This window comes from Athene noctua, chromosome 17 (genome assembly GCF_965140245.1).
Source record: "Athene noctua chromosome 17, bAthNoc1.hap1.1, whole genome shotgun sequence".
In the NCBI taxonomy this organism is placed as follows: Eukaryota; Metazoa; Chordata; class Aves; order Strigiformes; family Strigidae; genus Athene; species Athene noctua.
Window position 1 is genome coordinate 2,175,582 of NC_134053.1, and position 69,743 is coordinate 2,245,324.

The following is a 69,743-nucleotide window of genomic DNA, read 5'->3' on the forward strand; positions in this document are numbered from 1 at the left end:
CCCCGTCTTCCCCAGCAGTGCGCGGCCATCGCCTTTGCCCGCGCCGAGGCCAGGGGGAACCCACGGACGTATCGCCTGTGCATGAAGGATTTGAACCCAGGCTGTTCCCCAACACCCGTGTCATCCCCGTTACCCCCAAGGGTGCAGGAGAGCCAAGCCGAGCTCCACAGAGCTGGGCTGCACCCCACCATCCCAAACTCCTCCTCGACCTCTTGAACCCAACACAACTTTCCAGAACTGCCAGGCCCACCATAAATTCCCACAACCCGGACAACTGACCACCCCAACCAGCCCGTGCTGGGGTTCGTATTCCCTCGGGGAATGAAAGAAGCCAGAAAACATCGTGTTTTGTTTTGTTTTGTTTTTTTTTTCTTTTCCAATAGTCTCACTTTATTAGATACCACATCAAGAGAGGATGTTGTGCTGCATGCAGCGGAAGACTCGAGTAGTTCTAGTTCCTGTGTAACATTTTCTTTTTCTCTTAATAGTTGTAAACTGATATTTTGCTGTAAAATCACTGCATGCGAGTTTGAATGCAAACAGCAGTAGAAGAGGCTTTTTTTCTTCTTTTTTTTTTTTTTCTTGCACCATTCCCAATCCATATGTGCATGCTTTATTTACAACGAAAATAAGTCATTCAGGGCAGAAATTACCATCAGAAAAACTGAGAAGAGGGCGGCAGAGACGAGGACTGTGGTTTGCACAATACCGCGAGGGGGATTGGCAAGTTGCACTTTATTTTTATGGGTGCAAAGACATGATTTGAGTATCATTTATCTGAAAGGAAAGCAGGCTGAGCAGAGAATGTCAATACAGGACATGGCTAAAGGCAACCTTAATTTAATTGTTCTGCACACACAAAGGAGGCTGGGCTGCTGCAGGTCTGGAATAAATTAAGGAATTGCTCAGATTTTTAAAATTTTGGGTTTTTTTAAAAAGGTAGTTTCATCCCAATGCCATATTTACCCAGCACAGCTCAGAAACACACCGTGCCCAGCTGCTGCTCTGAGAGATAGAGGCAAGGGCTGTGCAAAGGTTTGGGGCAGGTCCCTCACTCTGGAAGGGATGATGGCAGCATCCTACACCCAAAACACCTCAGCCCAGCAGGGTGAGGTTCCAGGCATGGCTGCACGGGACACAGAAGGAAACAATCCGAAGGATCCAGGTCATCTGAGTCTGGGTCCTCTGCAGAGCCAGGCGAGGGAAGCATGGCTTGGGCTTGCCGGGATGTTGCCCTTACTGCTGCAGAGTCAATAAGTGCCTGAAAGGGAGGGGAAAGCCATTTTTGGAGTGTCCTGCCCCATTATACTCTGCCCCAGGCAGCTCTCAGCTCAGTAGCCAGCCCAAGAGCTGCCCCAGCTCAGGCTGAAGGGAGCAGCAGATGCCCAACGCTGGTTGGGTTGGTTTCCCCATCCGTGGTCCAAGCGTGTCTCTGGGTGGAAAGCTGGCTCCAAGGAGCTGGCAGTGCCCAGGCAGGGCTGGGAGGGGGGGAAGCAGACGGCCTTGGACGTGCAAGCCTGGCAGGGGGGGCTGGGGTAAGGCTGCTCTGCAGCAGCAGCATCGCTTGGCACACAGAGGGGTGAGCACCACGCAGCGACGGCGGCGACGCTCAGCACCCAGCCCTCGCCTGCTGCGGGAAGCGCAGCCCTGCAGAGATGCTCAGAGCAAAGTCTGCTGGGGGAGGGTGGGAAAAAAAAATTAAAAATAATCTAGAAGAAGAAAATAACTCATCCAATTCAAACGAAAGAGCTCTGTGGTACAGCGGAATTGAGAACATGCCACGCAGCAGCACGCCAGAGGACCAGAGCAGCGGTTGCAGGGGAAGTCATGGGACGACAGCGTGACCCGAAGGGGCTGGGTTCAGGTTTCATACAACATGCGCAGTGTGTAGCAGACCCACAAGATATTCCAGCAGTGCTTATTGTGCTACTAACGATGGTGCTAGGCTTGAGGTTGTCCAGAGACAGCAAGTGATACCAAACCCGACCAGCATCAGTCTGAGAGCCCCTTGACTCTCCCGCCATCGAGAGCAAATCAAACACCTCCAGGTGATCATTAAAGAGCAGGTTGAAGACGATGGTTCTTGTGCAGAATTGAAAAAAAAAAAAAAAACAACAACCAAAACCAAAAAAACAAACCCAACAAACCACAAACCCAAAGTTTGGAAGACCTCTAACTGTTCCAGCTAATTTCAGTATTTGTGGTATTTTAAAGCGATAATCCTTGCACACATCAGCTAGTTGGTGGGAAGTATCTTCTCCCCCAGCTCCCCTTCTGCGTGTGGTGCAAAAGGGTGGACAACGGAAAGGGCAGTCGGAGGAGGGCCCAGGGCCTGCCCTCAGGGTTCAGACAGTCACTACTGCGCAGCTAGGACGTGAAGAGGAGGTAGTCACAAGCTTGAAACACGGGTGGGCTCCTACAGCAACGGAGCGTCTGAGTTTCTGGGGCAAAAGGAACCGCACGTGGCAGCTGGAAACAAACACGAACCAACCCAAACCTCTGTTTCCCTGCGAGCACACAGTGGCTCCCTATTATCTTATTGTTATTGGGTTACTGGTGGATCTTCTCAGCAAAGGATGTACCACAATATTGCTCAAGTGTACCAAATCAGAACTAAAGCTCAAGCAGGACTCGCAGGATTACATCAGTGACACAGGCTTTAGCCTAATCACAACAACACAGATACCAGGCTACGGTTACGACCCACACCAAAGCCAAACAGCTTTTTCATTATTGCAACTGAGGTATCGATATCACACAAGCAGAACGGGTCGATGCTCTGACACCGGCGCTCAACCCCACTACGCCGGGCGAGAACACGGCTGGGTCAGTGGCCACGGGTCCCGCTGGGAGAGAAAGGAGCCACGAGCTGGTGGGGACGGGACGAGCCGCGCGAGCGGAGGCTGGAGGAACACAGAGCATCACACACACAACAGGAACGCTATCACGGCGTGCGTGAGACTAGTGAGAAAGAGGAACAGTCAGAGGGTAACTATTGCTTGACAAAATTACACACCAGGATAATTCAATGACACCCCACCCCCCAAAAAAGGGGAAAAAAAAAAAAAAAAAAGGAAGAGAATATAAAAGATCTGGGTTAGTTTTTGGGTGGGAGGACACAGAGGATGCTTGGAGGAGGCAGGAGAGCGTCGCTGCCCTGGGACCAGAGGCGTGTAGCAAGGCATGACTGCACTGGAAGACGGACATCAGAGATCTACAGGGGCTTGGCAGAGGATGGGCTGTTCGGGGAGGTTCAGGCAGCGACTCCCTTTAATCACTGGCAACGTGGTTCTCGTTTTGGAGGGTGTGCCAGCGTTCAATTTTCTTGTCCTTGTTCTTCAAACATTCATACCAGTGTTTCAAGCGCTCTCCCTTAGCCGTAATGCCAAGCTGACAGCCACCTGGAATTAAAGGGAGGAGAAGAGACACCCTGTTCAGACGTGATGCTGGTGGTCCAGGAAACTAATTCCATGGGGACAGAGCCCACGTTTGCAGCGTTTCCTCCCACCTCCTGGATTTAAAATGTAGTAGAAACAACTAGAGCTGCTCTGTCTGCACAGAAGGACCCCCTGGGATGCTGGAGATGGGGCGGTACGGTGGGTGCGCTGTATGTGATGGCCTGATAACAGCACCCAACCCACCTGCACGGTCTCACCTCAAAGCTCAGCCTGGGGTTCCTCACAGGGCAGGTGATCTACACACCCCTCCCGTACTGTAACGGGCATCAAAACCCCACCCCAGAGCAGCTCACCGATGTAATCATTTGATTTTCCGATGTCATAATCCCAGACGGAAATGTCCAGTGACTTCTTGGCCAGATCGCTGTGTTTTATATCATAGAAGAACTCCTGCAGAAGAATAACACCCACAATCACCCCACACGCCCCAGGAAAAAACACACCCAGAAAACTCCAGTTAAGGAATTGCAAGTGATCTCCCTGTACAGCCTGAATTCAAAACCCAGTGAGATAATATTTAAAACACACTCATATGGAGCAGATGCCCCTTCCCTGTGGCACCCCTCCTCGCAGACCACAGCGTGCTGCACAAACCCATAAGCTGAGCTCGCCCCTTGTATCTAAGTGAGCACCTTGCTGGTGTCCCATCAAAGCAGCACCAGCCACAGGACCGCCCCGGGGGTGCTCGTCCCACCCACACCCCTGCCCGTGGTGACGCGGAGTCGGCAGCACCAGCAGCAGGGAGGTTTTGGGGTGTATGGTGCTGCCCAGCACCCAACTGGGGAGATCTCCCACGGCAAAGTCCTTCCTAAAATACTCCTGGGTGCAGAGCGGGGAAAGGAGCCTGAGAGAGGAACCAAACCTTGGGGAGTTTGTCTTCTGTCTCCTCCACATGACATAGTGATTAGCCAAATTGATTTAATAAGATAAAAATACATCCATCCTTACCTCATTAAACTCAGGATTCAATGTTTTCTTCTTGATCTGTGTCTTGTGCTTGGCCTTTTTTCCCATGTCAGGTTTCAGCCAACTGGGGGCAACAGAAAACAGCTCAAAACTCTAGTGCAAGAACAGTGTGAGCTTATAAGCTTAAAAAGTGAGGTTTGGGGCTAGGGAAAAAAAAAACCTCAAAACAGAAAATATTTATTTAAGGCAAAGAAACGGGTTAGCCACTCTCCCTTCCCACCTTCTAAAATTATCTGAAATAAATGTAAAATGAGTAAAATCCTGTTTATTCTTTTTTTTTTTTTCCCCTTGGATAGCCAGATGAGACATGGGAAACCATAAAGACCTGCTTTGTACTGAGCGCTGAGCTCAGCAGAAACTTTTCTGGGGGAGCATCTCTTGCTCAGAGCAGTTGGGTCACGGTCAGACGCCAGAAAGCAGCGAGCCTGCACACGCCTCGACGTCCTTCCGAACCATGCACCGGTCCCAAGGGTTTTTGCCCCAAGACATGCTAAGAGAAATGGTCGTAGGTGTTTTACGGAGCAAAAACAGGTGAACTTTGCATTTCGCAGGGGAAGAACCTGCTGAGGCTGACAGCGGGGAGCAGCTAAAACAGTCAGGGAATGTGGAAAATGAGCAGCCAGGGTTGTCACCAGCAGACGAGGGCAATGGCACGGCCGGTCACTGAGCCTGTCCTCTGGAAAACCCAACCGAGAAAGTGTGAGCACAGACAGAGATGGGGAGAAATAGGAAAAAAAATAAAATTTTTTTAAAAAAATAGCCTGTTAGTGTTTAATACCACACAGACTAGTGTACTCAGGCAGGTAGGTTCACCTAGAGACTATATGAAAAATTAAGGCTCAGGCTTTGCAGCCTCACCGCAGACCCAGAAGGAAATTGTAGAGTTGGCATTAATTGGATCGATGTTGGAAGTTGATTTACAAACAGAAAGCCACCATCTTCTGTTTGTGGGAATGGAAAAAGATAAAACAATAAGAGAGAGACTGAGAAGGAAAACTATTCCGTTCCACTCCGCTACAAAAAGCTGTGCAAAATGTTCAACGCAAGAGTCATTGAATGACTTTTAGGGAGAATACAGGTTTGTTGGGTTTTGGTTTTTTTTTCCTGAAGGCAAAGAGAAAACAGCAATGAAAACCCATCTGCAGCCACAGCTGCGAGCGGGGATGACTCCAGGGTCCTCTCTGTGTGGCAGTTTATGAGGTTGGAGTGAAAACAATCCGATTCCCCCACGTTCGCAGGAGCCACCTGACCAGCGCCGCTCCCCCGTCACCTGCCTCCGCAGCCGAGAGCGCCCACGGGCACGCTGCTGCTCCTGCTCCGCGCCACGGCAAGGCATCGCCAGCACCTGCTGCGGCCAACGCTCCTCTCTCCATGAATTAAGTTTGCAGAGAAGACACGGCACGGGGCAGGGAGAGCTCGGCCATCCCTGGGCTCCCGCTACAACCAGCGCGGGGACACGTGCTCCTTGTCACGCACGGAGCGACATCAAGTCCTCCCCACCCTGCAGGCACGGGGAGGGGGGGGGGCAAAGCCAAGGAGAGGGACCCCTTGTCCTCCAGCTCGGCACCTACAATGTGCCTGTTGGGTCTGTGCGTTTGGGAACCTCCAGGGTGTAAAAGGAATAAGCTTTAGAAATCTCTTTTCTCTTAGGATGTTATTAATAGCAGGAATATGAATAAATAGATATTGGTTTGTACAGCACAGGTGCTCTAGGAACCATACTAACAGTTCAGTGCAGTAAGCACGGGTGCTCTAGGAACAATACTGAAGATAATTAACCATGATGACCAAAGACTGCATCAGTGAGCAGTGATGTCAGAAGAGGAACCAGAGTGGGACGAGAAGAACTAGTCGGAGCTGCGGAATATTTTGAAATTGGTGATGAATTAGTATTGTGTTACATGTTACGAAGAATCATATAAATATAAGACGCTTTTTGTCAGCTGTTGCCACTCACTGAGTTGTTAATAAAGCCAGCCCAGAGGTACCCGCAGTCTGGTGAAATCCTTTAACACCTCAGGGAGTGGTCCAGCCACACGGAGCTTCGGCCACGGCAGGGCCACCCCGCGCAGAGCGTCACCACCCTGCACGGGTGGGCAGCTCAGACCTGCGGGAGGTCTCCAGGTGCTTGGGAAACGCTCTCCTCTCTCCAGCAGTTTTGGAAGGAGCTCTCAGCCCTTGGGCCACTGCCCAAGGATGGTGGGTGGCCCCGTGACCACGCGTTACCGCACTATGCCAGCCCCAGGCCCCCCACTTACAGTTTAACGAAAGGGTCCGAGTATCCGTTGGCGTCCATGGCTGCTAAATGCACGCAGCGTACGATGCCGACGATCAGGCCGCCCTGCTGGGTGCTGTACATGAGGGACACGAGGATCTTCCCACGCTCCTCTATGTCCCCACCACGATCTACCTGCGAGAGGAAGCGACCAGAGATGGGACACAGGGGCTGAGCGAGGAAAACGCTCAACTGCAGAGCAGATGAGACGAGATGGATACAAAGGAACCTCAGGGGGGGTGGAAAAAAGGCGCTTCTACATGAGAGACGATGGGTGAAATGTGAATGGAGCATCTGGTCCTCCACGGACTCTTACCTCCTCTTCGTACAGTGCCATCCCACGGGATGAGCCGGTCGTTCCCGCACGCTTCATCTTGGATGGGGAAGGGAAAAGAGAGGCTGCCATGAGTGACCACAGCTGGGAGAGGCACCATGCTACAGCAAAAACTCCCCCAGGAGCCCAGCCCAGCTCTCTCACTGGCCTCGGGAGAGGAAGGGGGCTCAAGTACGTTCATGTGCTCCATCAGCCTTCACCTCAGCACCTCACCCACAACACTGGGGAGGAGAACTCAGGAATGGAGCAACCTGCCCTCTCCTCCACAGTGACATACGTCAGCATAGGCTGGCAACGCCACCGGGGAGGTCCTCAGAGTCGTTTCCCAGGGATTCCCACCATGCTCTTATCTCCTGGCCTTGACGTGTCAGATCAGCCCAGACACGGGTGGGAATCCAGCTCCTAAGGACAGCAGTGAAGTCAGACACCTACAGCTCTTGGCTGGTTCCACCCCCAAGCTCACCACTAACTCGCTCACATGCCATTTGTTATCAACCTCAACGTTAAGGGTAGCAGAAAAAAAATTCCACATAAACTCACTGGTATTACTCTCTCCAAGCAGATGTTGAAGTTCTTTTTCTGATTGGCTTTGAGTTTTTTCAAGGAAACTCTAGTTTCTCCAATAAACTCATTGTGGCCAAATTTGTCTTCATCACACACGGAGATCCTGAAGGGAACAGGAAAGGTGAATATCAATCAGACTGGAGCAGCAGTACCTGACTCCGGAGCACAAAACCACTCCGGCAAGGGGGTGGACAAAGCAAAGCCCCACCAAAGCCTCCATCCCTCTGGCTCTCCTCTGACCAAAAGCAGTCAGAAAATGGAAATTCCGTTTTGCGAGAAAAATCAACAGTTTAATACGTTCTCTGCAATGGGGCAAGAAATCAAAAGGTGGAAGCTTCCTGTAGGAAGGAGATGCCAAAAATTTTTAGAGACATCTCAACGTTTTGCTGAGATACAGTCAAATGATGCACAGATATACAAATCTCTACGCTGATCAGAATAATAATAATAATAATAATAATAATAATAATTTAATATTAAATGTCAGGGTTAAAATGCCTTTCCCTCTCTTTTTAAAAGGACCATCAAAATCGGCACGTTCATAGGAAGCACGTTGGTTTTGACCAAAATCTCCACATTTCCAGGTGCCCTAAACTTTGCTGCCAGTGCCCTCCTGTGGAAGGTTGGTCCCCTGCGAGGGGACCCACGGTCCCCATCCCACCACACCGCAGATACCGCAGCTCCTCGGCTTGCCTGAGGGTTTTCCTTTGCATGTCCTCGTCTGTGATGCCATGGTACACCAGGGTCTCATTCCACACGGGGTTACGGGTGTTGCGCAGCGTCTTCGTCCTCAGCTTATTCGACTGCAGCATCGAAATGAAACGCAGCGTAATTACAGCCCTGAGCTCATCCCCACCTAAATTTCAGCTCCTGGCAGAGGAGCGTAAATTAGATGCTCCATCACTTCTGGCTCATGAGAGGTGGTTTGGCTGGGCTCTGCAGGACGTCACCACTGCCTAGGCAAGCCATCAGCTCCAGGTGAGCATCACCAACCCAACAAGGGGGACCTTTAGGCAAGCACCGGGGACTCAGTTGCCCGCAGTGGCCAGGGGCAGCCTTCACCAGCCGGCTTCTTCCACTCTCTGGGGTCTACCCCCTCAAGGGCACTTGTACAAGAAAAAAGTAGCACAGGGCAGGCTGTGCGGGGCTCGGGTAACGGCTCTCGTGGTCTGCGGGAGATGATAGCGTTGGAAATGGGGAGCTCTGACACTCATTCATGTGTCTTTTACAAACAGACATGCGAAATAAAAAAATTAAAAGATCGGCAAACAAGGGAGCCATAGAAATCAAAGCAATTCCCCAGATCACGGCACCTTGATTTACTCTACACAAGATCAGAAAGTCCCCGGACATAAAGTAAACCTGTAAATACCAATCCAATGGTTTTATTATCAGGTTTTTTTCGCCTTGTTTTACACTTATTTCCTCTGAACAAAATTCAGCTGCAGGGAAAAGCTTTGCAGCCCCCGAGCAAGGATCCAGCGTCCCTCGGGCACCAGGTCAGTGGTGGTCATCCCTTTCTCAAAGATTTCCCCCCACTGAGATCAGCTTAGCTGGGCTGGGGAGTGAGATTTCCGGGCTTGCTTTGATGGAGGGAGTCAGAGTTTACTCTTCACAGACCTAATGAGAACATGCTGCAGCTTTAAAGCAAACAGATCATTCCAACTCTGGTAAGGATGAGATTTTGTGTCAGGTGCTTTGCGATGCATTATCAGTGTCACCTCCTCTGGAGCTCCCCTCCATCCCTAAAGAGATCCCTCTCTGCAGGATGAGCTCTTCCTTGAGTACAAGAGAGCATCTGCAGGCATCATCACTTTTCAGAGATACCTCCTGGGTAAAATAGCAGCAGTTGAGCGACTGAGCAGAGAAATCAAGGGGAGGAAGTCTGACACAAGGAAGGGACCTCAGGGGCTTTGAGAAACCTCTGCTCCATCTCCAGCCCAAACCCAGGCAAAGCCTCACCTTGCTGGCTCCAGGCAAGAGGTGCAGTTTGACGTAAGGATCTGCCAGGCCGTTTGAATCCATTGGTTTTAAGCCCTAAAAAATAATAAAGAAACCATGATGCATGACTCCCCCTTAAGCAGAGCCAGGGAAGAGAAAAAGCTATCCATGAAGCAACTCGGTAAAGAGAAAACATGTTCAGCAAGCCAAAAGCCTCATTCTCTGCCCTGAGAAAGTGTGGGTGCCACGACGTGCTGAAAAATAAGATTCACTCATGCAAAAGCCCCACAGACCCAGCCAGGACCAGCAGTGCTAGGCTGGGTCTAGCAGAGAAGCAGCCTCTGCCAGCAGCCACGCTGCTTCCATCTCGTCACACCAGGGGAGCTGGATGGACTTAAATCGGTGAAAGAAGGGGAGAAAAAAAAAAAAAAAAAAGAGGGGACCACTTACTTTGGCCTTGATGAGGGTGCAGTGCAAGGAGCTGTTCTCCTGGTCGTAGAGCAGGCTGAACTCCAGCGCTCCCAGCGTAGCTGACAGCGAGAGAGAGGAGGAGGAGGAGGAAGAGTTGGAAACAGCACCTCGTTAAAACCCCAGCCAGTAACTGTGTTTAATCAGCCCTGATTAGTAATAATTAGAAAGATTTGTGGTTCAAATGCAAAGGCCATTTAATCCATGTGAGATTGCGCTTGGCATCAGCCAAACTGCCGCACAAAAATCCAACCAGAGTCACGAGCTCTGGATGTCAAAGCCTTACAGAGGTGGAACTGCCCAGGGAGGGCAGTTTGGGGCTTTTAATAGTTAATTTATCAAATTAAATAAACTACTAATAATTAATTTTTAATACTTTTTTTTTAGTATTTGCCAGGCAAAGGAGGATGTAACCCGAGAAACCCTTCCCAGGGCAATGCCACCCCACGACTACCCTGAGGGGGTGTTTCAGCACGGGGGGCCGACATCTCCTCCCCACAAGGCTTGGGGCTCAGCGTTTGGCCCCCGTTTTTGACACGTTTGGAAAGCAGCTCTCGCTCGTGTTCACGTGCTCGCCAGGAAAAGAGCACAGGGACAGAGAGTTTGCACAGAACCTCAGCTGGGTCCATCTGCTCCCATCTGAGCACAATTTCCTGGCTCTTCCCATCCTGGGTGGGAACAGGCTGGACAGAAGAACTGCCCTGCTCCAGATGCTCGACCTCACGTGGTAAATTCACAGAATCCCAGAATGATTCAGGCTGGAAAAGCCCCTTGGGATCATCGAGTCCAACCCTCAGCCCGACTCCACAAAGTTCTCCCCTACCCCACATCCCCCACAGCTCATCCCAACGGCCCTGAAACCCCCCCAGGGATGGGGACTCCCCATGCCGGGCAGCCTGTTCCCTCCTTAGGGGAGCAAACAACTGAACACGGAGATCTCACAGCGCAGAGGTGCGGAAGCCACCACCAAGTGGCAGGTCTGGTGGTGTTTCTCGCAGCGAAGGCTGCTCTGATGGAAAGAGGCAGCCGCCTTCAGGACTCAGATTTGGAAATGGGAAGGTTGTGTGAGCACAGAGCCTAAACCAGCCCGCGTCAGAGCCATTTGGTGCAAAACTGACTGCAGATCCTGCGCTGAAGGGAGTGAGCAGGGACAGCCTGCGAGCCCCTTCCCAGGGGAAACAGCACTCCTCAAGCCATGGTCCCGCAGCAACGACTGCCTCAAAATCCCAGATTTCCCAAAGAAACCGCTCCCTCCCCTCCGGCCGGGCGCCCCGGGTACGTACTGCCTTCATCAGAGTCGTAGCTGTTGGCGTCCTCCTCCTCTTCCTCCTGGGGGGGCTGCCGCAGCGGGGCAGCAGGCGCCGGGGGGACGGCGGGGGGCTGTGAGAAAGCGGGGGGCTGCGGGAAGGTGGGGGGCTGCCGGGCTGGCCTCTCCTCTCTGGCGGGGGGCACGGTGTAGCCCCCTCCTCGCTCCTCCCTGGCAGCAGCACGGGCCAGCTCTGGGGGTCCCAGCGGTGGGCTCGCTGTGGGAGGGACCCCATTAGCCCCCCCCCAGTGCGTTCTGCCCCCCAGCCCCTCGCAGGCAGCCGAGTTTTACCTTGTCTTTCTGGGAACCGGCCGGCCACCCCAGGACCCGGTCTCCCCGCTGCTGGTGGCACTGGGGACAGACGCAGCATTACAGGGGCATTAGTCTGGGTGATGCCCTCCATCCCTCCCTCACCCCAGCACTGGCATCGTCCCGAGCAGGGAGGGGTCCCCACCCACAGCAGGGCATCGGGGTGTCCCCGCAGGGACCGAGCATCCTGGTCACATCCCCCTCATGTCCTACCTGGGGGTGCTGCTGGACTGGGACCAGGACTGGGGCCGGCAGCGGCTGGTGGGGGTGGCCGTGGGGCTTGCAGGGAGTTGGTCCTCTTCACGCCTGCAAAGAGAGAAGAGGGTCAGGAATGGGGTTTTGGACCCCAGGGGCTTTGCTTGTGTTGAGGAGGGGGGTTACAGCCAGAATCGGCCAGGGAGAGGCAGCGGAGAGGATAGAGGTTTGGCCGATGGATGGAGATAACGGCTCAGCCCCACACGCTTTTGGGGTCAGCGCTGCGGGGAGCGGGTGCAGCGTGGGCTGGAGTGGGGAGCATTTCACCAGGGGGACCTCGTGCCATGCCCCTCTGCCCCCCAAAAAAAAGGGAGATACAGGAGAGGTGGAACAAGGAGGACGGACGTGGTTGTGACCAGGCACTGGGCTGGGCTGGAAGGGGAACAGACCCATGAGCATCGCTGTGATGCCCGTCACACCCTCACATCCCCCTGCACGCCCGACCAGCAGCAACACCCCTGGGGTGCACTCACATCCCGGGGCAGCGATGGGGCATGGGTGCACAAGGGTTACCCACCCAAACACGAATTAAAACACTGGTTTCCCCCAGGTAGCCCTGAACATCCTTCTCCAGCTATTACCCAGCTATCCTGCCACTGAATATTCCTTCCTTCCCCAAGGAATTAAAGAGGATTTGGACATTTTCCAGCCACTTTTAGCTTCACCAATTAAATTTGCAAGCTCAGCTCCTGGATGAAAAGGGGTCTCTGCAAGTGTCTTTCCCTTTCTGGAGGCACCTGGGGAGGATCCAGGCCCCACCGAACGCTGTCAGCCACCCGTTCATATCACAGGCATTTACAAAAGCTTGGAGCGCATCAAATTTTCATGAAACAAGAAACACCATCCCCAGCCAGGCCCCCACCAGCGAAGCACGGGCTCCCACAGGCAGGGCTGGCCCATGCCAGCTCCTGGCAGTGAGGTGGGGGCACAGCAGCATGAAAAATGCTTCTGCTCACGATCCCAACTCAGTTGCATTTCATCTCTGCTTAAAATTCGTGTGGTAAGCGCTGAGCCTGCTTCTCTTTACACTTCCAGCTCTCACGTGGCGCATGAGGATTTTCAAATTCATGTCCTTGCACAGGCCAGGAGATGTCCCTTTGCAGGGAGAAGCCCAGCAGGATCCTGCCTCTCCTCCCTGCACGCTGGAGAAGGAACGGGGATCCCCCCTCCACGCCTCCCCCCAATCCCACTAACACCCCCAGACCTCCCCATCAGCAAACCCCACAGAGCAGAGTAAAACACCAGACACGGGCGCTCTGCGAAATCCCCCAGCATCACATCGTGCAGACAACAACCCTCGTACAGCTGCCGGCCTCGTGCCCCCCAGCCCTCTCCGTCCAAGCCCCTCACCGGGGCTCCTGCTGGCCCCGCTCTCGGCAGCGTGGCTGCGGCTCTCGGTGTCCCCGCCGGCGTGTTCGCTGCCGCACGGGCCCGGCCTGCCCTCGGCCAGCCTGCGGCCGGGCACCGCGGAGCCCCCCCGGGCAGCCGCCGTCGCGTCGCTGCCTGCGGAGAGAGGGATAAAGGCAGCGGTGAGGCTTGCGCCCCCACCACCCCTCCGTCCCCAAAACTGGCTTGGGGAGGAGCTGCTTGGGTGATGCCCAGCCTGGGCATGAGCAGGAGGAGGAGGAGGAGGAGGAAGAGGAGGATGGGTACGGCTGCTGCAGCGTCAGTCCCAGAGCACTGGGGACTGCGGCCATCCAGCATCCGTGGTTGGGAAAGCCCAAAGGACACTCCAAAGGACACGGCAAACCACAGGGACAACAGGAGACAGGAGCCCCCCATGGGAAAACAAGGCCAGAAGCATCCATCAACTGGTCCTCAGCACCCATCAAACCCCTAATGGCATTCCAGCTCCACGGTCCCTGGGACAGGGGGATCATATTTTCTTTTTGCTGATTATCTTCCATTTATTAGAGAGACAACGGTGACAGCTGCCTCTGCCTCTCGCTTCCATCCACCCAGCAGCAGCTGTCCCAGCGGATAAATCCCAGCCGCACGCGCCAGGGTGCTGAGACCTCTTCGCAGTGATAAATTGCAACCCACGGATGTGATGGAAAAGGTCTTGGTGCTCACCTGGCTTGTGCCGGAGGCACCAGGTATAAATCTTTGCGGTGACATAAATGGGATGTTTATCCTTGGCCGGGCTCTCAGGGTCACCGCGCCCAAGGTGAAAGCAAAATGCAACAGATTGCAGGTGGGGGAGAGGAGGCGGGGTGGGGGGTAAAAGTGCCACGATGCTGGAGAGGATGGAGGAGGGGCAATGAGCATCCCCAACCAGGAGCCCCGTGGTGCAGAAATAGCAGTGCAATAAATAATTTTCCAAGGGAGCTTTAGGAAAATCACGGGCGTGTCATGAGCATGCTGATCACCGGGAGGGAGCCGCGGAGCTGACAAACCCTCCCCAACTGGCAGGCGAGCCGGCAGCTTAATAAAAGCAGCCTGTTGTGGGGCCGGGAAGCTTAACAGCACCAGCTACCATCACGATTAAATAGTCTTAATTAAGTGGTTTCCCCAACTGCTGCTGCGTGGGAAGATGAAGATCATCACTCAGCACAACCGGGCTGGGCACTGCCAAGGCTCAGCCCGAGCCCCCCCGCCAGAGCTGGGAGCTGGAGTATGGGCTGTGGCTGAGCCCGGGTCCCCCCTCCATGGGTACCCCAGCCCATGTACCCCGCCATGGGTACTCCAGCCCCAAGCTCACCCCAACACCAGCCCCCAGATGCGTCCCCATTGCTGCAGGGTGGGGGGAGCACAGCGGGGCACAGGCTGTGGCCCCCACGCTGCCCGCTGAGACGCTGCCTGCCCACAGCCCTCCCCGCGGCCCCGGGCGGTTAAACCAGCCCTTAAAACCTCCTGCACACCCACAGCCATCTGGGCTACCGCTGCCACAACAGCCCTTGGGCTAAAGGAAGGGTGGGATGGAAGGGACTGCTCCAGGGGGGTTGTGTCCTCAGCCCCCCGCCACCTCCTCCACGCAGCTGAGGAAGGGGAGAGGAAGAGGAGGGTTTGCAGACACTGGGCTGCTCCCTGCCTGATCGTTGCCCAGCTGGGAGCAGCAGATGCTGGAGGGGTGGGGGGGGGTGTGTGTGTTGGGGGGGGTCAGGTCATCTCATTGCCCTGGCGCTTTGATGCTGAACTCTGAAAATGGGGGCTCTCCTTCCAAATTAAGTCCCAGCAGTGGAGCTGCTCCAGGAGCCCAGACCCTGGCTCCTGCTGGTGCCGGCAGCAGAATCCAGGGGATGTGAGTCCAGAGCAGCTCAGGGCATATATATGAGGTTAGAAATTGGGGAGCCCTGGCGAGGAACCCGGCTTTGCTCCCACAAGCAGGAGGCACCTGCAGCATAACACAGCCCCCTGGGCCGGCATCACATTAAACACACGTCAGAGCCTCAGGGGGCTGCGAGTGCTGGAGGGGGCAAGGTATAAGCATAAAAAAAAAAAAAAAAAAAGACTGTTCCATCCTCACCTTGCTCTGGTAGCCACGCACAGCCCAAGCCTGGGCCCGTGGGGGACACTGATGTGGCCAGAGCAGAGCAGCTGGGCTGCTCCATCCCTCGCAGACATGCCCAAACCCCCCGCCAGCTTGCTAAAGTTTCCACTGGAGGTTTTCTAAGGACTGCCATTAAATAACCAGAGAAAAACACCTGCCAATCAGCACCAGGAAACACCACCTACGGAGGCAATTCTGCTCAGCACTTTCAATCGCAGCGCTTCAGCCCAGGCGTGTGCAGTAGGTGGGGAAGCCCCAGAATAACTCGGTCCCTGCGCGGTGGGTGGCAGCAGCAAGGAGAGGTCCTGCCGCTGCAGCCGCCCGTGGGAAACCCTGCGGGAAAACACCGCCGGGAGAGCAGGGAGGGAGGGAGGGGGCTCAGCACAGGCAGCACCCAGGCAGCGGCACAGGGGAGGGTGCGGAGGCCGGTGCTTACCATGGGAGTCCTGCTCGGCCGGGGGCCTGGCGTCCGCCTGGCCTTGGGGGCACAAACAGAGCGAGAAGCAGTGAAGCTGCAGCCCATCCGTCCCGCCACCGCCAACCCAGGACCTGCTGCCGCGCTTTCCCCACGTTTCCTTTTTGTAGTCTTAATTTTTCTAGGCTTCTGCATCACTATGTTCATACCCAGGCTCTGCCCGAACCCCTGGCCAGGCGTCCCAGATCACAGAATCATCTGGGCTGGAAAAGCCCCTGAAGCTCCTCCAGCCCCACCATGACCCTCCCCCTGACCGTTCCCAGCTCCCCCAGATCCCTCAGCGCTGGGTCAGCCTGACTCTTCAACCCCTCCAGGGATCCCGGGGACTCCCCCCTGCCCTGGGCAGCCCATTCCAAGGCCCAACAGCCCCTTCTGCACAGAAATCCTTCCTCAGAGCCAGCCTGACCCTGCCCTGGGCAGCTTGAGGCCATTCCCTTGGGGCCTGGCGCTGGGGCCTTGGCTCCAGAGACTCATCCCCCCTCTCTGCCCCCTCCTGGCAAGGAGTTGCAGAGGGCCAGGAGGTCTCCCCTCAGCCTCCTCTTCTCCAGACTGAACCCCCCCAGTTCCCCCAGCCGCTCCCCAGCAGACCTGTGCTCCAGACCCTGCCCCAGCTCCGTTGCCCTTCTCTGGCCACGCTCGAGTCATTCAATGGCCTTTTTGGGGTGAGGGGCCCAAAACTGAACCCACTCATCGAGGTGCGGCCTCAATCCCCACCACCCAGGGCTGCTTGGCTTGAGGATGTCCCTGCAAACTCAGCCACCCTGATCAGCACAGCTCAGAGAAAGCCTCCGCAGGCAGGGAGGGCGGCGGGGTGATTTCTGCACCCTTTACAAAACAAACTCCACAATTGCTCTGGCTGCTTTTCACTAGGGCTCGCCCTTGCAAACAATGGGGAGGAGACCCACCACCTCGCTGGCAGGACCCCTGCCCCTCGCAGTGAGGGAGGGGATCAGCACCCTCTGTCACCTACCTCGGGTAGGCGCACGGGAGGGGAGTTTCTGGTCCTGGGTGGGCAGCTCCGACGGGCCGGGCTCGCTCGGAGGTTGGGGTCCCTTGTTCTTGCTGACGGGCATCGGTTGGGGCAGCACTTGCTTGGGCAAACCCTTGAAGAACCAGGCGCCGGAGCGCTTCCACACCTGGGGGGTGCAGGCAGCGGGGTGGCACCCATGTCTCGGGGGGATGCTGGGTGCAGACCTGGCAGTCTTCACCCCCCTGCATCACTGGGGTCCTCCTCCAGCAGGCAACGTGGAGGACATGCACCTCACTACCCCACAGCCCATCCTGCTAATTAATTAACTCTTCAACTGGCACACTGTGGGTGGCACGGAACCCATCTCTGGCCACAACAGCCTCTTCAACCTCAAGATTTTGTTTTCAAGAAAACAAACAAACAAACAAAAAGGCATTTTATGTAAAAAAAAAATATCATCCTCTAAGAAGTAGATTTAAGTAACTGGGGAAGGTCTAGAGGTGCTGGGGGACAGACAGGACCACCCCCCAGTTTGGAACTGGTCCCATCTGAGGTCTGGGGGGGGGGACAGTGCACAGGGTGAACCCAAGGGCAGGGACCGTGTCCCCCGCACCGGTGTAAAGCCCCGGGGTTACCCCGCTCACCTCCCGCTGCTCGCTGCATATCTTGCAGAGCCAGATGGCGTGGGGCCGGCTGTTGGTGGTCTCCACCCCGCACTTGGTGCAGACGTTCTGCAGAGAAAATACAGATGAAATCGCAGATGATTCTGTGATAATAAAGCACCGGGTGGCAGCGGGGATGCTGGGGCCACCGAAAGATCCCACCACACCAGCATCACCGCTTAGGAGCATGAGGTTAACGAGAGCTGGTTAACAAGAGCTCTCCCCACACAAACATCAGCGACTGCAGACCCCCCCCCCGGGGATGTGCCCTCGTGCAAAACACTCACCAAAAGCTCACGGTGCCCATTTTTGCACCAAGGGAGGCTGTGTGGGTCCGAGGGGGGCTGCCCCCGGCCGTGGGGTGATGTCTCACCTTCTTGCAGTCCTCGCAGACGACGCAGGCGGAGCCGCGTGGCCCCAGCTGCTCCCCGCAGAGGATGCAGCGGTTCACCCCGTCCCCCAGCACGCTCCGGCGCATGTCCTCCAGCCGGCTCATCAGGCGCCTGGCAGAGAGGGGACAACGGGGGCTGTCAGGAGAAGCATCCTGCCGCTTTTCGGGATGTGGGGGTCCCGCTCCCAAGGGGGCAGCTGCTGCCTTTGGTCCAGCCGCTCCTTCTCCTGGCTCCCACCAGAGCCTCTCCTCTTCCCACTATGGGAATGCGACCAGGGGAAAAAGACACATCCCAGGTGATGTGTCCGAGTGTTATATTCCCCCATAGCTTTATATCACATGACTTTTGACTTCCACCGACACTGCCGGAGAGCGGATACCGGCCCCAGCTCCCACATACACACACGTGCATAAAATCGATCCCATTCAGCAGCTTTGCACAGAGCTGTTTGCTGTCAGTGAAGCGTTTTTTTTACCCCCAAAAACCTTTCCCCTCAGTCCCAGCGACGGCCCACGGAAGAGCAGCGAGAGGAGATCTTGGAAGAGCTCTGGTGGGAGGACCGAATGAATTAATTAGTTGTCTCTTTTTTTCTAAGGAAAAAATGGCATATAATTTACTTTATGCCAATTCTTAGCCCTTTGAGTAAAATGCAAAAAGCCCACTGGAGAACAGGCTATAAAAACACATCTGTTTACTGCAAAGGTGAAAAACCTGAACAGTTAAGCAACTTCTGAACAACACCAGCGCCGGCAAAAGCACTTTGCGAAGCAGGAGGAGCAGGGGCGAGCTGCCTGCTGAGCACCCAAGAGCTGGCAGTGAGTTGTACGCTCAGTTAACCCAGAATCTTGGCCCTAAAAATAGCACTAAAGGGAAAAAGGATGCATTATTTATGCCATTCAGCCAGGAAGGAGAGGGAATGAAGAAAAGGAGGAGGAGACCCAAGCCCACCGGCGGGAGCAGCAGCCCCCTTCGCCGCAGGGCTGCCATCCGCTCCCGTGGCAGCCTGACCCAAATCTGACAAAGCTGCTAACCCGGTGTGCCATAAAAAACACCCGACATTTAAAAGACATTTTCCCACATGTCTGACGACAGCTTCAGATTTATGGCAGCTCGGCTGCCAGCACCTCTGAATCGCTCACAGACAATGTCAGAGCTCCCCTCCACACAGGGTGTCTCTGCGGTTGGTCTCCAGCCGCTCGAAGGGTGGTTGGCATCCCGCGGGAACACGATGGTGTTATTGTACACGGGGGCTTGGTAAAGGAACAGCAGCAAGGGGGGGAAAAAAAAAACCATCATGGAACACGCAACCTATTACAGTTCATAAAATGCCCCACGGGAAACTCGCTGCAGTCAACGGGAGCATCTCGAAGCACTTCATCAGCCACTGAGTCAAGCCCAAAGCAGGGACGCGGCTCCGTGACTCAGCATGCGTTACCCAACCAAAGCTGTGCTATTACAACAGCTCCTTTAGGTGGAAGACATCGGCCGGGCTAAAACCCACTGGAGAATTTCCCAGCTAAAACCCACTGGAGAATTTCCCACTCCTCCCCACGCCCGGGCTCGAGGCCTGCCGATGCGGCGGTGCCTCCTGACAGTTATTAATGAACCCGCAGCCCATCTCCAGCCAGGGGACAGGAAAGCTGGGCTGGGCAGCCAGCGGGGCCAGACGGAGCCAGCAGCTGGGAGGAATCGTTATCTTTACAGCTACGGTGTCACCAGACAGCAGATGGGCGAGCTTGCAAGTTCCTTCACTCTCCATCGCCTGAAGCGTCGGCGGCGACATGACCACGGGCTCTAAATAGAGCAATTCTGGTTCTCACCCTTTTGCTGAAAAATACCATCGGCAGACCGCAGCAAGGTGCTGCCATGGCTTTCCGCTTCGCTCTTACCAGGGAAACTATCTGCTAGCCCCACTCCCTGCTCCAGCATTATTCCCGAGGGATGTGCCTGTCTCTCCCTGCCCTTCAGCATCTCTTACTGCTTTGCAGATGATCCACAGGTGATTTCTTCCTACGGAATAAATCAGCTGCTGGAATCACCATCCGCCCTTGGTGCCTTCCCACGCTGCGTGGCCGATACACCCTGCTGCAATCACGAAGGGCCCAGTGATTTCAAGAGAGCTGCATCATCCCCTAAACGCCCAGCCAGCAACGAGCAGCGTGCCAATTAAAACCGGGAAACTGGCTGTTCCCCAAACATTTCTTCTTTAAATGAAATGAATCACGCCATGGTTGCTCCCAGCCCACGTCCCACCACATGCAATGCAGGGTCCCCATGAAGAGCCCCCAACAGCAAATAACCAACAACATCCAGCTCCTGCCGCAGAACACTGCTCCCACCTCAACAGGGGAAATATTTGGGGGGCAAAACCTTTCTTTTCATAGCAGAGGACGGGTACAAGCCCTGTATCTTCTGCAGTTTCCCCCTCACTGTGCTGCAAGAGCTCTGCTCCAAGAGAAGCAGCTTCCAGTTTGAAATCTGCAAGCCCAAACAAACTTATTATAGAAACTAGAACAAATGGCACAATCAAAGGGGGAAAAAAAAAAAAAAAAAAAAGCCTTTGCATTTCAAAAGATTCATTATTTAGCTGCAAAAATCTTTCCCAGTCTCTCATTTACCAGAAGCAGCTTCTTAAGAGGGGTTGGTTTTTTGTTTTTTTTTTTTAAACCAGTGGAAGAGCTTCTGCAGTCAGTACACACCTGTGGCCCCGGTTTCAAACAAAACACATTTGCCTAATTACAACATCCATTCAAGTCAGGGAAATTGGGCTGCTTTTCTGAATCAAACGCTGCTGTCAGAGGACTGTATAAAAAGTTAAAATTTAAGTCCTGGCGTGAACCTGGCAGAAAGAGGGCAGGACCTGGGAAAGAGGGTATCTCACCGAGACCCACGGGCTGGGAAGCTCCTGACTAAGGTGATAACAAGGAGCAAAAAGCCCAGATTTCTCTTCAATTCCATCCAGCACCACCCTACACATGGGCCAGAGCCCCATGCACGTGCTGTTCTCCCCCTGATAACCAGAGGGATGCCCTGCTCTTCCCAGGGAGCAGCCAGGAACAAGTTTTCTGCCTTCCCAAAAGCTTTTCTCTCTCTTAGACGTCACTGGTTTCTCATTTTGACTGCACATAAAGGGGCCATCCGATCCATCACTCTCCCTTGCACATCTCTAGGACTACAGCAACATCTTCCTTACCTTTAAGCCCATCCCTCTGGCCTCTGTAAGACTAATTTTAACGAGCAGGAAATAGGCTTCAGATTGTTCAAACAGGGGGAAAAAATACCCAAGAGAGGAGTAATTGGAGCCGGTGGCAGGGAGCTGGCTAAGCCCAGCACCCGGGAGCATCGCCGAGCCTGGAGACAGCCCTGCGGAGAGGGAGAGCATCCGTCATCTGCCAAAGACATACGTATTAGTCACTGATGGGAGCGAGATATGAGCACTGGGCAATAGGCTGTATCTGAAATGCTTAACATGCACCTGAGATAACAGCAATAAACCAGTCCCCTGATAATGTAATATCTGCCTGGCCCCATAAATATGGTTTGGAAGAGAAAGGCGAGCAGCCCCAGGGCAGCGAGGGCTGGTGGGAGCCCTCCCCTGCCACCTCCTGCCCACACCTGGGAGCCCCAGCGTGGGCAGAGGAAAGGCTCGTGTCTGCAGGAAGCCCCTAAAACCCCCTCCCGGGGCTTCGGGCAGGTGGAGGGTCCCCCAGGGATGCAGCAAAGGCTGCTCGCCAGGCTGAGGGACATCCCAGGCTGGGCTGAATCTGGGATAGGACAGAAACTCGCCGTGCTCCAGCATCAGTATTTGCTCCTGCTCTAGGAGCAGAGCGATCCAGAGAGGGATGGAGAGTCAGTGGCGTTAAGTGCTGATGATCTCGGGAAACATGACTTAACAGCGGGGCAGGCACGCAAGAGTGTGTTGTGTTTAAATATTCATTTCCACTCTGCAGAAACGAATGGCTAAAGATGCGCCTAATGGGTTCTAAATCACATCAGGGAAGACATTTAATGCAGCAGATGACAAAGTGCTGCACGGGGGCAGGAGAAGGACCTGACCTGTGAGGAAGGACCTGATCTGTGAGCCAGGTGCCCCCCCAGCCCCACGCGGGAACAGACACAGCCACCACTTGGGCGGCAAAAAGAAATTCAACACAAAGGAGGTCACAGAGTGCCTCCAGAATTAAGCACTGACTTGCCTCCGTGGGGAAATCATGTGCCTTAAAGGGCTGAATATTAAATTAAGGCTAATTTCAATGGTATAAGAGAGACAAGGTAAGAAGCCAAGCTACAGATTAAAGAAAACGTAATTGAAATCAGGGTGAAAAATTAGAAGCAATTTTCTTCCCTGACAAGCGCACGGGTAACTAAAGGTAAAGCATCGTTTGAGCTTTTACAGGTCGACTTTCAGAAGCTGTGAGCCCTCACTATGGCAGGAAGGTGCCCAGGGAGGCTCGGGGGGACTCCTGCATTTCACAGTGTCCCCCTTCACGCTAGCGCATCACTCCAGGTGCTTCTGCCTCCTGTGATGTGTTACAGGAGGGCTGTAATCCTGCAGGTTCACCCCAGACTCAAAAATAAGAGAGCAGGGTTGGTTGGGGTTTTTTTTGGAAAAAAACAAAACCCCACAAAAATTCGAGAAGCCTGTGAACTGTCTTCTGGCCATGAATTAACCTAATCTCTTCTAGAAGCTGGCATCTCAGGAGACATTTCTGTCTGCCTCCAGCAACTACCCTGCCCTTCCCAGCCCCTATTTTTATTTTTGTGTTGTCTGAACACGAGGAAGAAAATATGAGACTGTGGCCCCCAGAGAACATCTCTGCTGCTGGCCACCACGGTTAATGACTTAATCCCCTGTGATTCCAGCCATCTGCTCCAGCATTACGCACGTGTCATCCCAGCAATAAGCAGCCAAATTAAAATGCAATCCTGCTTGATAGCTGGTCCTCTTGGGGGGGAAAAGGTGAGAGGCTGCGGCCCTCGGGGAGACAGTCAAACCATCGCCCTGTCAGAGGGGACTGGAGGGAAGGGAAGAGCTGCTCCCAGGCAGGGGCACGGCCGGATCCAGGACCCGTGTGTCACGTCACCCCGGGGAGAACCGGCTCCGTGCCGCAAGGCGCTCTCCAGAAACTGAGATTTCTAACTTTGGGTGCTTAAAGAGATTTCCTTCGATGCCGAAAGCACGATGGACCTCATTAGGCAGCGGAGCAGACTTGGTGGGTTATTGATGGCACCCAATTATAGGTGCATAACAGAGCCAATTAGTGCCTGCAGGTGCTCCCACATCAGCGAGGAGGAACAGGCTCCTCGCAGGCTGCAGCTGGAGCATCATCACCGCTCAGAGCTGCCGCAGGGACCCCCTGAGCACCAGCCCAGGCCATGAAGGGAGAGAGAAAGGATGAGAATGGATCCATCCCTGCCACAGGTCTGCTTTGCCCTCCGGCTTTCAGCCCCTGCGCTTCTAAACTTGCCCAAAAGATCATCCCAACCCCCAGGCAGTTGCAAAGCCCTTCATCGACTCGCACTCGATGCCCTCTCACTGTATCACTGTTTAAGATCATTTCAGCTCCTATTTTCCTTCTCTTCTATGAGACAACGACCCAGCCGAAAAAAAAAAACAACCCACACACCAAAGTGCCCCTGTCCTACAGTCCTCATCAGCATCCAGATCACGTATCCCACAGGCCTCCATCCACCCCTGGTGCTAAAAATACCCTTTTGCTAAGATTAATTTGAGCTGGCTTTGACACGAAGTCCGATTCCACAAACATCTCAACAAGCAGCATTGATTTGTCCCCACCCTCCCCGCTGAGGTAAGGGGCTCGTGGGACGGCGGATGCAGGAGAGGGGACACGAGAGGGCAGGAGATGGAGGAGACGGATGGCACTAAATCAGGAAGGACTTCAAGGCATGAGGAGGTTCGTTTGCAGCCAGCACTAAGCTGTAGGCTTCATGATTGCTCAAATATTATACGTAAAGCTCAAATGCAGCCCCTCAGACACATCCGCTTATTAAAACAACTCCAAGTATTTACTGCATGTTCCCCCTTTGGAAGGCACATTCACTTCAAGTAAGCTATTCCTTATATTAACCCAAACCAGGTTTTTTTAACGGATGTTCCTTTTTTTTCCCCTTACAGGAACAGAAACTCCCAAAAAAATCGCCGAAAATGACGCTTTCCAGGAGCATCTCCCAAGAGCAGCTTGTGTGACTGAGGGACACTGTCACAACCACTGCATCCCTGCCAGAGGCCAGCCTGGCAAACCCGGATTATTTTGTAATATAAGGAGCTATTCTGGATAACATCCGAGCAGCTCCTGAACGGGTGATTCTGTACAAGACTGATATAGACACTGTCCCATATTTCTGTAGCTGCACATCCTACAGCTCTTGTTGTGCAAGCCAACAAACACAAAGGAGCTGGCAGGGCTCCTGCTACGCCTACACGCAGGAGGCAAATCAGCTGCGACTGCACATCCGCCAGCCTTCCCCTGCTCTACTCCGAGTACAGCACCAAGTCCCCCGCCCGGCTTTTTTCATGAATGAGGATGAGAAAACCTCCTCCGACTCGACTAAGCAAGGTAAAAGGGAGAGTTTCTGCAGGTTTGCAAACAGCTGCAGGAATGCACGATGAAAAAAAAAAAAACAACCAAATTAATAAAATAATTAAAAAAAAAAAAAATCGCTTTCCCCCACTGCTGAAGTTGATTTAAGCATAACCCAGAGAGCATCACGTTTGAGAGTAATTCTTACTGGGCTGCAAAAGGGCAAAGCTGGGAAAATGCTGTTTGTAAGCACTTTTGGGGAATGAATCACCCCCATTCATAGCTGCTTTCACCTGGTTTCTGCCAGAAAGCCCGGAGAAGAAAGCATTGCACATTGCAACGTGAGGCAGTGCCAGTTGGGGAGCCCCCCCCAGCCTGGGGGAGCAGCACATCCACGGGGCACACGCTGAGCCCAGGCAGCACCAACAGCTGCTGTCGAGGCAATACCTGCCTAAACTGTTCCCAGACCCGCTCCTAACAAAGCAGTTCTAAAACCGAGTAAATAAATCCACCTCTTAGGAGGCCACGGGCTGCAGCCACCCCTCCGTGCTGCAGCTGGATCACCCCGTGACCGCATCGCAAACGCACGCTCAGTATTTAAGTGTTATTAAGCAGCCGGGGTGATGGATTAAAGCTCCAGCTGCAGCGTGAGGCTCCGCGGGCACAGGCAGGTCCTCGCAGCGTTTCACCAAGCAGCTGCCCTGCAGGGCCACGCGCCTGTTTGCTGAGCAAAGCTTCAGGAGGGGCTTTGGAGAGCACTGGGCCTGAGGATTTTCCCTGCAAGGGGGAAAAAAAAATTTAAAAATAAAATAAATAAATAAAAAGGCAGTCGATGCTTAAACTCAGCGAGAATAAAATGCTCCTCTGTAATGAGAAAAGGGATGATACCTCACAAACGGGATTATGGAGATCCCCTCCGGAAAACCAGCCCCAGCAGAGCAAGTCGATACTTAATTATTAGGATTATTTCGCCTGGCACCTTTGCCCAGGCAAGGTAGAGATGCAGTCAAAGCAAACACGGCACTTCTCACCCTCAGGGATGCCCCCAGCGACTGTGGGTACCCCACTGTGGGTGCGGCGGGGCAGTGTCAGCCCCCCCAGGAGCTGGTCCCGACACACGGGGCCAGCCCCGAGGCTGGGCATCGCTCAGACCTGCTCAGCTTCACAAACAGCTCATTTTTGGGTGGCAGGAGGGATTAACCACCCGGACACGCAGCTGGAGGGGGTGACAGATCCACCCCTGTTCCCAAAACAAGACAAACCACCTTTTGGTGAGCCGTGGTTTTGCCCACACTCACAGGTGCTCGGGGTCAGGACAGGGCGAGCAGCTTCACTCCACAAAATGAGTTGTTATTAACGATCCCTTCTGGACCAAATTGGAAAAAAAAAAAAAAAAGAAAAATCGATGAGACTATAAATTCTTGGTCCAGAACACAGCGGCAGCGGCACACAGAGCAGCTCCCTCCCCTGCTTTCAGGTTCCTCCTGGCCAAGGACCAACGCCAGCTCAAAAAGATCCCCCGCAGGCTCCCTTTCAGGAGAAACACTGCAGTGCAGTAGCTGCTGGCCAGGAAAGCAGCCAAGGCAGCGCTTCCCCCGCGGGCACCGGCGAGGCTGGGGGGTCCCTCCCGTCCCCCCGCCGCCGCCACCTCACCCGATGCGCTCCTGCTCCATCTCCTCCATCTTCTCGGCCCGGGCGATGACTCGGTTGATGATTTCCTTCTCCTCGTCCGTCAGCTCCTCGCTCTTGCGTGGCCGGTCGGGCTGGCCGCCCCGCGCTGCCCAGCCGGCGGGGAGCCTGGGGGGAGAAGGGGCCCAGGGCATCATCCGCACACGCACACCCGTCTGCATCCACGCGCGTGCGTGTGTGTGGGGGCAATAGCCAGGCACCAACCCCCGAGCCCAGCAAGAAGGGGTACGATGCCCCCGAGCTCTCTTCTAGCAGGAAGCCTGCAAACAGCCCCCACCCACCAGGTGGAAGCTTTTATTTCCATTTTTGGGGAGACTCAGATGGCAACACTTGTTCCATATGGATAAACCAAGTTTCCTTTTCAAAAATATTCTGAGTATTTCCATGTGAAGTGTCAACGGATGGTTAATTTTGCACCCTGCTCTCCGCCGTGTAACACGGGGTTTGCCCACGAGCTGCAGTACCAGGGCGATGGCCACAGGAGCAGATGTTTCTTTGGGTACATCTCACCAAACAGGGGAGTTTTTCCTCCCCTAACATCATTTCCAAAGATCCTTTCACACAACCTGGGCCTCGGGCAGCTTTAACCTGGTGACACGGTAACATCTGCCACTCAGCCTTGCAGGTATCAATCCTAACAAGGGATGCAAAAGGCAAACTCCCCTCATCTCTCTGCTCATCTAAAGACTTTTTCTGGGCCTTTTTCCCCCTGGGCTGAGCAGACCTGCACGGCCTCAAACCTTAAATTCATTAAAAGCGTGTGCAACGCTTCCCAAAATTAATTGCTTTTATTTTTCTTGCATCCAGAGCAAGGTTTTTCCTGTTCTCTCAAGACCGTCAGAGCACAAGGTAAAGAGCAATAGGCCAGAAAAAAAAAAAAAAAAAGTGAGATACTTACTGCTCCTTCTCGCTGCTGGGAGGCACAGAGAAAGAGAGGGAACAAGGATTAGGTGAGAGAAGGGACAAGGACAGCTCAGCCCAGGCACAGTCTCTCTCCATGGACTTCCCCTGCTCCTCCAAAGCAGAAAGCCCCAAACACGAGCTTTGCCCAGCCCCTGCATCATCCAAGCACCCAAACCCAGCACCCAGGGGTGCTGCCACCCCCCATCCAGCCGAGACAGAGATCTGCCATGCGGCAGGATGTGGCATCACCCTGCACGGCGCCAGGACGGACGGACAGGGCTCCTGGTCGGGACCGGGGCGCGTGCGCACCCGCGGGTCTGTCCCCACCACTTTTCTCAGGGGCTTGAGGAGGCAACAGGGCAAAATGTCCCCATCCCACCAGCGCAACCCCAATTCCCAACTCCCCCAGAGGATGAACCGGGGTGGCTGCACCCGCATCACCTCCCACCCCGCAGGGACCCTCTTCCCTCTCGCACCCAGCAGCGTCCCGCAGCCCCCGGCCTTCCCGTCTCACCTGGCCCGGAGAGACATGGTCCTGTCGCTGGGGCACATCCACCGGTCAGAGCTGCCGCCCACCACCGCGTCGGTCATCGCTGGCTGCCCAGGGCACGCGGGGAGGGGGTTTGGGCACCCCGGTGCTCCGCCGAGTCGGCGTCAAGCACTGTGCTCCTCTGCCCGTGCTCTCAGAGAGCAGCGATGCTGATGGAGGTAACCCGGTGAGCTTTCAGCCAGGCTGTAGGGAAAAAAACCCAAACAAACAAACAACAAAAAAACACAAAATCACACTGGGCAGGGCGTTATTTTTGGTTTTAAGAGGAGCAAGAGCAGAGAGACGAACAGGAATGTCACCTCAGTCACTGTCTCGGTATCATGTGTGAGCCGCAGGAGCCTACAACCACCACTCTCCCAGGAGGGCAATGCAGCTGCGCTCGGCACGGATGTAATTAATGAGATACCCGACCTCACATTAATTATGAGGCTTCAGAGCAGGGAGGGAAGAGGATGTTTCCGTTTCAGAGACAAATCTACAAACTAGGAAACTTTCTCCCCAAAACCCAGCACGTCTCGCTGTCCTCCTCCGAACCACGTTCCCTCTGGAACATAACTCCTCCTTTTCCATTTTTATTTACTAAAGTTCTTGCAAAATGAAACCGGGAGCGAGACACTGAAGGAGGATGTGGCAACAGGACCCAAACATGACATTCTGTCTACTCATCTCCAACAGATTCATCAAGAAAGGGACCTCTTCAAACCCTTCTCCTTTCAGCAAAACCGACAGCTTTTATTAAAAACCAAATGGATGCAAAATCCAGAGCCTGAGTGCTAGTTTATTCCCAGTTTCTGGGGGTGTTTTAACCCACCGCCCCTATTCACTGCATGGGGATGGGGACTAGACAGCAAAGCCCAAGCTGATGCTGACTAGCATCATCCACATACAGGGATGGATCCATCCAGCCCATCATCTCTTCTGGGGGAAAATCAGTGCTTTTAAACACCGCAGTGTCCCCCAGCCCAGGGCAGGGCAGGATCCAGCCCCCTGCCCGGCCCGTGGGACGCTGTGATGACACTGTGAGTCACTGTCCCACCTGCACCGCTCTCAGGAGGCTCCCCAAGAGCAGAGGGTGCAGCTTGTGGGTCCACGGACAGCATCACCCACGAGATCTCGCTTCGCAAAGGGAGAAGCACAGGTCGAGCCTCCCTTTACAGTCATTAAGGTGGAAATAAAAGAGAAAAAGCAATCCATCCCCACAGGGCTCGGCATTGCTGCAGCGCTAATGAGAGTGCAAGGCACCGAGGAGACAAATCACCCCTTCGTTAGGGCACCCTGTTGATGGGGGAAGTTTTTGTGAGCTCAACTATTTCCCATCTGTGGGTTTTTCCCTCCCTGCCCATCTCCTTCCCATAGCACTGAAGCAGGGCCAGCATGGGGCACCCACTGGGACCCCCCAGCACCAGCCTCCCACCTGCATTACTCGCTGCCGCTGCGTTTGAATTGCTTTCTCCTGCCTGCAGCAGAACTACAAAAAAAAAAAAAAAAAAGAAAACTCACAGAAACCCAAACTGCTCTGCAGAGCCCAGCCCATGGGCCATTCATCCTCCCAAATCTGCTGTCCCGGGAAGATGCAGCACAGAAGGGTCTGTTGAGCTGTCTGCATGCCACCAGGTCCCAGCACCGAAACCAGCGTCCCAGAGCTGCCAGGGGGTCCCAGCAGGACCAGAGCTCAGCCCAGACCCCACAAACGCACCTTTGCGGGGCACAAAGCAACTCCAGCTCTCAGCAAAACTCCAGCAGAGGCACCAGGGAGGCTGTCCCGAGGAGATGATGGAAAACAGGAGCTTGTAAAACCGCCCCACTGAAACCACAAACTCTGAGCCACGAAAAAAAAAAATAAAAAAAATGCGCAGCTATCCCAGAAAGGGGAAAAAATATAACACCCACCCTCCACTTTGTGCTTGCAATGTTTCAGGGGTTTCTCAGTCACTCTCTGAAGTGATGAGCGGAGATTTGAGGCTCACCTTTGCTTCACTGCTAACTTCCAAAAATACATACATATTAAAAAAAACCCAACCAAAACCAAAAGAAACAAAACACGTGGGGTAATTAGCGCTCTGCTGGTTTCATACAGCAACTATTCCTGTGCCAAACCAACAGGATCTGATTGACAAGGTCAGTTAAATAAGCAAATTGTTCATTTAAGTCCCCACCGCCACAACCTGCAGTGCAGCAGCAAACTGCTGCTGGGGACGGAGGGTCCCGCCGTGGCTGGGAGCAGAGGGGGGGGTCTCATGGGGCTGGACACAGATTTAATGGGGTGTCCTGGGAGGAAGGGCAGCACCGTGCCAGCAACACCCATTTTTGGGATGATGCGGGTGAATAAGGGACTTGCCCAAGGTCATACGGTGCAGGAGCAGCCACCCCAACCCCACAAATAGGGGAAAAAATCCCTGGGTTTTCCTAACAGGGTAGAGGGAGAACTGGCACTTCAGCCAGCGGGGAGGAAAACTCCTTCTCCCAACTAGAACTTTCTGCTAACAGAGAGGCCGCGGGTGTTTCGCTTTGTTGCGGATAGAGAAGAGCCCAGGGATGGCTCCTGGAGGAATACACAAGCCTTTCCTTCCCCTTATAAATAATAGATTTTTGGAGATCTGCTTTGCATGACTTCCAGCAACTACTCTTGCTTGTCCTAATGCTTGCTGCTGCATTTTTAGCGCACGGTAAATAATGAAATAACAGCTTACAGTGGCTTTTTTCTCTCCCCACCAAATCCTTGCTCACAAGCAAAAAGATGTGGCAAACCAAGTTGTGATCGATGGGATGCAGCAGCGTTTAGTTCATGAAATGGGAATATCCCATCCTAGGAGGATGCTGAGAACTTCCAGGGCTCCCAAAGGGTCCCAGGACCTGCTCCCCCCCAGGTCTGCCATCAGCAGGGGTGCGAGGGGCCCTCTCGTCCCCACGCGACGTCGGCTGCTCAAGATTCCCCCGGACGCGGCGCGTCCCGGGCAGAGCCAGGAATAGAAGCGAGGTTTTAATTTTTGGCCTTAAGGAAGAGCCACATGACTCTAATCACACCGCTCCATTACTTCTGTGTGACGGAGCCCATGAATTTGATCATGCCTTAACAAAAAAAGGATTGAATGCCTTCCGTGAATCGCTCTGCCTCTCCCCGAGCCAAGAGGTGCCGATTCACGGGCCCATCGCCAGCACCCAAAGCCCGGCAGATGCGGTGTCAGCAACCAGCAGGTCCCCGTCCCCTTCCACCAGCCCTGGTGGGCAGGGAAAGGAGGCACGAGCCCCATGGCATGAGCCCATCCTGCCCCACAGGCGCCAGGAGGAACACGGAGCTGCTGGTGCCCGGGGCAGGACCTGATGCCACCGGTGCCACCCACACCACCACCAACCCCCGGGCATCTGCAGAGAGAGACCGTTACAGGGTTGCCCAAAAACCCTGGTTTAGCCAGCTGGAAATAACATAGCAGGGTAGAAAACAGAAAATTCAGTATTTTAAAGACTCCCAGTGCAATAATCAGGATTTTACAGCGAGCTCAACATTTCACACTTGGCGGTGCCTGCAGAGATCGTCTCCACCAGCAAAGACACTGACACAGGCAGCCTATTTCTCCAGCCTTCTCAGCTCTGCAATGCAGCTTTCTTAAATATTGAATAAGTCTGCTGCTCTACACCACCTGCCAGTGCCAATGATGAGGTAATTTTTGCATTGACAAAGCCTAATGTGATTAATCTGGTTTGAAAGAGCAGGTTTCAGAGCCCATCCATTCACTCGGTGAAACACACTCGCAGACAGAGCATCGGTGGCAGCTTGTTATTCACTGCCGGTAGCCAGACCCCAAACAAATAACCCAAACTGCTGCTCGGGTGCCAAGTGAGAGATTATTTCTGCGTGTCATCACCAAACGGGAGGTTTTGAACTCAAACAGATTCAAACAGCATCCTCCGTCAGGCTGATGGGGTTTTCACGCCAGCTCTGGGGCCAGCCCGGGCACAGGAGCTGATTTACACGCCCCGGTTGGATGGTGGAGCCGGGGATGGGGAAGGAAAAATAGGGTACGAGCCTGATGGGGCTCCCCAGCCCCACACCCGGGGAGAAGGGGTGAGTATTTTGGAGTGACAAGACCCCAATAGGAACCCCTCCCCAAGCCAAGCGGTGAGAAGAGCAAATGCAGCACCCAGGAACCGTCCCTCCGCACTGCTCAGCACACACACAAGTCCCCAAGCACCTTTTTTAGCTGGAGCTCTCTCCCAGCTCGTAGTGACATTTGCCACCATCTCACAAGTCCATCGGGGCTGGATCCTCCACGCCTGGCACCCAGGAGTGCTGTGAGAACCCCAGGGGACCCCCAGGTCCCGAGCGGGGACCTGGTACAGACACTGCACACCCCACGTCCACCTCTGGCCCGAGCATCTCGCAACACCTGGGTTCTTCCTTTCCCAAGAAAAAGAGTTTGCCCAGTGCAGGAGCCACACACCCCCCGTAGCATCCCCTAGGGCACATGTAGGGGTCACGCAGAGCTGCCCGAGCAGACAGCAGGCTGCTCACTCCCCTCCACGGTCAGGCAGGATTTGGTACTACTGGATTTACCTGCAGGGGTGGCAGGGGGGGAAAAGGTGTAAATAGCCCCCACCAAAAGCTGCCGAAACAGCGGTGTAATGCTGCAAAACAACTAGATGGAGGGGCAGGAGGGCAGCTCAGCCCTGCAGGGTCCCCTGCATCAAAACTCCCCCCAATCCCGATGTCCCTGGGCAGCCAGTCTCCACGCTTTGTCTCATCTCAGATGCAAATCATTTGAGAAAGTTCGGGCAAAATTGGGAAGCTGCTTTATGGATGGCGCTTCCGGAAACAGCCCACGTTCGAGACTTTCCTTTAAAAAAAGAAAGCAGCGAGGCAGACCTCAGCTGGCAGAAATGCGTGGAAGCAGCAAATTGAAGCTGCTCAGCCTGGAGCCACCCGCGGCCACCGGACAGGTCTGGCATCGGGGCACGGGACAGCGGGACAGTCACCCCGCGTCTCCAGGTGAAGCATCGAGCAACCCACGGCTGTGGCAGCATGTGCTGACCGCGCTCCCACGGTTTGGGACCCACGTGCCCCAAACACCCAGCAACGCTGCTCCGGTGCGAGGTGGGACCAGACCCCGAGGTGCAGAGCCCTCCAACTACACTGCAGGAAAGTGAGGAAACAGCTTCTGGGAAATTCAGCTTCTGGGAAAGACCCAGAACCAGTGAGTCCTAAACCCAGGGCCATTGCATCCTTCGGCCCCATGCCAGACCCTTACGGGGAAAAGAGGCCCTGCAGTTTCCCAGACACTAGGTGGTTAATTAAGGCTAAACGTGGCTCCGCAGAGGCTGCAGTCCACAGGTGACATCGACCCACAGACCAGAGGTGAACAAGAAACACAAAGCAATGAAAGTCCTGGCCATCCTCTGGTGCCCCGACCCCATGGCTGCCCCTGCAAGCCCAGCCACAGCACCCACCCTGCCCCACGGCACCCACCCAGTCCCACGGCACCCACGGATAGGACTTGGCACGCTGCATTCGGCCATGTGGGAGCCCCTGGGGCTGCTCCTGCCTCAGCCACCCTCCAGCCAAATCCCCACCACAGCCCAGCGCTGGGAGCCCTCCCGAATGCCGATGCCTTTGGTTTGGCCAATGCGTCTGCTGCCTTTAAATTCACATAAGGTGCTGAGAGATGCTTTTTTTTTTTTCCCTCCCCCTTTAATTCCCATCTCCCCATCATCCTCCCCAGATCCATCCCAAGGCAGCTGAGCAGCAGCGCACAGTCAATTTTATTTAAGCAGCACGTTGACATTTCCTCCAGCAGCTCCTTCTCCAACCCAACGCCGTTACGATGCTGTCACAAGAATTTACTCACGTTGATTAATTGCACAAAAGACAATGGTGATTTAAAAAAAAATAAAGCTTCTGGGTTTATATAAACTTACCTGTGGCTGCTGGAGCTGGGGGGGTCCCCATCCAGGTGATGCCCAAGCGCACCCCAAGCCTACCCAGCGCTAGTAAACGCCGCGGCAGCGTTGCCATTGCTCCTCTCGCCGTGGCAGAGCTGCTCCAAAGGCTGCTTAGCAACAGATCGCTGCACATCCCGGCGGCTTCGGGCACCGCTGGGGACCGGGCGTGTGGCCGAAGCCACCGGGCTGAACCAGCCCCCCCTGGGATGCCGGCGCAGGGACCCCCGGCGGCGGCAGCTGATGGAAGCTGAGCGACGTGGAAAGGTTGGGAAGCGCCCGCCAGCCCGGCGATGCAAAGCGTGCTCGGGGGCAGGAGCAGGTCCTGCTCGCTGCCAGGGGACGTTTCCCAAAGGCAGTGACAGTCCCTGCGAGCTGCCCCCGCGGCGGGCGAGGAGCTCGGCGTCGCGCCGTGCCACAGGACCACCCATCCCCAGACCACGACCCCGAGGGGAGGATGCTCAGGGCTGCAAACCTGCCCTCCTTGGTGCCCACCTAGGGCAGAGGAGCCACAGGGAGTCAGGCACCCCGTCTTAAGCCTGAGCAGAGCGGGGGGAGCCCCCAGCACTGCAGCCTGACCCTCCCCAAGAGCCACGGGGAGCCCAGGCACCGGCAGAGAGGAGCAGCAGCCGCCCAGCTCAGCATCTGCACCACCCTGGGAGATGCTGGGCTCCCAACATCCCCCGTCGCTAAAGGCAGCTCCTTTCTCTCCCCACACACCCTCGTTAAGCATCTGGTTTCACCCAGCCAGACGTGCCCCCCCACCACCGAGGCGTCAGGCCCAAACCGGCGAGCCCGTACCCACCTCCCTGGGCTGGAGGAGAGCGATGCTGCTCAGACCCATGCAGGTACAGCCAGGGATGGAGCCAGGGCATCCTCCAGCACCTTATAAACCATCAGCCACTCCCCAGTCTCCAGCTTAATGGGAGAATTAATCAGGCTGGCCTTGGGGGGCACTGCCTCCAGGAGCAGAGCCCTCCTCCCTGCCCAGACGGCGAGAGCTCAGCTGGGACCACCTGGAGCAGCAATTCGTTACCTCTCGGCACTAATTGGCAATGACTGCAGTGACATCGTCACCTGTCTGCGGGCTGGAGGAGGGCACTGGGCCGGGGCCACCAGCTGCGCTGGCAAGCTGGTCCCCACTGCCAGCACAGCCACCGGGACCTGCAGCGGGCACAGAGGACCATCTCGTTTTCAGGTCCCAAAGAAAGTCCCTCAAAACTTAAGCACAAAAAGAGACTCCAGAGCCAAGGCCTCTCACCCTTCCTCAGCAGTTTCTTCTCCTCTTGCCCTTTTTAAAACAGTTTAACGCCGGCACACACGTACCCCCACGAACACGGCGGCACAGCAGAGTCCCGCAAGGAGCTCCCGGGTTTCACCCTCGCTGCAAAGGGTGCTCCACACCAAAAAAAAAAAAAAAAAAGTGCTTTTTCCACATTCAGCATGCTTTTTGGCTCTCCTCAGGAACCAGGGCAGTGCAAATGCAAGGCTGTGAAGGAGGAGCGAGCCAGTGCCGAGCAGGGGATGGTATTTGCACCCAGGTGGGTCGCTCCTAACGGGGCTGGGGGGGTCTGATGCGGGGGGGGGGGGGGTGCTGGAAGCCCACCCCACAGTCCAGGCACACAGGCAACAGCAAAAAGCTCCCACCGCAGCGCCTGGATACAGCACAACCCGCCCGGCTGCTGCGGACCAGCGTCACCCCCCACAACGCTGCCCTCCTGGGGGATGCCCAAAGCGCCCGCAGGATGCTCCAGCAACCCCCAAATTCAGGCCGTGGGGCTCAGACCCACAGCTCCACGTCCCCGAGGTTGATCCCCACGGAAGGGCTGAACGCAGATCTCCTGAGTCAGCCCCTCCAGCAAAAGGGAGCAGCTCGCTAAATCCCTACCAGATGAACGATGCATTATCAAATAAAGCCCAGTACCACAACATTAACAATATTTATTTTCAGGCTAAGCTGCAGCCTGGGCTTTTGATACCAGTAATTAAAGCAAATGGTTCATCTGTTATCATCTTTGCATCCCTGGAGCCAACTGTCCGCGTTTTGAAGCCCTGTGTTATCTTTTTTTATTGCAGCCTCCCGGGAAGCGAGGGGGGATCAGGCTGATCCACACACACACTTTTTAGATCCCAGGAGCAGTGTAGCACGGACCGAGCCTAAAGCCAAGCCGCGTTCCCGGCAGCCACCTTGTTCGGAGTGTAATGAAGTGTTAATTGTTCAAACTACTGCTCTGGTTTATACCTGAAACCAGAATTAATAGAAAGACACCAGCAAAAATAATCAGGTCCCCTCTCTGAATCCAGCCGTCCCTGGGAGCAGCGTTAGCAGCCTCAGCCTGTTTTCTGAGGTGGCTGGTTCCAGGCTACAACTCCAAACAGCTTTTAACACCGTTTGCAACACTTCTGCGCTGGGAAAGGTGCAGAGAAGGCACCTGCTCCATCCCTTGAGCCAGCCCTGAGCCGGGCAGCGATGCCCTTTCACAGGCCAAACCGGGAGCAGAAAACCCAGAGCAGCCTCGCAGGGTGCCCAGGACGGTCCCTGCACCCCCCCGCTGCCAGGCACCCAGGGATGGGGCTCAGCTCCGGCTCCCACCGCAGCTCCCCCTGTTCCCACTCCGGGAAAAGGGTCAAGAGACAATTTTAGAGGCTTATACACCCCCCCACCCCCCCACCCCAAGCACCCAGCACTCTCCGAAGTTGCTCAGCACACCGCAAAGTCCAGAAGCAAGGACCAGAGCAACCCTCCCCCTGCGAGAAGGCTCCCGAGGGGCGATGCCAACCCCACGCACCTCCCGGGCACCGGCTCCGGCCGCTGCCACCGGGCTCCCACGGGAGACGCGGCCGTGGGCAGGTCACCCCCCACCCGCGCAGCTCCGGGACGCTGCAACTTCCCCCGCCCGGGCGAGCTGGGCCATGGGGATTTGCGGATTTGCCTTCAGCCGAGCATCCCCCCTCCCTGCCCCTCCGGAGCGGGGACACCCCGATTCCCCCCCCCCCCCGCCCAGCCCGGGGGGAGAAAAGCGGCGAGATCCCCCCCCCCCGCGGCTCTCCCCGCTCGCCCCAGCGCCGTGGGGGACCCCCGATCCCCCCTTACCTGGGCCGGGGTCCCGCCGGGCCGGGGGCCGCGGCGCCGCCAGCCTCTGCCCCCCCCCCCCCCGGCTGGGCTGGGCTCTGCTGGGCCGGGCTCAGCTAGGCTGGGCGCAGCACGGCTCCACCGGCAGCACTGCGGAGCGGCGTGGGGGAGGCGCGGGGAGGGGACACGGCCGGGGACCGCCCCGGGGCGCAGCCCCTTTGCAAAGCGGGGCGGGACCCCCGGGACCCCCCCACCGCCTCCGGCTCCCGCAGCGAGCTGCGGGGGGGGGTCGGAGGCAGCTGCACTCGCCCTCTGCCCTGCCCCATCCTCTCCCACCCCCTCCCTCCCCATCCTTGGGGGACACAGCAGGTTTTGGCGCACACACACACACCCCCCCGGGAAAAAATGGGCTTTGGGCATCTCCCCCAGCCCTGTCCGACGCCCCCCCAGCTGCCTGCCCCTGCACCTCCCCACCCACACGTGGGGGCCCGAAGTGGGGCAGAGGCTTCCCCCAACATCAGCCAAAATCTGGGGGAGCTGCCTGCCCCCCCCCCGGGCTGCCCCTCACCGGGTTTTGGCGCCGTACGCTCGGGTTTAAGCGGCACAGGGGATCCCACAACCTGGTAGGTCTTGCCTAGATTGACCCTAAACCCCAGCCTGAGCCCCACTCGGGGGTGGGGAGCACGCTGCCTCTGGCCAAGCTCTGCGGGGCCTTTAGCACTGCTCCGGGAGAGCTCCCATCCCACCCGCAGCACCAGTCACGGCAGGGAACTGGGAAAGCGGGTGATTTGGGGCACAGCGGGAACCCCGTCCCTGAGCTGAGGCACCCACGGCCTCAGAAACTGAGAGGGGCAGCAGCCTGAACCCACCCCCAGGCACCACCTCGCTCCCCCCGGGCAGAGATCCCCAACCTCCCTCCCGCTGCAGCACTGGGGGGGGCTCAGCCCACGGCCTGGAGCGAGCTAGAGCCGGGCTGGGATGGAGCCCAGCTCACCAACATGCTTTCCTGCCAAGTTCATCAGCTCCAGCAGCTCCATTTTACCTGCTCTCGATATTCCCGGGGGGGACCCGTTACACCCTCGGGCTTTCATGACTTCCCAAAAGATCTGCCAGTTGCTCCTGCATCATCTCCCGCCGGGTGGAGCGAGGTGGATGGATCATCTGCTGGCAGGAGGGGATGGAAATCAGGGCTGGCCTGATGCCCCGGCACAAGCGGCTGAGGAGGGGAAGTTAATTAAAAAGTTTGATAAAAGGATGCTGCGAGACGAAGCCGAAGGGGTGAAACATGGCTCTGGCATTCCTCGGCGAGCAGGAGGAGACCAACAGGTTTTGAGCAACGCTCAGCCACGGCCAAGGATGCGATGCCTGAGTCAAGGAGGGAAGGCAAGTGTCTCATTCCTGTAGCTGGATTTCACCACTTTTATATACAATATTTTTAACCAGCTGCAGGCAAACCTTTCATGAAAATCCTACTTTCTTTTTTTTTTTTTTTTTTTTTGATTTAAAAAGAAATCCCCAAAGAGACAGAAATCCTTGAAGGATGGAGCATGTTTCTGCCTTCAGCAAGGGAAGTATTCCACCACTCGAGGCTGAATGTTGATTGGCGTTCATCTAGATGTTTGATGGACACCTTCTCTTCCAGGCTCAACTATGTATTTTTATTTAGTGAGAGAATGCCTCGCTTATGCAAAGCAGTTGGGGAGACAAGCACAGTACTTTCAAGCTGATCTGTCTTGACACCTTCCTTGGAGATTCACAAAAAGAAACAGCGTGTGCAGAAATTTGAAAATCAGATCTAAAACTCGCTTTCCAAAAAGGAAAATAAAAAAAAAAAAAAAGCAACACCTGCAATTCTCTGTTCTGAATACCTGGCACTTTCACTCCCCTTTTTTAGCCCATCTTCTAAAAATAAAAGAGCTGGTTTGATTTTTGTCGAATTATAAATACATCTTGGCAGTCTGGCATCTCCTGCAGCAGATCAAAGCATGGGAGTTTTATTTATTTATTTCCTCTCAGGTTTATTTTTATGTTCGCCAGCCCTCTAATTCTCAAAGATTTGTTATATTTCCCCTTGTGATCCGACTCAGCATGCAGAAAAACGCTCAGTGCAACCCCAGAGCCATCCTGCCCGGAGGCTCGGATGGAGCCCGTCTGCAGTGCTTGGCCCCAGCACCGTGCACTGGCAGCTCCTGCCTGCACACTCAAGTTCAAGTGCAGAGGCAAAAACCCTGGAGGTTATGAGGGCAGCGCAGCGTTTCCTTGCCCGAGGTTGGAGAAGCTCAGGCTGGATGCACCCGGGACACGGCTGCATCGAGCGAGCCTCTGTCCTGTGGTACCTACGGCCTTGGGTCATTACTGTCGGTGACTCCACTGATTCAGTGGGAATAACTGAGGAATAAAACCAAGTTCATGGCTACAGACAGCTCCAGGCATCAAATCAGCACCAGAACCAGAACTGGAGGTGGCAGGGCTGGGCTCTGCCTCACCTCCAGCCTTCTCCTGTCCTTGGCTGCAGCTGGTGATGGGAATGGAGCTGGAGATGGAGTCAGGGATGGAGCTGGGATGGAGCTGGGGATGAAGCCAGGGATGAGGCTGAGGATGGAGCCGGTGATGGAGCTGAGGATGAAGCCAGGAATGGAGCTGGGATGGAGCTGAGGATGGAGCTGGGGATGAAGCCAGGGATGGAGCTGGATTGAAGCCAAGGATGGAGCTGGGATGGAGCCAAGGGTGGAACCAGGAATGGAGCTGAGATGGAGCTGGGGATGAAGCCAGGGATGGAGCCAAGGCTAAAGCTGGGATGGAGCCAGGAATGGAGCTCTTTCCCATGGGAAGCATGGCCGCACACGCACAGCCTGATGGCAGGGCGCTGCAAACGCGCCTGCACCTGCAAATTAAAGCATCAAAAGCGCGGCACGTGCCTTACTGCTGACTCAGCTATTGCCGCCCTTGCACTGCTGCTCAGATGCTCGGGGAGGAAACCTCTCCCCTTATTTTACAGCCCAATTAGTCGCATCTAATTGAAGTGCTGGACAGGAGATCGGGAGCGGTGAGCCAGTGCCAGGCTGGGGTTATCCCTCTGATGTCTGCAGAGTCAGGCAGTCCAGTGGAAAAAGGAATATGAGCTTTATGAAACATTTTTTTCTTCACCGTTTTTAATTAGGATTAAAAGCATTTCAGTGGAAATCTATAAACTCTCAGAGCTCGAGCACACAAAAGCTCTGAATAACAGCTGCCGTCGCTGCCTCCAGTCAAGGGGAAAATAAACCAGGAGCACGTCAAGCCCTCCCCTCGCAGCCGCAGCTCCAAGCAGTTGCATGAGTTAAATTAAAATGATTGATGGTGGCTCGGGCGCCCAAGAGAGCATTTTTCGCTTCTGTAAATCACTGAAAGCTGAGCTGCTCGCCCCTCCCAAGCCTGCCTGGCCACAGATCCCGACAGATGCCCCCAGGATCTCCCTGGGACACGACAGCAAGAAACACGCAGCGGTTGCATCGTAACTCACCGCCGGGCGCCTTGGCACGTGCTCTCCACCGCACTCGACCCCAGCGCTTTAGTGCTGACTTAATTATTTGACATGCAAGAGAGATGGGAAAGGACCCACCGTCTGACACCTGGAATCCATAACCAGCTGCCCGGCGCAGCCAGCACAGCTCCTCTCCGTTAAATGATGGTTTGGAGAAAGAGGTGGAGGAGAGAAGAGGGAGAGGAGGATGGAGATGGGGGTGATGGGCACCGGCCTGAGCTCTCCGAGCAGCAGGACAGACCCTGGCAGCTGAAACTGGAGGGGGTTATGCCCAGCATCTTTGGGAACTGGGACGTTTGCAACTGCTTTTTCAAGAAGAGAAAACACAAAGCCAAGATTTAGGTCACAGCAGGAAAAAAACATCCCTCAGACTCTCCCCTGGGACCTGCACGAGATGCAGCCGGATCCCCACTATTTAATTAACAGCTTGTCCCCCTCCAGCCCACCCTCCTGCTGGCTCACAAAATAACAAGCAAGACACAAGCCAGCGGAGACATCCTCCATTAATGCCCCCGATTAAATTGCCAGAATTAAAAAAAAAAAAAAATTAAGAAGGAAGAAGGAAAAGAAAGGAAGTTCCCCGCCTTGGCACTTGATTTGGGTGCCGGGGTGTCACAAGGAACCCAGCTGCCCCAAGAGCTGGTGATGGGATTTGCTCTTCTGCAGGAGTGGCTGGAGAAACAGAGGAAAAGCACCTCGTGAGGGACATTTTTAACCATTCCCTGTGCCTCTCCACGGCGCGTCAGCCCTCGCTGGCCCCATCCCTGCCAGAGACACAGGAGAGCATCAGCAGCATCACAGCCTGCTCCCACCCGTCCCAGGTGCCAGCAACCCCAGGAAAAAAAAACCCTCCCCAGCCCAGTTACCACCTCACCCCAGTCCCGAGAAAACCCACAAATCCCACTCCAGCACCCTCGTCTCCCCTTCCCACAGCCCCCGCAGTGGCACGGGCAGGATCTGGACCCCCAGCTCAGCCCTGGGGGGGCTCAGCCCCTGGTCCCAGCAGCGATGCGCAGCCCCAAGCTCAGCAGGCCCAGCTCAATCATGTAGGCAGCTCATTACACTCCTTTAATAAGATATGTGCTAGTTTTACATTCATTTTTCATTTCTGATAACGCTCTGTCCTATATAACTGCACTATTATCCTTGGCGAGGTGAGGGGAAGAATATATTTCCTAAAAGACTGCCTGCATTAATTTTTCAGTAAAGTGCCATAAAAGATTTAATCTCCAGCTTCTCTTTTGTTAATGGGATTAGTGTAAGTTATTTACTGATTTAATTAATTGGCGTGTCTTCCACTCTGCCGAATACAGTGTTTCAGAAACTTACTGGTTTCGGCTGGGAGTAACTGGGCTTCATTTCATTTTAGAGACTGCAAAGAGCACCTGCCTGCAAGCTTTAAATTATTTGAATTATTTCTGATAGGGCACATTAAAAAGAAGGGAGGAAGATGCTTTATCTCCCTTTCTACCCCTGAACATGGAGCACAGGCTGTGCTACATCACTGCCAATATATATTTGATAACAGTTATTGCTGGTAACACCCTCCAGAGCCGGGAGGGACCCGTGGGACCTGCCCGCAGCCCACCCGCTGCATCCCTGCGTGCCCGGCTACGCCGCATCCTCGCCAAACGGGTGGTTTATTCCTTTCTCCATCTCCCATCCCCTCTGAAGCCCAGAGCAACGGTGCTCAGGGTGCCCACGGAAGGGTCCCGAGCTGCAGCCCCAGGGCTGGGGGCCCGACACCCCCCAACACCGCTTCCATCCCTTTATATAGGTCACCCCGTGCTTGGCGGCACGGCAGCCACGCTCGTAGCGGGGGAGGTTGGACTTCACACTCTTGCTCTCCGAGCTGCTTTTCTAGGTCACCAACCCACAGCGGTGTATTAAAATAGAGCCTCTCCACTTCCCATTTCCCACGGCCGTAGGCTGAGCTGCCTGGGCTGGCGCAGCCGCCAGCCGAAGGGGAAGGGGTGCGAGAGGGCGGCTGCACCCCCGGGGTCCCTGCACGCTCCGTCCTCGCCCCTCCGGGCACCCACAGCCACGCGTGGGGCAGGCTGGGGGAGGCAATGCTGCACCCCTAAAATAACCAACTCCAAGGGCGTTTGGGGTGGGTGTAGCAAGATGTGCTCATACGTGGGGCCACCACCAAGGCCAGTTGGGGACCCCAAAAAGGGACCCGGTGCCCAGCCCATCCCCGTGGCACTGGGTCTTCCCTCCATGCCCCAGTGGGTGACCGAGGAGAACCGCCCCGTGCCAGTTTTTATATAAGGAGATAACAGATACCAACCCCCAGCTCAGCCTGGGAGGTGCAGCCTCCAGCAGCGATTTTTGTTCGATCTGCAATAATTAACTCACAGCAAATAGCGATGTCCAGGCAGGCGGCCACATTCCCAGCCGGGCACAGAAACCTGGAAACGCTCTCCCGCGGAGAGGTGGGCTGCTCCGCTTTGAAGCAGAAAAGCATCACCCTGCTCTTATCTCATTCTCCAGCAGCTTCCAAATGGAAATTTTACACCAGGAAAGAAAAGCCCAGCCCGGCAGCAAATGGCAACACGCAGGTGTCTGCTCGCTCGCTCCCCAGCCTGACTCCAAGAATATCTTCCCGTTCTGCCAACACACGCGGCAGATTTTGGCTGGCGGCTCCCCCACCTCTCCCCAGCCAGGGACTCGTGCACAGAACCCGCAGGACAGAGGCAGAAAGGCTGCTCGGGAGGTGACAGCACCAGGTCACCACCGCACACCTCACCAAGACACCAGAGACACCACGGCTGTCCCTGAGCCAGACCGACGGCATAAATAATTTCTTGGTCTTTTCAAGTAGCGGTGACCGTGACCGCGGGTCGTTATCGCATCCAAGGGCTCCCTGGAGGGGTGTGTTGGGTCTTGCCCTTTTGGGTTCATTTGTTATTATTTCTCTTCTCTTTGATTTTTAGAGCGCTCCTTTTCCTGCACCCTGGGTGTGCTGCTCTGCCCCTTGTTTCAAGATGTCAACCCTGGCAGAAGGTTCCCTCTTAGAAAAAAGGAAAACAGTATTTAAAAACTCCAAGGAGCCTCAGGGAATCATTCCTAGAGTGCTCCAGGACTGAGCATCGTCCCCTGCCCTGCCAGACCCGCCGTGCCCAGGGGCTGAGGTCCCTTCCCAGCGCTGGGAGGTGTCTGTGTGACAGCAGGTTTTGTGGGGACCCATCTCTGTGCCACATGTGCTCCTTTTTCCGTATGAATCCACAGCAAAAGCCTCAGCAAGTCTGAGCACCCCAAAATCTCTATTCTTCACACAGCGACCGTGAGGTTAAATCAGCACACGTTACGTTCACACGGGGACTAAGCGGGAAGGGACATTTTCCAGCGAGCTCAGCTTGTGAACAAGCCTCAAAAATCAATCCTGCCGCCAAGTCCTACCCAAGCGACAGCGCGAGTGAGCCGCCGCTGCAGAGGGGGTTGGCTCTCAACTCTGCCCAGCACCGAGCCGTTTGCTGGGGCTGAACCCAGGGGCAAATCCCAACCCAGGTGGGCAGCCCCATGGGGGGGTGGAGGGTCCAAGGGCTGCGATTTGGGTCCCTGGGGAGCACCAGCTCAGCGTTCCCTCGCACCCACGGGACAGGCTCAGGCTCAGCCTGAAGCCACCAGCCACCGTCTTCTACGAAGGGCTGGTTTCCAGCTTGTTTTATTTCCCAGCCAAACCTGCAGGATATCGATCGCTGCTCAGGCCGCTGCCTTGAGGGTAACGATTTGCTTTGAAAAATTAAAGCAGCAGCAGCTGAGTTTCTCACGCGACTGGGAGACGGGGCTGCAAGTGGAAAGGTTGCTTGGGCGGTAGCGCAAGGCTTTAACTCAGGAGCTGAAAACTGGCTGGTTGGAGCTCCCAGGACACGCGGATGGGGTATTTACAGCTGCCCTCGCCACCAGCCTGCCCTGCTTCGGGAAGAAACCCAGCAGACATCCCTCATCCCCTGCCCAAGGCAGGCAGCAGACTGGGCTAAGAGCAGCCTGCCAAGATGCTCCACTCGCCCAGCGAGGACAAGCAGCTCCTTGCAGCCAGCCACGGAGCAAGCTGGAGCCTCTGCAAATCTCCCAGCACCTGGGAAGGGTTAAACCTGGAGTATCGCTGCATGAATATTCTCACCACCACCTGCATCTCATCCGCAGGGAAGGGAGAGGAGAGTTTTTGAGATATGCCAGAGCTAGTTGCTTTGATCTTTAGTGCTGTGGAGTCTTATTGCTGCTGCTTAAAGGAAAAACAACCTCCGAGGGCTTTGATATTGTGGAATACACAAACACTCGGAGAAAACAGCAGGCTGAAAAACACTCCCTAGTTGTTAACGTGTATTCACACTCAGTCCTGTTAATCTGGGTAAAGAGGTCTGTCGTGAACAAACCCCGGCTTCAACCTGAGCATCCTCACAGGAGGGGACTTGTACGATTCCTCTTCCAGGAGAAATGTGCAGAAGGTCAGAGAAAGTCACCCAGATCAGAGCAATAAATACGAGTTACCCATCGCTGGGCAAACTGCAGTCGGTTAGTTGAGATCTATAGCTCTGAGGTTTCGTACTGAAGATAAAATGCTGTTACTGGACTTGTGACCCAAGGAAGGGGCACAGCGTGGAAGCCACGTACTAAAATATATTGCTGGGTGTTTGCTGGATGGACAGACACACACGGCCAACGTCCCTCCTGGACACAGCAGCGAGTGATTAATTTTCGCATTGCTGCCCAAGAACCACCTCCCATGTGGGGATTTCCAGGCTTTGCCCTGGCTCTGGGCAGTATCTCCTCAGGCGAGTGGCTGCTCCTGCTGTAACACTGCAAACGCAGATTTCCCGGCTCCACGGCAGCAGGGACGGTTGCAGGGAAGAGGGTTAAGGCAGGACACAGACAGCCTGAGCTCAGCGCTTGGTCTGACAGACCTCATTTGATCCCACTCCCCAGAGGATGCTCCAGCAGGAGGCTGCCAGCATGGGGCTGTCCACCAGCCACAGGGTCACGGGCAGCACCTTCCCACCACACACTGCAACAGGAGCACAAATGCACCTGCAAACTCTGACTTGGAATTTCCATGCAAAAACCTGACCACAATTTGCAGTTCTTTCCCAGAGGATCAGATCTGGGTGTTCTGGTGAATTTGATCTTTGCTCCAGCAGACGCAGCCAAAGATGGATGCTCCCTCCCAACTATTGCATTGGGAAATTATAAGATACAGTAATAACATTCTGTTTGGACCAAGAGATAACTGAGGAAGAGCAAGTGACTTAGAAATAGCTACAGCCCATGCCCAGCTACAGAGATTTGTCCGGGGGCAGCACAAGGTCCTTGGAGCAGCCGGCAGCGCTGGGAGAAGGTGCCGGTAGTGCCAGCACCGCGCTGCCTGATGGATTAGGAGTGACACCCGGGGGCCCTGCAGCTATAAATCTCTGCACATCTATGGAAGTCAGCGAAGATTCACAAGATGCTGACCCATCTCTGCATCCCTGCTTGGGAAGTGGGAGATAAAGGGCAGGAAGGAAGAAGTTCAGCCGTGAGGAGGAGCTGCCCGGGGTTTGGCACACGGTGCTTCCAGGGGGACCCTCAGCCAACAGCACCAAAGGTTGGCACCAATGAAAAGACGGCACGGACTGCCCTCACTGCAAGAAAAACTGCCTCCATCCCGATTATTTTCTCCTTACAGAAAGTCAGCGTTGAGCACAGCAAGACACCATCCTGGCTTACACGGAGTGGGATGGAGAAGGCGTCTCCACTGGCCAGGAATTCCGCCATGGCCCAGAGCTCAGGAACTGGAGGGGAGATCTGGATGGAGCTGTGGGGCTGGCTGGCCCCAGCCCCCACGCCTGGACCACCCCTGGCACCATCACCATGGTCAGGAGGGATTTCCGAGGTGCCTCCCCACACCACCACGGGAGAAGTGACCGTCAGGACCAGCCTCTCACTAAATTAGCAAAGGCAAACGTGCACACTGCAACGTGCTCCATCACCCGTCCCATTCTCCTGCAAAGCCCAGCCAAAACACAGCCCACCTACATCAGCAGCTCCCAGCCAGCACCCGAGCGTCTACATCTGACTGCCCGAACGCCCTCACAGCTACTGCTCTCAAAAACATTTGTGAAAACTGTTTTTTCTTCCAGGAACAGATTATAGTGACCTGATTTCCAAGACTGCTCAGATGCACCTGCATCCATTGTACGGACCTTGCTATTCATTATTTCCTGAGCTACCCAGCTACGTGGTCTGCAGGGCTGCTGCTGGCCACGTTCCACTGCTCTGCAGCCCCCTTCCCTCCTCTGCTTGTCCCCACGGCTGGTCTGAAAGTGTTTGCAGAAGGAAGAGCAGGATTCCTGGTTATGGCTGGATGGGCCACCTCTTGCCTGCGATCACTAGAGGAAGAGCTGAGCGGCCTCTTCCCAGCTTTGGAAGCAAAAGGAGTTACATGTCCTCCTTAATCTGTCTTCAGCCAGAAGCAGTGGCTGTAAATCTGCGGCCGTGCTGCAGCCCTGGTGTCCCAATGACATCTCAGGGACACCTCAGCCACAGCTTCGACACGTGGCCGATGGTGCATCCTGATGGGTGGCCTAAATCTCTCTCCACGTCCCCCTCCAGCTCCAGCACATCCCCGGCCGCAGGCAGGAGCTGACCCAGTTGGACACACGCACACACACTCACACACGTCTCCCAGAGCCTCAGGCCTTTGGCTAAAGCATCCCGGGTGCCAGGTCCTGTGCCCGTGCCTGGCTGCCCCCGAGGGCCAGGTCCAGGTAGGGAGGGCGACCCGTAACCACATCACAGCATCCAGACAGCATCCCTCGGGCCTCTCACAAACAGAACCAGCCTGTCCTAGAGCCACCTCCTCTTAAAACAGCAGGAAAAGAAACCTTAAAATAACCCAGGATGAGCTTATCTCCCTGGACACCCCCCGCCACAGGACTGTGCCCACAAATGCACCTGCAAAGCTGACCTGAATTTCCATGCAAAACTTGACCGCAATTTGCAATTCAGCGGATCAGATCTGGGTGTTTGGGTGAATTTGATCTTTGCTTTGGCAGCATCACTGTTCCTCGTCCTCTCCCGCAGGCTCAGCAGGGCTGTGCACCCTCGCAGCACCCTGTGCCACTTCCCATCACCGTGTCCCAGCACCCCAGGGTGGCACTGGGGACAGGCAGGACCGAGCGTGGCTGCGCTCGGCGGCTGCTGCCAGCGCCACCGGATCAATAACTTTTAACTGCATCATTATGCGCCTTTGCAGTGAAATAAATTAGCCATGCAGGACACCGACCAGCCAGCGTCGAGCCTTGTGCCGTGGGATAAAACATCTCCTTATCCATCCCAACAGTCGAGGCGCGAATCCAAGCCAGCAGAAGACACTGCACGCCCAGAACTGGAAGTCAACTCTGATCCTGCGCAATCCTCTGCTTTTGTCTGGATTTCTTCATGTCCTTTGGTTTCTCTGACTTCTAGACCCTTGTATGAAATGGGCCAGGGGAGCTTTCCCCGTGGGGCAGATGGAGAAATGCCATCCTGCTGCCAGCTGGGGGAAGGTTCTCCCCAGACCTTCCTTGGACGTTGACTTGAGAAACCCACGGAGTCACCCGAGCTGCTGGGGATGGATGGGAGGCACCGAGCAGGGCCCCGCTCCAACCAGGCAGCTGCTCAAGGAGTGTAAAACCTACCTGCTGGGAAAAAAAATGGAAGGAAAGAAAAAGAAAAAAGGATAAAAGAAAGAAGGAGGAAAAGAAAGAATAAAGTAGGAAGGAAGAGAAAGAAGGAGGGGAAAAAGAAGGGGAAAAAAGGAAAGAAAACAGAAAAGAAGGAAAGAAGAAGAAAAAAGAAGGGGAAAAGGAAGGAAAACAAAAAAAGAAGGAATAAAGGAAAACAAAAAAGAAGGGAAAACAGAAAAAAAGAAGGGAAAACAGAAGGAAAACAGAAAAAGGAAGGAAAATAAAAAAAGAAGGAAAACAAAAAAAAAGAAGGAAAACAAAAAAAGAAGGAAAACAAAAAAAAGAAGGGAAACAAAAAAAAGAAGGGAAAACGGAAGGAAAACAGAAAAAGGGAGGGAAAACAGAAAAAATGAGGGAAAACAGAAAAAAAGAAGGGAAAACAGAAAAAAAGAAGGGAAAACAGAAAAGAAGGAAAACAGAGAAGAAAGAAGGGGGGGAAAGAAGGAAAAAATAAAAGAAAGAAAAAGAAAGAAGGAAAAAGTACACAACCACGGGCAGAGAACGGCTGCAGCAGCAGCAGTCCCGTGTTTCTGCGTTGACCCGGCTCTGAGCAGGGAGGTCTGCACAGACCGACAGGGATAGCTCACGCTGCACAGCACTAATTAAACACAAAATTGTTTTCCCATTCCCGTGGAAGAGGAAGAAAAGGCAGGAGCCGGCGCTGTCAACTCCCGCCTGCTCGCAACAACCTGCGAGGCGAGAGCTCGCCTTCCTCTTCCCCTTTATGAAGACAGAGCTCTACGACCTCAGCCTCAATATTTTTTGGCGAAAAAAGCGCCCAACGGCTGAAAACTGACGTCCTATCATAGGAAAGGCCGAGCACCTTGAGCAAGGAGCAGCACAACCGGCCCCTGACTGCAAGAAAAATTGGGCTCTGGGTGCGTTTCAAGCTGGGCAGAAGCGGTGGCGGTGGCCGAGCAGGATGCCCACGGCCGGGCGAGCGCCGGCGATGCTCCGTCCAGGGCGGGAATCACCAAACCTGCAACCGCAAACAGACTTTTACACATTTTTGCACCCATCCGCTTTCCCAAACGCAGCTTGCTCTGAGCTAACAGCGTCACAGAGCCCCCAGAAACACCCAAATCCCTTCCCAGGAACCGCCGGTGTAGCCTGAAAACAGCTTCTCTTTCCCTCCTCCCAGCCCACCCGAGCAGGTTCCTGTAGCCTTTTCTTTTCCAGGGCTGTAAATCCTGACACAGAGCTTTTTTTTTTTTTTTTTCTCCCCCCTGTTTTTTACTGTTTGGCAGCCGTTCAGGTTGTATTTGTGTTTTGGCTGCCAGCAATGCAGCATTTACAAACCTGCCCTGGATTTATCTGCTGCTGCATCGGCCGCTAAATTAACAAATACAAAAGTCGGGGATGTTTTGGAAACAACAATTTTATCAGAGCCGAGATGCATGCCGGCCCTTGCTCACCCACATCACACTTCTCCCGCCTCGATTCATTCCTCCTTACAGTGTCAGGCAGCTTCGGTTTCCCCCAAAATGGATTTAACACACATTTTGCTTTTCTCTCCTCCCTCCCAGCTGGGTTTGCCCGGTGCAGACCCCATGAAACAGCTCCAGCAGCACTTCCCCATGGGTCAGTGACCCCCCCCCAGACCTCCTTAATTTTGGGGCTCTCCCAGAGACCATGTGGCACCACAGACTTCCCCCCTGTGGGGTTCTGAGTAGATTCTCTAGTGGCTAATAAAGACTGAGCACCTGCTCCAACATCTCGCTGGCAGACGTGGTTTTCCTCTGCCTTGCCATTTAAGCACACCAACTTGTAGGAGTTTAATTACTTTTGAAACCTTTAATGCTTCATCAAGTGGCTCGACAGTTCACATGGCGCTGGAGAATGGGGACAAGGCAGCAGAGCAGTCATGTCAGAGGGCGTTTTTGGGGAAAGCAGGTTCAGGGAAGGTTCTGCAGGTGCCCAGGGCTGACACTCGGGAGGGCCCATTCCTGTAGTGATACCACACCAGGGCTGCAGACACTGATGGGCCAGCCCTGCCAGAGCACACTGAACCCCAGACGGACACACTTTGTCCATTTTCAGCTCATCCCTGCTTGGTTTAGCTTGGAGGAGTGAAGCTGGAGCTGATGACTGTACCCAGCGTGGCTGTGGCAGGCACTGCTGGCTCACCCCACATCCCACCACCCTGGGAGCATCCCGGGAGCATCCTGGGGACCGCCAGCAGTGATTTCCAGTGCCACCATGACTCAGCTCTCCCCCCCGAGGAGCCCAGCCCATTGCCAGCACATTTTGGCCATCCCAAGAGCGTTTCCAATCCGCATGCTGAGGAGCAGACAGTGGCGACGCAAAGTTACCATCCACCCAACGCCAATAAGCAGAGGATTTCACCCAAAAAAGGGGATTTTTCTGGGCTCCTCAGAGTCTCATTGCGAAGTCAAAGCCCTGTGCTTGCCAAATTGGGCACCCTGGGAAAATTTTTGCACGCTTTGAGAGTGAAGGAAGAAGCTTTACACGGAGGAAATAAAAGCTCCCGTCTCCTCCCTGCGTACAGTCTGTTCCTCTATAACATGGACACACATCGAGGATCAGCCTCGGGATTAACACTGCTTATTTAGACCTTCACCCCTCCTCCCAGGTTTCCTCTGCGGGATTTGATCTCTCTGCTCGTTCCCGCAGAGCTCTGTAGGATACACACCGTGTGTCCCGGCGGCTTCCTCGCAGCGTTCAGATTTTTGGAGAAATGTCACCGCGGATGGGGCGAGACGCAGCCCACGTCATAGCAGACTCCATGGTGAGCCAGGGCACAGCAAGGCCCTGGGGGGAACGGCTTTAAGGTGCTGGCACATGCAGTCCCTATCCCTGGGAGTCCCCTGGAGAGGGCGGCAGGGCCATGCTGGGACATCTCCTCGGATGGATGCTCGTCCGGTTCACTTAGAGTGAAGCCAAAAGCGCGATGACACCCAGGGCAGGAGCTGCTGTGAAGTGCCAGAGCTGTTCCCAAGGGCTTTGCCCACGACACAGACATTGTGCTCCGTAATTCAAAGCAGCAGAAAGCAGGGAGGGTTTGGGGGATGTCACTCCTTCCCCCAGGCACAGAGGCTCAGCATCAGGATCACGCCCAGGTACTGACTCTTGCTCCAAGCCCTGCACCCATTGAACAGATCCGAGAGGATCCAGCACTGAGGGAGGCCCGAGAAGCACAGCTGAACCAGGGATGATCTTTGCACCATCCCACGATGGTCAGCAGCCCCAGTCTGCTGCCAGAGCCACCGCCGAGGCTGGGAGAGCACCACCCTCCCTGCTGCCAGCGGAGCCGAGCCAAGAGGTTAAACACAAACTCATCAGCTGCCCAGATTCAATCTCTTCAGTGATTTAGTTCTGCACTATCAAAGCCGATTTATAAAAGAAAGAGGTTTCCCTTCAAGAACTGTCAAAAAATCATTAAAACGGTGACTGGTAACCCCCAAACCCAAGCTCTGCTACAGTGCTTGGGGCAGAGCCTGCAAACGCTGGAGCCAACGGTGCTGGGCGTAGCTCTTGGCCAACCTACACCTACATTTGAGTTTAGGGGGTTTAATGGCTACATGAAAGAAAACAGCAAGCGCTATTAAACTTAATAGAGAGAAAATGGAGCTCAAATGCAAACAGTAAAGATGAAATTTAGAAGGGCTAAATGCTCTTCAAATCCTAAATGGCCAGGACAAATAGAACATCAATAACCCCCAGCGACTTGGCAAGAGGCAGGATTCTTGCAAAGAAAATTGGTGGCTCCTTTTTTCTAATCAGAGCTGATGGGGACGAGCCAGAGGAGACGGGGACTTTGCAGGGAAGATCAGGATTTTGGTGCATTAGCCTGCAGGACGAAGACCCAGCCAGATCCACTCTTTTTAGCTGGGGGGACTAGCACAGCCTGAGGTGTCCGAAGACGAAGCAGTGAGACAAGCTGGAGAGCACGAAGGTGCCAGCAAAGACTGAGCAATGAAAGTCCGAGCAGACACCAGCTCTGCCTGCGCCCCAAAGCAGGATGGTGCTCAGCGTGTGACATCCTCAACTTCCCCAGCCCAGGAGACCAGAGACCTGCGTCTCCAGCTAATCTAGTTTTTAAAGTCTCTGAACTGCCAGCTCCTCACTCTCTTTGCCTCCAGGGTTTAATGGTCAGGGTTGCCTCTGCACAACCATGACCCTGATGGTCAGAAGAAGACAAAAACAAGCTTAATTCCGCCTCCATCGCTCAGCTGGGTCCTGATCTCTTGACACCAGCATCAACCTAAAGCCGCCGTTTACTTCCCTGGAGCAACTCCTCATTTACATCAGCATAACTGGTATTCTGGCTCGTTAGGTTTTAATGCACAGCTTCAAGAGCTTATATAAAATTCATTGAAGCTTCCCCACTCGAAAGGAATTAAGACCCAAAAAAAAAAAAAAAAAAGTGTGTTTGTGGAATTCTGCAAAGCCCCAAAGACAGAAGGGCCCAACGTCTCCATCTGCTCCGCAGTGCAGCGGGAGCAGGGCTGTAGTAAATCAAGACGGGGTGACGCAGTGATCCCTCCCGCAGAGGCTTCGGCAGCCACCGCTGCTCCTCTCCTGCCAGCACAGATGGTGGACCTGGGGTGGGAGAAACCCCCCACGAGCTGGAAGAAACCCCCGAACTTCTTCCTGGTGTCTCCCAAAGAGGGAGAACCACCTCCGGGCTGGCAGGTGGACACTGCCCCAAGTAAAGGCAGGGAGATAAAATCATAGGATCACAGACCGGTTTGGGTTGGAAGGGGCATTAAAGATCATCTTAATTCTGACCCTCCTGCCCCGGGCAGGGCCACCTTCCACCAGCCCAGGTTGCCCAAAGCCCCGTCCAACCTGGCCTTGAACCCTGCCAGGGAGGGGGCAGCCACAGCTGCTCTGAGCAGCCTGTGCCAGGGCCTCACCCCCCTCACAGGGGAGAATTTCTGCCTCAGATCTCATCTAAATCTCCCCTTTGTCAGTTTAAAACTGTTGCCCCTCATCCTATCCCTACACCCCCCGATCCAGAGTCCCTCCCCCCGTTCCCTCAGCCCCTTTCAGCCCTGGGGGGCCGCTCTAAGGTCTCCCCGGAGCCTTCTCTCCTCCAGCTGAACCCCGCAACTCTCCCAGCCTGTCCTCACAGGGGGGGCTCCAGCCCCCCCAGCATCTCCGTGGCCTCCTCTGGCCCCGCTCCAGCAGGTCCGTGTCCTTCTGCTGTTGGTGCCCCAGAGCTGGACCCAGCCCTGCAGGGGGGTCTCCCAGAGAGGAGCAGAGGGGGAGAATCCCCCCCTGGCCCTGTGCCCACCCTGCTCTGGGTGCAGCCCAGGAGAGTTGTAACAGTTGTACCAGAGGTGGGTGAGAGGATGGAAAAAGAAATTAGAAGGATGTTAAAACCCTGAAGGACTGTCACGGACTATGCACCTTCTTCCCAACTAAACTGCCCTGCGAGGCTGAAGCATTTCTTCCCCCTTTCTTCTTCCACCTCAGAAGAAAAGAAAAATAAGAGGGGAACAAACCAAGCGCATATTTCAGAGCAAATCACTTTAAAAGCACACTTAAAACTCTCCTAGCGCAGTTTAAGAAATGTAACGCGTCCTCTCAAAGGAGATGGATTTTTCCCCCCATAAAATGATCCACTAACAGCTTTCCAAATGCACCGCATGAGAATAATCTAAAGGCATAGAAACACTTGCCGGAGGCAGATTCTGTCGGATGTGTTTGTCAACAGCTCCCCTGCCATGCCCGCACCCCCTGCACGCTCACACCCTGCGCCTGGAAAACCCAAGGGAGGGGGAGTCAGGGATGGGGATGTGGCTGTGGGTGCCCCCCAAAACCCCCGGACACAAGGTTGGATTTTTGTGCTGTTCCCCCTCCCAAAACTTACACAGGCATCAGCTTTCTACAAAGTCCAAAGGGACCATGAGGTCCAGCCCACGCACCGCCAGCCCCAAGCGCCTTCCCCAGGGCTGCTCCCAGCAAACGCAGCCCCTGAAAAGCTAAAATAGATCCCAAAAGCAGGTTTAAACTGAGGAAAGCAAAGGGAGACTCAAGGAGCAGCAGGGAGACAGCATTTACATTTTAAGACCAAGTGAAGCTAACGCTGGCTCGGCTTTCTCGTCTCTCAAGGCAAATAAAGCAGCAGACAGGTACTCGAAGCCTTTCCGTGGCTGTCCAAAAGGATGGGGGTTTGTGCATCGAGCTTTGCAAGTGCATCAGGCACAAATAAAGTCTGAACTGACACAGTCACACACACACAAACACATCCTCTCTGTTTTTAAAAGGCCAATAACACGAAAGCTGGAGACATTGGTGAGCCGGGTCAGCTAGGAGAAAGAATTTATAAAAAAAAAAAGAATTTGGAAAAAATAAGAGAACTGGACACTGCTTACGGACATTTACATAATGATTTGACAAGCTGTAAAGAAAGAAATTCATACAAGCCTCGCTTAGAAGCCAAGTGTAGACAGGCTTTAAAAGTTTTTTTTAAAAAAATACAATATATAGAACTAGATAGTTGCTAGCAGCTGAATTAGAAAGTGAGGAAAAGCAGCGAGAGCAAGCAGGGCTCGGAACAAATCTGTGGTCCCACTGTCGAGCCCGATGAGGTTAGGTATGGAGAAACCCAAGCAGAGGTGTCAGCCCTGTCATCAACAGACGGGGTGGAAATGCTGATGATAATGCAGAGAAATTGAGTTTATTTAACATGGAAGAGGAAGAATGAGATGATGTATTCATGCCATAGTACGATGAGACATTTTGTATTGTAACACGAACTAAAATAAATGAATAAATAGAGATTACTAATGCCAAATTAACTTTTTAAAAATCGGCAAGATCTGGAGCAATTGAATCAAAGATGCTTTAAAGAGTTGGCCAAGGAGTTTTTTTCTAGATTTCTTTTTTTTTTTTCTTCTTAGGTCCTTTTTAAATGCTACTTGCAGTTACAGCAGTATTATTTATTTCCTTGTACATTAAAACAATCCATGTTGACTTCCAAATCGTTGAGCTGACATTGAAGTCGGGCAAAACCAGGGAAGATCTGAAACAAGACTCACTTAATGAAGTAGTGGAATTTAATTAGTGCCAATCAGCACACGTTTATGAAAAGCAGATTTCATTAAACGAACCTGAGGTGTTTTTTATGAGATCCCAAAATGAGTTTACCAGCGCGACAGGGCGTTGGATGCAGCTGCGGGTGACATTTTGATGAAGAAGCTGGAACAATATAAAAATCAACACCAGGACTTGCTAAATCTCCAAACAGCTGGTTAACACACAGCTGCCCAAATGTCAGGCGAAGGAAGCAATCGCCACTGACAGGGATGCTCTGCTGGCTGACGACTCACTAAATAACGAGGGTAATAACAAATGCAGGGAAAGCAGTTTTACAGCCGGGGTAATACCGAAGATCAGGCTAAAAGAATTTTCTGGCTTTAAAAACCAGTAGTACTGAGGGCTGGGGAAAGGGGAAACATCTGGTGGAAAGAGCACAGGGGTTTCTCTCTCCTCCCCCCCCTGTCCGGACGCAGACGCACGTCGCCGTGTTGCTGCGGCTTCACACAGGGCTCCATCCTCGGCGCAGTGAATCTGCCCACTGATGGTTATTTTCCATGCTGTTCCAGCTCTTATTCCTCTCCCGGGAAATCAGTAGCAAGCTCTGCAACAGGCAACAAAAAAAAACAAAAAAAAAGAAATCACTTATTAGGACAATCAGGAAAGGAAAGTGCTGGAAATCGGGCTGCCCGCCTCATCCGAACGCACGCAAGGCTGCGAGCAAGGGCAGCAGAGATGCTGCCAGTGCCGCCTGGCGTGGGAAAGGGAGCTTAAACTGCAGCAAAACGGGAGCCTATCAACAGACCTGGGCTTTCGGGGGAGTTTTCTGTAGTTGCCACACGGTGGGTGGAACAACACACGGGTTAGATCCAAGCCCTGCGCTGAGAGCTGGCGTTTCTCACCCCGCGGCCTCGGGAGTGAGGCAGGACGTGGCAGAGCCACGCTGCCCACATCTGGGCATTGCTGCTTCTGGTCCTGTTTTGGTCCTAACGAGTTTCCCCTCCTGGAGAGGGCACGGGGCTCACCCAGCCCCATCAGAGCACGGGGCTCACCAGCCCCACCAGAGCCCGCTCACCTCTTTGGTTTATTTTTTTTTTTACCCAATTTGTTGGGTTTGGGTTTTTTTTTTTTTACCCAAATTGCAGGTGTTAGGAAGCCTCCTCCCCATGTGTGGAGGTTCCCCAGGGTCACCGGGCTCTGGGTGTGGGGACATCACCCCCTGGAGATGCAACAACCACGGTCCCGGCCCGTTACGGACCCACCGCAGCCCAAAGTGCTTCCTACTCCTACACAGGAGATGCCCTGGCTTAGGTTGTTCTTCATCATTGCTAATTACTGCAGGGAATTTTCTGCACACCCACACACTCCCCTCCCCTCCAACAGCATCTCCAAGGGAAGGACGTGCCGAAGCCCAGAGCCACTGTCCTGGCTGGCTGCCACCCCCATCTCCTTGCAAAGTCCCTTTGACACTTTACAACCTTCGCCGCGGGGGGAAAGTCATCGCTCTGCTCAGTGCAGTCGATGCATGAAAGGCTCTGGCTGCTGCCCTCGCCTGTGGCAGAGGAGTAGGGGTGGCCTGGGGATGTATTTGGGGTGAAAGCCAGCAGGATAGGGACAAAAGAGCCTCAGAGCTTGGGGGGAAATGCAGGAGGATTTTACATCAGCCCCAGGGTAACAGCCACGCAAACCAGGCACAGGGACTGGGGAGGGGACAGAAAAGCCACTGTCCTGCCTGGCCTCATGGTGGCTGAAGGTGACAGGGAGGGGTGGGGGTGGCAGGAGGAAGGATGGGGGGAGCGGGGAGCTGCAGGGAGCAGGCAGGTATTAGCACAGAGGGGTGAGCTCCAGGCTGAGCCTTGGAATCTCTTTAAAATCTGGTGCCTTTATACCACCCAGGGAGAAGGTTTTCTCCCAAAGGCACCGGCAAACTTGGGCAACCAGCTCCTGCTTTGCGTTTGCCCCTACGAGCAGCATCGCAGGGAGCGCCAAAAAAAAAAAAAAAAAATAATAGCAGGTCTGTGCTTCTGGGCATGCGGAGGCACCTTCCTCCCCAGCCTCCGCTCCTCTGCAAAACCTTCACGTCTCTGAACAGGCGCAGGCGGAGATGCAAACACTCCTCCCGCCGCTGATGAGCCCTTTTGTACCCAGCCCGCGCGCTCCTTTACCTTTGGGCAGGGATAATGGGAGAGCCCGAGCCAGGCGGCGGCTGCAAATGTCACCGCTTTGGAGAGGAGGACAGGGGGTGGCCGCCGTGCTGCAGCTCATCAGCGCTCTTGTCTGGAAGGAGCTGTGACAAAAGGAATGAATTAATCTTGAAAACTCAAGGTGGTGTCTTTGATTTTGGGGCCCTGGAGCATCCGCCACTCCCTGCGCTCTGCGAGGTGCTGGGAGCAGCGGGGACCCAAAAGCATCCCCGTGGTGATGCACCCCCGACCTCGCATCGTCCTCCCTCCCCGGGCCTGCCCAGAGACCTTTCACAAACTGGGATTGATTTCAACAAAGCCGGCAGTGACAACCTGAGGCTGGAACTTCCTGAGGGCTCAGGGGCACATCTCCTCCCCACCGTGCTCCTGAACGGCCACAGCCAGCCCATTTACAAAGCCCAAACCCTCTCCTCGCTCCTCCCTGTAAAGTTTTCCACTCAGACTTGACCTTCTGGTTCACCTCCAGGCTGTGGCCGTTGGTTGCTCTTCCCCGCTTCCCTTTCCTCCTCCTCCTCCAGGCAAAAACAGGAGAGAGGAACACGAAGGACACGTGTCGCATCAGGCACCTGGTCCGATGCTCAGAGACACGAAAGCTCCGGAGCAGAGTGCAAGAACCACTGGGTTAGACGAGGCCTCCCGAGGTGACTCAGGCCCCGGGGAGGACGCTGAAGGCTGCGCGTTACAGGTCTCCATCCAAGCTCTCCGGCTCCAATGACCCATAAATACGTCGCTCGCTCCACCACTGCGGCATTTCCGTGCTCTGCTCTCACCGGAGGGATGCTCCCGAGGAAAAGTTGACCTGAACGCTGCAATACAGCAAGTCCAAGCAGCACTGGGGCAGACTGGCCAGAAACCAGCTCCTCCAGGGAACGGAGAGGCAGCACACAGGATGCGCCCGGTGCCAGACCACCCCGAGAAGCAGAGGGTCCCAGTTCCCAAAAGCAGAAGCATCCTTCCCGTTAGCACTCATCCCTCTGGCTTTGGAGCTGGTGGGACACAAGGCAGAGACTCGATGAGCCACATCTCTGTCCACCAAGCCCTTTTGGAAATTTCCAGTGCTTCCCAGTGACCTCTCCCACCCCCTTCTCTCCTGCTGGGGATTTATCACAGACCCGGAGCAACAATCTCACACCAACAGCCTCCGACAATGTAAATTAGTCCAGTCATCTTCTATACATAAAGCCTCCTTCAGCTTGCTGTATTAATCTGTGCAATTAATTAGGCATTTGCCAATTAAAATTTAAACATCGTTTTAGTTTAGTTCAAGGAGGGGGGGGGGGGGGGAGATTTCCATTTTCTGTTTGGTTTTGTTGTGGTTTTTTTTTTTGTTTGTTTGTTTTTTATTACAAGAAAAGCGAGTAAAGCCCTAACGACAGGAATGATTAAAGACAGGCTGGCAAACAATCCCTTAGAAGACACGGAGCTGCAGTCAGCTCAGATCACACCTCTCTCATCTCTAACTAAAAAATAATCATCATCATCACAGCATCATTGCAAAGTCAATAACTTTAAGACAGTCGAGAATTACTTCCACTTGCTTCACCATCACTTATCCCCACGTAGGAAAGCAAGCTGAGAGCATTCTCCAGGTAGAGAAAAAGCATTTTGTCCTCATCTTCCCTTTGGGGGAGGAACCCGACACGGCAGAGCGGAGCTGTCGGGGTGGGGAGCAGTTGCTCTTCCAACCAGATGAGTTCACGGGTAACCGTGACCAGGGGGAGCTTCCTTCCATCACTGGGTGAAACATGTTTTGCTCAGCAAGGTACAAACCTTCTGGCTCTTCACGGACAAGCCCTGGCCCCCGAGAGCCCTGTGGGAGAACAGAAATTGTCCCATTTCCCCATCACCGATGGGACCCGAGGATGCGGGGTGCCAGGATGGCGCCGTCTTCCCTTTTCTGTCCCGCACGAGCTGTTAAATCCACACAAAGAAGCAATTGTCATCTATACCACCCAGGTACAAGGCAGGGATGGGCCACTGCCATGGTGGAAAACTGATCCAGCAACAGAGGATAAAGATTATTTGAAATCCAGACAAGTATTTAAAGGCAACCCAGCGGCAGTCACAGATCAAACCCACGACCATTGCGTCCAGGCTTCATCTCTCATCTAAAGCCATCAAAAGACCCTGCTAAAGGCAATTAATTAGATTCACCTTCCCTGAGAAGATTATCACCTTTTGTTGTTTTCCAAGAGCAGGGAAGGTAAAAGAAAAAAAAAATAATTAAAAAATAAATCACAAAGCACCACTGCTTTCATCCAAATTATTTTAAAAGGCGATTACAAAGGATAATCCTCTGAAAAAATAGGTGATGGATTTCCACTGAACCTGTTCTTCATTCACCTGTTCAAGGGTCTCCATCAGCCCAGTGTGCGTGTCCCCACCCAGGTGAGTGGGGTGCCAGCCTCCCCTTCCCACTCAACCAGCCCACACCATCGCAGCTGCTCCTTGGATTTTTCGCTTTTCCTCCAATTTAAAGTAGAAAATGGATAAAACACCAATTAAAAAAAAAAAAAAAGGCAAGTTGTAGTTTGTCTCGGCTTAAGCTGGAGTTTTCAAAGGATATCATCCCAGTCCGTTGGAAATCAAGAGCAATGGAGCTCTGCAGCAGCCTCGACATTCGACACCTTTGAAAATCCCAGCCTGGATTTTCATTTTGTGGTCTGGGTTTGAGCTGAAAGCAGGAGGAACACCAAGGGATGGTTTCATCCCCCAGGAATCAGGCTGCCTGCTCAAACAGGGCCACACGTGCTGCCAGGGCAGCGTCCCGGCTTGTCCAGCCCCCTGCTGTAGTTACAACTCTCAGTTTGTGCCCAGTGGGAGAAATGTTATTAAAATCCAAATGCTCAGTAACAGGATTAAAAAATAATCACCCGGGTAGACCTGATGGCCAAAGAGGTTTTTTTCTCAGGCCACTGAGCCTGGCCTGCTTGGAGATGTGCCCCATGCTTGGGAGAGGGGTGCGTTTAGAGATAAGGTTTAGAGTTGGGATTAGAAAGAGCATTCCTGAAGGGGGGGGGGGGGGAAGAGGATTATTGATTTATTCCACCAAATATTTTAGATGTCTCGCTGCCAAGCCCCACTGCCAGGGGTGGTTCTCCATCAAAGCCCTCCAGATGTGCTGCGGGACACACACTCAACTGCAGACACCAACCACAGCGTGGTACTGAGAGCATCCTCCCATTTTTCTCAATAAAGACCATTCTCAACAGGGAAGCTTGTGAAGACAACAACTCCAGAAGCCATCGAGTTTCTGATGAGTTTGACCCATTCTATGCATAGAAACGACCCTCGCTCTTCCCCCCAGGGCTGTTATCCTGATGACTACATGAGCGATGGAGGAGTGTTGGTTTGACGAGCTGCTCAGGGCAGGAACATTCCCTCTCTCCACCTTGCCCAGAAAAGCTGCTGCCTTAAACTAAAACCTGATCTGAACCAGGTTGTTTCCAGGAGCAGATGATTTTCTTTGCAGAGATAGACTTGAGTAGCACAAAGCTCTTGACAAACACAACTGGGGAACCTGCCCTACTCCCAGCTAGTCCTGACTTGACACCTGCCCCTCCTACAAGCTGCTGGTTGAGAGGAATTTCAGAAAAGCCAAGCGTTTCATTAGACGACTGTTGGGTAAAGCTCGAGGCTGCTCTCAGCAGCATCTCCACACCGAGAGCAAGAAGAGACATGACTCAACACAGCTCTGCTTACGCGGCCTCACAGCCAGCAGGGAGAAGTTTGCAAACTAAACGCAAAATCTGGCCCCAGCCCTCTGAGAGAGTTCAACCAGCATCACTGGAGAGCCATCACCCACCCAGAAAGGCTCAGGCAGCATGTTGGAAAGAGCAAACCTGCTGTCATAGCGCGACAGGGCAGACAGCAAGTCACGCTGGAACGCCATGCTGACCTTTACAAAGCTGATTTGTTTTTTCTCCCCCACGTCCCACTCTCCAGTCCCGGGTGCAGCCAGAGCAGGACATTCATCACCGTTTCCCATCAGGAGGGGGTGGGAAGCGGAAGGGCACCGTGATTAGGCAACTGTGTTCGGCACTCGTGGTCCCATCTCCGCTTCCCATTTGTCGTGGCAGAAATAATAAGCAAGCGAAGCCGGCTGTAACGATCCGGCCTCTTCGTAAAAATACGCATCGTTAACAGCAGCTTCCTCGCTGCCAGCCCAAACGGTGGCCTCTGCCTTCCTGAGCTTCCCCAGGATGCGTCAGAGATGCACGGAGGGGACGCGCTGAAGCACGGAGCCCACCAGGACCCCCGCTGCGGGTGGCTGCAGCGGTGAACGTCTGCTCCTCTGAATGGGAGAGGTTAATTACTGCGATCAAAAATATCCAGAAGGGGGGGAAAAAAAAAAAGTTACACCAGATATTACCAATTAACCCAGAAATCTAAACATCACAATTGCTGCAATTAATAGGATCTTACACTTGTGCTAATTACCAGTCTGCGCGAGAGGCGGCTGCGCCAGGAGGGAGGGAGGGAGCCTGTGGACCTGCTGGGGCGGCGGATCCCGGCACTGACTGGGGATGCTACAGGGAGTCCCATCTAGAGTCGTGACAAAATAGAAGTGGCAGGGGTGCCTGGAGGGCTCCAGGGGGTCTCCTGCCTTCAGAGCTATGCCAGCGCACTCAGGGCCTTGCACAAAGCTCTTTAAACCTCCAGCAAGTCAAACTCATTCCCAGTGGCATCGCTTGAAACCTGGAACTGATCCTGTAGCCAGGCTCACCCCTGGCATGATCCTCCCGGGGTACAGTGGGCTTCAGACCACACCACGGCCATGCCAGGGGTGTCACCATGTGCCACCAGGGTACTGGGGAAAGCACTGGACACGGAGGACACCATGTCTGCTCCACATTTCCAGTGGCCAGCGTAGAAGTTACTCTGTCTCCTCATTTCAGGAGTGTTAAAAGCACAAAAACATTGAGAAAGGCAGCGTAAAACAAAAACCTGACACCTTTTCCTTCCTGCCCTAGGAGCGCAGCTCCGACACGGCCCCATCACATCCCCATCAGAAAGCAGAGCCGCCCATCCTCCTCCCGTCAGGCTTAAGGAGGAAGGACGATCCTGCTTCCTATCAGCACTTTTATAACATTTTAGCTCATTTAGAAAGGGGTTCCTCTGTAGAGAGCAAAATTCTCCCACTAACAGCTGCTTTGCTCTAAGTAACCTGTTGGTCCTTCCTCCCAGCATGCAAATTCAGCTAGAGAGGGCAAGGCGATGCAATATAATGGATGTGATGTCAAGAAAAATTAAATCAAACGTCAGGATAAAATTCCTAGGGGGAATATACTTTTATGATTCATAATGCCGACCAATTATCCCCGTGACAGGCCAAACGGGATCATTTTATCATGCCTAGCAGCCTGGAAAGGGAGTTGTGCAAATCGGTTCATAAAAAGATCCTTTAACAAACTCGGCGGACGTTGTAACCATCACCAGCACACGCTTCATTTTTCAGCCCTAAAATGACAAAAGAAGAAACCCCAGCACCCGGCGTGTGCCAGAGCTGATGGATTCCCAAGAGAAAAAAAACCACCTCAGCTGGGGGAACACTCCGGGGGTTTTGCTCTCTCCTCTGCCCTATCCGCCGGCGCTGGAGATCTCTCCCTTCTCCCACCAGCACGGGCAGGGCTCAGCCATCCGTCCTAGAACACTACAGATCTTTCTATTTTCAACAGCTGACATGCTTCAGCGCTACTTGCTTTGGGCACCGAGACATAAAAACCGAGGTTACATTTCCATCAGAAATACGAAGTCATTTAATATCTCTACCAGGTACGAAACATTGCCCTTGGTGATGCCTGCCCCCAAAATTACAGCAGCTGATGTGATGCAGCGGGGGATCAGCCAGGCACAACGGCCAGACGCGGCAGCAGGCCAAGCGGCGCTAACACAGTCTATCGAGGACAAATATATTTTGTTTATGCACAACATTTACCCCGGTGTCTCAGCGCTGGAAGGGCGGTGGCAGGAGATGTCAGCCTGATGGGAAGCCACCGTGCTGAGACCAAGCCAGCAGGTCGCAGCAGAAAGCCCACGCAGGCTCCGGGTCAGGCTGTAACGCAGGATACCCTCAGAAAAAAAATCCTCTAAATACCAAGGTTTGATGTACAAAATACAGCATTAAGTGCAAAACAGAGCGCAGGGCTAACGGGAGTCAAGCCATCAAAACCCAAGAAAAATGTCAGTGTTATTTTTAATCCCCGGCACAACCACACTGAAAAGCGAGGGAAAAATCTCAGGAAGGAAAAAGCTGCCCGCACTGGAAGTATTTGTCTTGCACGGAAGAGTTTGCAAGATGGCTTAAACTTGTTATTTTGTAGGACCTACAAAAATGTTTCATGCTTCGATGCGCTAAAGTGCAGAAAGAAAGGAGGCAGTTGTATCTCTGCCAGTAAAGGTGGAGGCATTTTCATGAGCAATTGCTACATAAACCAGAGCATTTTAAGGAAAGAGCCAACCCTGCAGCCCAGCGCTGCCTCTGTCCAACAGGAGGAAAAGCCTGGGGTGAAAACCAGCAGAACTGTTCTGGCTCAGAAAAAGGGTATTTGGACTAAGAGAGGGAAAGACAAATTCCACCTATTAAACCAAACCTGCCACTAGGACTTGGACACTCTCAGCAGCTGCTCTTCCCCAAATGGTTTTTGCCTTTTTTTTTTTTTTAACTCCCCCCTTCTAGAAAGAAACCCAAAGTTGTGCTCAGGACCTCCCTCTGCACCAGGGCAGGGAGCCAGCGACCACCTGGGGGCTGGGGGCTCTCCCTGCACCCCGAGATGCCCAGCTGTGGGCAAAGATGCTGGGTGGACCTTTGCCCAGCCCTCGTTTGCGTTCCACAGACCTTTTCCAGATGAGCAGGTGAAATATTTGCATCCTGGAGATACAAAAGAAAAACCCAGCCCTCACCAGGCGGGTCCCCGAGGAAGAATTTTCTGATGCTTTCCATCGCTGCTAATAAAATATAACTCCTGGCTGGTCCAGGATCATTTTGGAGAGGTGTTTAATTGGTGTTTATTGCGGGAGCACTGCAGTCCCCTGCCAGGATGGGCCAGTTAATGAAGCGGGCAGCAGCTGCTCCCACTCCATCCCAGTAACAACGGGGTTGTCGGAGGCAGCACCAAGGCACCGCCGCCTGCACGCACGCACGGACACCGACCCAGCTCCCCCACCGCCCCCAGGCAGGCGCAGGGTCTACGGCAAAGGGAATTTTTTTTTTTTTTTTGGCCTGTTTGTTCCCAGCCCTGGGCCCGCTGGAGGAGAAGCTGAGCCCGGGTGGTGACAGGCTGCTGCTCCCACCGCTGCTCGGCGTGACGGGGCCAGGAGCACCTCTCCTTTGCCTCGCGACTTCCACTCCGACCGTTCCTCTACGAGAAACAAAAGCAAAGACGTTGCAGCAAGGTACAGGGAGGAAATCGAGTCAACAACTCTCTGACAAAAGAGGGGAGAGGTAGCTGTGCTTACAAAGCCCCGTTCCACACCAGGACTGGCATCCCCATGGCATAAACCACACTTCTCAGCAGGTTTTAGCACCGTACCTCAGTCTTTTGGCCATCCACAGACCTCCAGGGCGCTCCCATCATCCCGACTCTAGAGGGATGGAGCTGGGTACCTTTCAACCCCCCCCAAACACGCTTTCCCCCCCTCTTCCAGGAGCTGGCTGGCACCAAGGGGTCACCCACAGCCATCACACAGGAGCCTCAGCATCCCCCAGCTGCAGCACGGAGCCCCTGAGCACCCTGCACGGGTAGGTTTGCGTCCCGCTGCCACATGACACAGCACCCAAACGGCCTTAAAATAAACTTCCCCTCCTTTCTCATGCGTGATGAAGCTTCCTCCCGAAAGCAGGCACATCCGTGCACGCACATGTGCATACACACACACACACACACACACGCTCCCCACCGCGCCGGCACCGTAGGCAGCAGCGCACTCATTACGTTTTAAATAAAGCATTTTTAAAATCTCTCAGAATTTAGCAACAAATTGCCATGGATACCAATCACTGAAATCCCTCTGTTACTATGGCAACACCTTTCCCATCCTGCCTATTTATCCTGGAACTGACACACCATTTATCGTGAGTGATAGGAAGAGAATTTGAAAGCAACCTTCTCCAAGCGCACGGAAGCATGAAAATCCTCAGTGAGGAAATAACTATTAATAGAGATAAAACAGCTACTGCCCGTATTAGCCCCAGACCGACGGCACACGGGGCGCGTTTTGTGCCTGCCGCATCACTGCTCAGCGCTGAGGACAACACCAGCAAAACAGCCTCCAGTGAAAGGGAAGGCAAGTGGGGTCAGTAAAGCTGACTAATGGAAAACACAGATATTTTTGCACATAAATAATTAATGCAAGAGCCCGTAAGAGCGAAACTTTGTGCTGCAAAGGGACGGGGGTAACGGTGGCTCGGGGATGCTTTAGCAAACGCTGCTCACAGCCTCCCTGAAAGCCCATGGGCGGTGGTGGGGGCTCGCAGCAAAGCCCTCACCGTGTCCAACAGCACCAGAGTATGAAATTACCTCCTTGCTCCAGCAAAGGGGTTCCAGGGGAGCGGAGTCGGCGATCCAGCCAGGTGAACCATACATAAACATCTCACGTTAGGTACTTACGGTGCCTGCTAGGGTAATATTTGAGAGGCCTGAGATCTCCACAGTGTTTATTTTCACAGTATACCTGGCAAGTCAGCACAGTCTATTATTCCCCACATCTCCGAGGGTCAAACTCAGCAGAGCCGGAGCCTGTGGTGAATTAACTCAACCCGTTGCCCCAAAGCTCAGAGGAGCTGAACGCGTTAAGCACAGAGGCTCCTGAAGTGGAGCTACAAGTGTTCACGTGCAAGAGCCTCCGGGGCTCTTCTGCACCAGCCACCAGGCCGTTTGTGGCACAGATGGGAACAAACCCTCTCCCGGGCGATTCTGACCCCACGCCAGAGCGATGAGTGTCAAAGGCTCAGTGACTGGCCAGAGAAAGGGGAGGAAGCCTTGCAGAAGGAATCCCACCACCACCGCCGCCCTTCTTCCCACACCACTCATGAAATAGGGGGGGGAAAAAAAGGCTCCAAGCCCCTGGGAGAGAGATTAGTCCTGCTGGGACCCTCCTGTCCTTCAGCTTAAGGCACAGCGATGCTGGCTGGGGGGAAGGACAGCAAAAATGAGGCAAGTCCAAGTGTTGGCCAGGACAAGGGCTCCACCTGCAATTTCATTCCCCAAGCTGTGCTACCATTAAGACTGTAACTCATCCTGAAGAGCTTCACGCTCAAAGGGAGCTACAGGGAGTGGAACCCCAACTCTTCCTTCAGGACAGAGCAAGGGCTGTCACAGCTGACCACCCCGAGGACACACTTATTTCTACTGCAGGGTGACAGCAACACGTTGGCTCCATCCTTTGGTTTTCCTCAATGGCAGGCACTGAGTATTTGAGAAAGCAGCTTCATATTTTTCTCGTGCCTCTGATAAAAGCACTGAGATCCAGACTGAGTCCATCCAGTGACCTGTGCTTGGGAAGAGCACGTTGAGTAAGAGAGTCTGTTGCTTTTCCACATTACGCAGAAACGCCTCTCCGCAACGGAAGTCACCACTCAAAGCCTTTTGATTGATTCAGCTCGAATTTTAGGAGCAGATTGTCCAGACACTGATATTACTATGCAGATCTAGGCCTGGGAAATGGACCAAAGCTAATAGAAATTCAGTGCAGCCACTGATGATTTGTACAATTATGAGCTGCTGTGAATCAAAAGGTTAACTCTCAGACAGATCCTTGTGGGAGAACCCTTGGAGATTGATCTCCAATTTCATCCAGTATTTATTTAAATCTCTTTATTAGGGGACAACAGCAGCCTCCAAATCACAGAAATGAGAAGGCTGAAGGCTCCACAGAGGTTAACGCAGGACACCTGCAGGGACAGCAGCCGGGAGAGATCCAGCACGGATGCTCTGAAGTGCTGCGCTTCCCCAAGCTCACGAGCCATGAGGAATGTGAAGCGACTGCAAGGTGCAGAAAGGCTGTTAATTACAACAACACAAGTCACCGCAAACATCTGTGATTAACAAGAGGACTCCAGGAGACCGAAGGAAGGGGAGCAGATCCATCACCAACACAACACCCCTCGCCGTCGAGGGAAAGACCCGCAAAGCGCGGAGCCTGCGTGCCTGAGAAGTGCCAGGGAGGTTTGCTGTTTGCACAAAAGCCTACACAAAGAAAGAATATCCCAATTAAAGCAGCTTTCTGCTAGGCTAAATTAGGACAGTGCTACAAGTGGGATCAGCTCCTGTCAAAGGATGCCAGAAGCAGCAGGAAAGCAGCAGGAGGACGTGTCCACGTGCAGGTCTGTACCCCACGCACAGGCCCCCATGGGACACCAACTCTCACGGGAAGGCCAGGGTGGCCAAATATATATAGACCAAGCCAGGCTTGCTGTGCTCAGGCAGGAGCTGAGGTCAGGCTTAGCTGAAACAGCGAGCGCAATCAATCTTGACTAGCCAGGCTTTGACCTGCTCTGTGTACCCACAGCCCAGCCACCAGGAAGGACAGAGCCGTGCCTTTCCTTCAGACGGGCACTCACCCGCTCTACAAACACGAAACCTTAAGTGTGCAAGATAAAAATGAGATCAAGGAGTTTGAAAAAGCCACTCCTTACATGTTATTTCTCTCTCTTGTTTCTTATACAGCGCTTTATATCCCTTTAGCTATCATTCATAGTTGTAAATATACACAGGACTTTCACAGATCTATAAAACTAAAGATTGCGGCCAGAAAAAACAATCGTAAACTAAGCTCAGACATAAGACTATTAAATAAAAAGACCAGAAGGAATCACAGCATCTTCCAGCCTGATTTCCAGCACAAGAGAGACTAGGGAGTTCCTCCCCCTCCCATTTCACATCCAATGACACAAAGAAGGAAACAGAGAAGCACCAGCATACGAATCCAAAGATCTTTCCTCCATTAGGAGCAAACTTGCACACAGTCAGGAAAAACAGTGAGTTGTCAAGTTGATGCACACTAAAAATGTAGCAGCCCCTCCAATACTTGGAGGCATTCACTGGGAGACCTGCTTGCTTTTTTTTTTTTTTTTTTTCTCCAAATCAAACGTTTTGATCTACGAATTGTTATTCTGAGTCTTACTCCGTGGGGAAAACAGGAAGCAATCAGCATATTAAGAATCCTTTGAAGGTGTCTTTCCCAACTATTACAAAAGAAAAAGGGGAAAAAATAGATACACATTTGAGCCTCAGGCCCCAGCTCCAGGCAAAGGAAGATTTTGGAGACTCAAAGCACAAGTACCATGCAATGGGCTCCAGGGTGATCCCAAGTGAAGGGACGAACACACGAAGGCTTAAAAAGCTCAACCAGGTGCAACACCGGGACACGAACCACCAATTGTTACCCTGAAAATGGAACCTGATTTGCACCAGCTCTGCGAAGAGAGATGTGCTGGAAAAAATGTTTTCTTCGGAAAGGATAAATATTTGATTGAGAGAGACCTTCATTTTTCCTGACCTGTTCAGCTCTGCTTGCTACAGGATCAGAAGATAGTGCGACACACACGGGATGTAACGGGAGGCACGTGTCACAATTCACCCAACCTAAAGGCTAACTGCACAGGAATTCATGCTGAAGAAGAGTCAGCCAAAGTTTCACAGTTTTAAGGAGATAAATTTGCCCTTGAGCAATATCTTATCATCTAGGTTTGAATAAACACCAAGAGCGCTGTGAGAATAAATTCTATTCATACCTACCCACACAGGGCAAGGAAAAACGCAACCCAACAGCCTGGGAGAAAGCAGAAGGGGCTACAGGCATTGCCACACCACTATCACTTTCAATCTTGGTCAAAATTCTCAGATTGGGCCAGTCCCCCTCCCTCCTCAATCCTGACACAGATTATAAAACCCTTGCTACACACAGAGATGGATGCAAACTCTTAGATGCATTCATAAAAAAAAAAAAAAAAAAAAAACACAAAACTGACTCTGCAAGATAATCGCCTTAAAACCAAGCTGCTCTACATAGCTACTGTCCTCATTTGAATTCAGCTTGTACGTGAATCTGCAGAGGCCTCAACCATAAGGCTTTGCCTCCTTCCTGGCATTTCAGTAGATTATCTCTATGCTTTGCCATTGCCTTGAGATTAAGCTTGTTTTACTACAAATTCAGCTGATATTTGCTCTGCGTTCAACCAGCACTACTCGTGTCACCTGCGTTACAACATACAGCATTTGCTTCCTAAAAAGTTGCAGGATGGCTCGGCTGCATTTTTACCATTCAGCCCCGAAAGCAGGATCGAGGGGAGAGCTAATGCTTAGTGGAACTTTTCCCTGAATTAAAAACCCTTCATCTCAGGCTGTCTAGTTTCAGGGAATCAGTAGCAGCAATGACATGCCTAGTGGGAACATTCCCAATGGCTTTAAGAAAGAAAAAAGCAGTATTAATGGACCTAAAATTAGACTGATATGCAATACTTAGGGGCACGTGTACGCTCTTCTGCTGCAGGCTAGAGAACAGGTAGGACATTACATTTTTGGAAGTGTCTAGCTCCAAGTGCTACAGAGAGTCAGAAATTCTGATAGCTTTTGAAGTATGGTAGCAGCAGCTGGCAGAAAGGAGCCTGGGGTGCCATACAGCTCCTTTTCAAAGCACCAGGCCCTCTCTTTTGAGTCACTGCATGGCACTGGCATAAAAGGACCTCAGGAAACAGCAGAGCCCCAAAGACAAATGGTGCAAGAGATGAAAGATCTGGAAAGCAGGAG

General features: G+C 53.8%; 1 protein-coding gene across 2 annotated transcripts; it reads right to left on the minus strand.

Annotated features, from left to right (window-relative positions):
• Window positions 1-528: 528 nt before the first annotated feature.
• On the minus strand, window positions 529-36,653 carry RPH3A (rabphilin 3A). 2 transcript variants are annotated; one of them, XM_074921346.1, is made up of 22 exons: window positions 36,575-36,653; window positions 27,514-27,732; window positions 26,995-27,009; window positions 26,061-26,204; window positions 17,847-17,976; window positions 17,456-17,542; window positions 16,812-16,977; window positions 15,803-15,844; window positions 13,227-13,379; window positions 11,835-11,927; window positions 11,604-11,663; window positions 11,290-11,529; window positions 9,989-10,068; window positions 9,560-9,634; window positions 8,291-8,400; window positions 7,574-7,700; window positions 7,016-7,072; window positions 6,683-6,834; window positions 4,407-4,488; window positions 3,752-3,848; window positions 3,353-3,401; window positions 529-1,261 (listed from the first exon to the last, which is right to left on the minus strand). In XM_074921346.1, the coding sequence occupies exons 2-22, from the start codon at window positions 27,588-27,590 to the stop codon at window positions 1,237-1,239; spliced, it is 2,061 nt and encodes a 686-aa protein (XP_074777447.1). In that variant the 5' UTR covers window positions 27,591-27,732; window positions 36,575-36,653; the 3' UTR covers window positions 529-1,236. The 2 variants fall into 2 exon arrangements, with proteins under 2 accessions (XP_074777447.1, XP_074777446.1); XM_074921345.1 differs by having other exon boundaries at window positions 529-3,401.
• Window positions 36,654-69,743: the final 33,090 nt, after the last annotated feature.

What these genes read in the sequence shown, in the direction of transcription:
- RPH3A (XM_074921345.1), bottom strand. Translation starts at nt 27,590, where the DNA reads ATGACCGACGCGGTGGTGGGCGGCAGCTCTGACCGGTGGATGTGCCCC. An exon ending in TCTTGCCTGGAGCCAGCAAG is followed by an intron (nt 8,401 to 9,559) that starts GTGAGGCTTTGC and finishes TCGATGCTGCAG; the next exon opens with TCGAATAAGCTGAGGACGAA. An exon ending in AAAATCAAATGATTACATCG is followed by an intron (nt 3,402 to 3,751) that starts GTGAGCTGCTCT and finishes CTTTAATTCCAG; the next exon opens with GTGGCTGTCAGCTTGGCATT.